The 56,856-nt window shown below is 41.7% G+C and overlaps 1 protein-coding gene and 1 pseudogene across 1 annotated transcript; one reads left to right on the top strand and one right to left on the bottom strand.

Moving 5' to 3' along the window:
• Window positions 1-30,078: 30,078 nt before the first annotated feature.
• On the bottom strand, window positions 30,079-52,557 carry LOC133054768 (zinc finger protein 665-like). Its single transcript, XM_061140076.1, has 4 exons — window positions 52,435-52,557; window positions 47,403-47,485; window positions 42,054-42,180; window positions 30,079-34,969 (listed from the first exon to the last, which is right to left on the bottom strand). Exons 2-4 carry the CDS (start codon window positions 47,415-47,417, stop codon window positions 32,637-32,639), a joined length of 2,475 nt encoding a protein of 824 aa, XP_060996059.1. The 5' UTR covers window positions 47,418-47,485; window positions 52,435-52,557; the 3' UTR covers window positions 30,079-32,636.
• LOC133052371 (ATP synthase F(0) complex subunit C2, mitochondrial-like) lies at window positions 43,009-43,409 on the top strand (annotated as a pseudogene).
• Window positions 52,558-56,856: the final 4,299 nt, after the last annotated feature.

Raw genomic sequence — 56,856 nt, 5'->3', positions numbered from 1 at the left:
ACATGCATAGCGCCCAGTTAAAAGACACCGAGCAGAACCTCCCTGGTGGTGCAGTGCTACATAATCTACCTGCCAATGCACAGGACCCGGGTTTGATCCCTGGTGTGGGAGGATGCCACGTGCCTCGCAGCAACTAAGCCCGTGCAACACAAGTACTGAGCCTGTGCCCCAAAGCCTGTGCTCTGCAACCGCAGCAGCCCCAGCACTGAGAAGCCTGCACACAAGTAACCAGAAAGGCGCTTCTGCTGCTGCAGCTAGAGAAAGCCCACGTGCAGCAAAGAGGCTCAGCTCAGCCCATAGAACAGACAGACACTGAGTCCTCTGGACCGACCAAAAGAACCTTCAAAACGCCAGTCTCCAACCATACCCCAGCCAAGGTTACGTGGAGAATTCACAGCCCGATTGCTACAAAAAGAGAAAGAAGCCAGCACAATGAAGACTTAATAGCCCAAAGTAGCCAAAAATAAATTTTTAAGATTATCAAAGAGAGAAAAAAACTTTTAATGAGAAATGCATTCTTCTTTATAAAAGTTTCTGTTCCATGCTTATGATGACAAAGCTTCAAATACTTACATGAGAAAAACTTGTTTACATCATAGTATATAACACTTAAGTCAATACGTCAATGTAATGGAATGTCAAATTACTATATGATCACTTGACGGTAATTAGGCAATTTACTTCCTGTTGAAAAATTGTAATATATTTTCTCTAATTTCGTTGTCTGTTTCTGAAATATCTGTCAGTTGTGGACAACAAAGCACATTGTCAAATATAAAGTCTTAAGCAGACATTAGAATATATTTTCACCAAAATTATCAACTTGGCACTATTTATAAATATTTCTGTGTGTATTATCTGACTGAACTCAAGTCCTAAAAGAACTGTTCTTCTTTACATTTACAGGTCACCTACTATGTTCCCTGTCATTGTCTACGTGCCTTTTAATGTTACAAAACTCTCAAAATAACCCACTGACTTATGTATTTGTTAGTGTAAGGCAGGAAAGAAATGTAAATTAAGCATTAAATCTGGGTCATAACGTGTGGAAAGAAAAAGTATCGCTAAGGAAAAACTAGTGAAAAAAACAAAAGAAATAGGATGGCAGGATTTAAGAGATTAGAACTGAAAAATATATATTACCATATGGAAAAGAGCCAGTGGGAGTTTGATGTATGAGCATGTGCTCCGGGACAATCTGGAGGAATACGGTGGCGAGAGAGGTGGGTTCAGGAGGGAGGGCACATATGCATGCCTATGGACTATTCATGTTGATGTACAGCAAAGACCATCACAATATTGTTAAAAATAAATAAATAAATAAATCAACCGATGGTGAGTTAGGCCTGAACACAGAATGAAAGGTTTCCTACACCTAACACATTTGTGTAGTTTTCCTCCAGTTTGAATTTTCTGATGGTCAAAAAGTTGATATATTTTCCTGCATTCTCTACATGTGTAAGTTTTCACTGCAGTATGGATTCTCAGATGATCTGCAGCGTCATTCCTTGTGACTGAAGGGTTTGCCACATAAATAACATTTATGTGGTTTCTCTCCTGTATGAACTGCTTAATGGGCAGTTCATGCTGAACATGCACTAGAAACTCTGCCACATTCATTTCACTTGCATGTTTTCTATACAGTATGAATTCTCTGAATTATAAGGTCTGAACACTGACTAAAGGCTTTGTACCACTCACAACATTTGCACTAACATGTTTCTCACAACTGTCACATTTCTAATGTTTCTCTCTAGTATGAATTCTCTGATGGTTTCTAAGTTCGTCATTTCAAGAAAAGCTCCGGCCATATACATCACATATATATGGTTTCTCTCCTGTCTGAACTTGCTGATGCTGAGTTATGGATTACTAAAAGGTTTGCCACAATTTTTATATTTGTAAGGTTCTCTCCACTATGAATTCTCTGATGAACTGCGACGTTTGCATTCACACTGAAAGCCCTGCCACATATAGCTCATTTATATGGTTTCTCTCCAGCATGAACTCTCTGATGAACAGCAAGGTTTGAACTTGCTCTGAAACCCTTGCCACATATATCACATTTATATGGTTTCACTCCAACAGGAAATCTCCGATGAACAGTAAGGCTTGCAGTATGACTAAATACCTGGTCACACACATTGCATTTGTATGGCTTCTCTCCAGTATGAATCCCCTGATGAAGTGCAAGTCTTGTAGTTTGATTAAAGGCCTTGCCATATACATTCCCACATGCCTGAGAACAACTAAGCCTGTAGACCTCAAATGATGATTCTGTGCTCTAAGGCTGAGGAGTCACAACTACTGAGCAAACACACAGAGATCATGCATTGCAACAAGAGAATCCACTACAATTAGAAGTTCATGCACTGTAACTAGAGGGTAGACCTTGCTTGTTGCAAGTAAAGAAAAGCCCCTGAAGCAACAAAGACCCAGTGCAGCCATAAACAAATTTTAAATAAAATTTTAACTTACAGTTATGAAGATAAAGGAATATGATTTGAAAACTTACTTATCTTTTAAGCAAAAGTAACCTTTGAGGCAAACTCCCTGGTGATCCAGTAGTTAGCACTATGTGCTTCCACTGTAGGGGGCACAGAATCCTTCCATGAATGGGGAACTAAGAACCAGACTGCCATGTGGCACAACAAAAAGAAAAAAAGATAACTTCTGATTTTTTCTATAAAACACGCAACAGTCTATGCCATCTAACAGCACTAATTATCACTTGAGGGGGACAGGGGGAAGTAAATCCCTTTGAAACACCTCATCACATGCTACCCAAAGTCAAGCAACAAAATTGACAGGAGTCAAATGAAAGATTGTTGCAGAACATATAAAGACCTTGCCTTTTGGGACCTCTTTTCTTGGAGTCCACTTTCCATGAAACCTCTCTCTCTCTCTCTCTCTCTCTTTTTTTTTTAATCACTTTGATCATTTAGAAACAGCCATCTGTAAGTCAGAAGTACTTTCCATTCTCCTTAATAAAATGTAATTTTCAGGTAGGAGTTGGAAGGGCTGAGGTTGGACATCTACAATCAGTTACTCTCCTCCTTGCATGCCCTGAGATAAGAGATAGGTGGGCTCAGGTTGAGGAATTTACAGCCAACAACAACAGGGTAAACAGCCAGTTTGTCTCTTAATTCAAGGGACTGATCATGGCAAGGACAAAGAAAGGAAAAAACCCTGTCTGATCAAGGAGACAGTACACAAGTGCAGAAAGGCTCCTCGGAGTTAAAAGTCAGAGGATCATTCCAGGAAAAATGAGTCTTGCTTCCTCTGCTGCTGCTGCTGCTAAGCTGCTTCAGTCGTGTCAATTCTGTGCGACCCCACAGACGGCAGCCCACCAGGCTCCCCTGTTCCTGGGATGATCCAGGCAAGAACACTGGAGTGGGTTGCCATTTCCTTCTCCAATGAATGAAAGTAAGAGTGAAAGTGAAGTCACTCAGTAGTGTCCAACTCTTAGCGACCCCACAGACTGCAGCCTACCAGGCTCCTCCGTCCATGGGATTTTCAAGGCAAGAGTACTGGAGTGGGTTGCCATTGTCTTCTCCATGCTCCTCTGAGAAGCCTTTACTTCAAGATCCAGGGTGTGCCTGTGTAGCCAAGGAGAGGGTCCTGAGACAAACTAACCAGGGGGGACAAAGCAAGGTGACTGGCCCACATTTCTCATCCCTTTCTTCTTACTAAAAACACACGTCTTACTTTCCTTAAGCAACCATGAGCTGTCCATTATATTAGCATTTTGTAGACTGGTGAACATAAATACCAGTGATAATGTCTAAGAATATTTGCTTTCTTATAGAGAACATCTCAGGGTGGCACCAAACGTTTTCATTAATAGTCCAAAATCTCTTTAGTTTGTCTGCAAGAGGAAATGAATTTTCAGTAATCTGTGATTCAGAATCTTATTTTATTTGGAAATGACCTATATATTCAATGAACTTTCATCTCTTAGTTTAGCACAACCCTAAAAACTCAGGTTATTCAAATCTGGTGAGACTATTTTAGACAGACATAGTCATTCCTAACAGAGTTTATCTAAAACCTCCAACTGCATTTGCATTCTTTCCTTAAAAGCTTCTTCACTCGAGTTACTTTACCTGTTCACAAACTTACTTACCATTGAACCTAAGTACAATAAAAGTATTAGACAATGTTGAAGACTCAAGACATGTCTTAATTAGATTAGCAAACAAACATTAATACTAGATATTTAATATTGAATATTTCCCAGTTCACGTGAACCTGAAATTCATGTAGGTTAATTTCTCTTGCAATTGTTTGATTTGTAAGTGCTTACTTTTTTTTTTTTTTAAACAATTGAATTAGAGGTCATTTACAAATTAACCTCAGCAATATTATCCAAAAACAAAGACACACACTGAGACAAACATACGTGCAGATCGAGAGACATGAGAGCTCTCGTACTTTCCTGCTTGAGATTTAAAATGCCTCTTTCACCCTTTTCTTCCCACCCCCCGCCACGTGGTTTAAAATACTAGTTCGCACAAGACTGAAATCTCTGGAAAAATGGGTTATGTATTTCAAGGACATGGCAAAGGTTGCATGCTATGCAAGGTCGCTTCAGTCCTGTCCAGCTCCCTGCAACCCCATGGAGTCTAGCCCACCAGGCTCCTCTGTCCATGATGGGACTCTCCAGGCAAGAATACTGGAGTGGGTTGCCATTCACTCCTCCAGGGGATCTTCCCTATCCAGGGATCACATCCACATCTCCTGTGTCTCCCCCAGGGGCTGGGAGGTTCTTTACCACTAGAGTCATCTGGGAAGCCCTGGCAAAGGTTAACTTTAAGCTTTTGGGGGGGCAGGCCTTTTTAACAAGCTTGCTGTTTTTAATTCCACATGTAAAATGAACTGGTTTGCACTTTCAAAGAAAAAACAAAATTCATCTTAACCAGTTTTCTCCAGAGTCTAAACAATATCATGGCCATCCTGTATCAAACAAGTTATCTTTCCTTTCTATAGTCATAGCTTTATGGCTAAAATACCCATCGAATACTGCTCAAATTGACTGTGATAACAAGGCCAGATGGACTGATAAAAATCTTGGAATGTCCCTCCAGGGAGATGGGGGTCTTTGCTCAGAAGAATCTAAAAGGGTAAACAAACTTGCTAGAGTGGGGGAACCTGGGCTCCCCCTCCCCCCGAGAGATAGGGGCAGTTAGAAGGGGACTAGCTGATGGAGCGGAGAAGGCAATGGCAACCCACTCCAGTACTCTTGCCTGGAAAATCCCATGGATGGAGGAGCCTGGTAGGCTGCAGTTCATGAGGTCATGAAGAGTCGGACATGACTGACCAACTTCACTTTCACTTTTCACTTTCATGCATTGGAGAAGGCAATGGCAACCCACGCCAGTGTTCTTGCCTGGAGAATCCCAGGGGCTGCGGAGCCTGGTAGGCTGTCTTCTATGGGGTCGCCCAGCGTCGGACACCACTGAAGCGACTTAGCAGCAGCAGCAGCTGATGGAGAGGGAGACAGAGGGGTTGGCAGGGGTGAAAGGCCACAACAGGACAGAGAATGGAGAGAGAAAGGGCAATGGGGGACACTATTGGAGCTGTGGGCTGGCTAAAGAGAGTCAACTTAAAAAGGAAGATTTGATCAGCCAAAATATAATGTGACATTGTAATATGGATAATCATCCTCACAAATCGCGTAATTCTTCCAGTTGGAACTTCTCTTTAGACAGCTTTAAGTTACCCTTTATTTACCTCACGGTAGGCAGAGAGGAGGATCCAGGAGCCAACTTGGATGGTGCTAAGCCTGGGGCTTGGTTGGCAAGGGCCCCTGCAAAGGCTGAACAATCTCAAGATTTGCCCCCTATCTTATCTATGCTGCTGCAAGCCTTGCACTCACAGGAGACAGTCAGGACATTCACACTCAGGGCAGTTTCAGGCAGCTTAGAAGCAAGGTCAGAGGAATGCACTGCTTTGTCTTGAAGCCTAAGCAAGACTATTTATTTATTTCCAATAACACCTGGGTGTCTCCATGGTAAGAATCTGCTTAGTAATGCGGGAGGCATGGGTTCGATTCTTGTTCTGGGAAGATCTCACATGTCACGGAGAATAAGTTGATGAACTACGGATAGTGAGCTTGTATGGCAAAACTACTCACGCTCGTGTGCCCACGGCCCATGCTTCACAACTAAAGAAACCACCACAAAGAGAAACCGTGCTCCCCGCAACTACAGAGTAGCCCTCACTCGTCTCCAGCAGACAGAAGTCCGCACAGCACAAAAGACCCAGGACAGGCCAAAAACAAAGACCTCGCCTTCATCTCTGTGGGCGCTACAGCTCCACTGGAGGGTGCTGTACATTTCGCAGGTCGAAGAACAGAGCCGTCAGTTAGGGAGAAGAAAAACCTCCTGTGAGATTCACAAACATTAAACATCTGTTTTCTCACAGAACTCTCCCCCTTGGAGAGTTTCCCAAACCCCATGGATGGTGCGGCTTCCTCTCTGTCCTTGTGACAGTTGACCTGTGATCACACTGTTGATACTTTCCCACTCATCTGGATTTTCGCTATTAGCACTTCCTTCTCCACAATCCAGGGGTCTTCCTCCTTGTGCCACAAGAGTGGAGATAACGTTCAGATCAGAAACAGAACTTCCTACTCACAAGTAATGCCACATACTGTGGCTTCTTCCAGAGTCCAACCTCTCCTTTTTTAATAAACGTATCTGTTATTTTTAATACATTGGTGAATCCATTTCTTTTGTCTCGGGGGAGTGTTCGCTGCTCCTTGGTTTCTCTCCAAGTTCAGCAAGTAGGGGCTACGCTGCAGTTGCAGTGCTCGTGATCCTCACTTGCTGTGGCTTCTCCTGGGCGCACGGGCTTCAGTGGTCGTTCCATGTGGGCTCAGCAGTTGCAGCTTCCAGGCTCTAGAGTGCTGGCTCGTAGTTGAGGCATACAGGCGTAGACGCTCTGTGACATGTGGGATCTTCTCAGACCAATGATCGAACCCGGGTCTCCTGCACTGGCAGGTGTAGAATCCAGCCCTTTTGTCAGCCAAGGAGTGAGGACATTATAAACCGACAGAAAAATACGTCTCAAAAGAATTTACTATCTGCATCTTTCTGAATGCACAGGGAACATTATAACATACAGTACAATTTGCAACAGGTATCTAGTTCCTATCTAAGAACTACTGAACCAAGAACACAGGGCTAGAAAACAGGCAACTGGATGTTTCAAAGTCTGAAATCAGCTTTATAAATGCTCAAGCTGTGGAAAAACTCCTTGTGTATCACACATTGGAGGTCACCAGAAGGAAAGACAAGTTTAAACTCCTGATGCCAATCACAAAGCTTTACATGTGTGAGTCAACAAGGTTTTGAGCTTAGTCAAGAAAAACAGGCGCTCTCAAAAGGTACAGAGGGAACATGCCGAGGTACCCCAGGGCAGATCCCCACTTCAGGGGGAAGTGATCCTCACCCACAGACAGCAGGTTCTTGAGGGTCTCCACCATCACGTCTTTGTACAAGGTTCTCTGGGCAGGGTCCAGGCACTCCCACTCCTCAGGAGTGAAGTCTATGAACACATCCTTGAAGGTCAACTGTGCCTGAAATGAAAACACATTTCACCAATGGGTCCTGCAGACGATTCTTAGTTTCACACAAAATGAGAAGAGGTGAGAGGGGTAAAGCTCAATTCAGTTGAAGTAATATTCTGATAGATCCATTAAAAGCTGCTTGAAGCAAACTGTTGGTCTCTAATCTAATTTCTAATTTCCTCTTTTTTCTAAGACTATGATATCCTGCAATCAACATGAATTTGTCATGTATGTGGACAATACATGAAAAATACACAAATTAAAAGCAACGCTGGGTTGTCCATGCAGAAGTGTTACATTCAACACACTGAGTGATATAGTGTCACAATCTAGTTGAGTTACAGCAAGACTGGTTTCTTCAGAGACGACAAAGTCCACAGTTGCTTTAAAAGAACACACATAGTGATGATGATGACATCATCACATTGATGACAGGTGTTTCAGCACGTCCTACACACTAAGCATTACTCTAAAGACGTCACACGGATGAACTTGTCATCAACATAACAGCATGTTAGAGAAAGATCTGAGTCCACCTTACTGGGGAGAAAACTCTGTCACTCCAAGAAATCACTCAGATCAAACAGTTAAGAAATGAGGCAACAGCACCTGAGCTCAACCTAAAGAATCAACCAGTTAACTACCAAAGAAGGAAAGAGCATCCACAGAAAGTTCCCTGAGGATACCTGAAACAAGTTCAAGGAAGCTGAAATACAATAGAAGCGCATAAATGGTCATGATACAGGGTCATACCCTCTCCCATCACAACCCACACAATGTCAATAATCTTACTACAATTTACATCATTCATGTGATGATGCACAAAAAACTTAATGCCATGAAATACACTTAAGACAGAACTGAAACTGCTACAAAGCATACACCATTATTTATGAGATGATGTTTTTGTAATAAAACCATGGAGTTACATATCCATGCATTCATGCGTGCATGTGGAAACACACAATTGATTGAAACAAGAATTGTCTTTAATTTCTTTCATTCTATTAAAATTCATTCAGCATCAGCTGTGCGCCTCAAACTTGAAATATAGCAGTGAACATGATGGAGGTTACACTCTAGCCGCCAGCCAGCCAATTTCATCCACAATTTTAATGTTACTATCGAAATAAGTGTTCTGACACAGCCCCGGTGCTAAGACAAGATTAAACACAAAGTCTTAACCTACATTGAGAAATCAGACAAGGTCTCTGTGAGGAAGAAACACTTAGGATGGCAAGGTGGGAAATGGAAGAGTGTTGCAAGCAGAGAGACCAGCCTGAGTGCCAGCTCTGAGGCTGGAAGATATTTACTGAACAGAAAGGCAGCCAGTGTGACTGGGACACAGGGAATGTAGATGGGGTGATGCCAGGTAGAGGCTAATTTATGCAAGATCTATGGATTGAGGACTTTATTCCAAAAGCTCCTGGAAGTCTCTGAAGAATTTGCAAGAGGAAAGTTAGGTGCTTAGATTTGTTTTTCAGAGCTTAATCTGCTGTGTGTGGAAGTTGTGCTTACCTGCTTACTCATGCTAGACTCATTGCAACCCCGCTGACGGAAGCCCACCAGCTCCTCTATCCATGGAATTCTCCAGGCAAGAATGCTGGAGTGGGTTCCCATTCTCTTCTTTTATTTTACTTCTTCATTCAGTACCTTTGTCAATATTGTATTTCTTTTTCAAAGCTTATCTATTTTGCTCATGTTGGGACTTCGTTGCTGAGTGGGCTTTCTCAGCTGCAGTGCCGGGGCTTCTCGCTGCAGTGGCTTCTCTTGTTTTGGAGCACAGGCTCTAGAGAGTGTGGGCTTCCATAGTTATGGCTCCTGGGCTCTAGGGCACAGGCTCAGTAGTTGTGGCCCATGGGCTTAGCTGCTCTGAGGCATCTTCCTGGACCTGGGATGGAACCTGTGCACCCTACATTGGAAGGCACACTCTTAGCCACTGTACTACCAGGGAACTCCTCAACATTATCTTATTCTAGTTGAAAAAAAAATAAAAAGTAATATAAGCAGAAAATGACATACAGAAGATTTCTTCCAATCTCTATAAAATATCTGTATTTAAAAATATGTGGGCCTCCCTACAGGTAAGTGGTAAAGAATCCACTGGGCAATGCAAGAGATGTGGGTTGTTGCCTGGTCTGAGATCCCACATGCTGAGGGGCAATTAAGCCTGTGAGTCTCAATTCCTGAGCCCAGGAGGTGAAACTACTGAAGTCAGCGCGCTCGAGACCCCGTGCTGCAAGACAAGAGAAGCCACTGCAATGAGAGGCATGCGCACCACAAGCAGAGAGTGGCCACCACTCGCCAGAACCAGGGAAAAGACACTGAAGCAATGAAGATACACTCCAGGAAATAAATACATTTTAAAAACCATAATGTGATTTTTATCCTTAATTTTGGGTATGTGCTTCTTAACAAAATCCAAAATTTATTATTTTATTCCATAAAGCAAATACTGAACCCAGATCAGTAAAGTTGGAGAGTTCCCTCATGGTCCAGTGGTTAAGATCCCTCACTTCCACTGCAGGGATTCAGGCTTGATTCCCACTCAGCGAACTAAGACACTGGAAGCTGCATCATGTGGTCAAAAAAGAAAGAAAAAAAAAAAATTAGTAACCCTGATTTTACAGTTTAAATGAGACGGTGTAACGAAACACTCCCTAGCTCTGACATCTCTTTCTGAACGTTCTGTTCCATTCGAAAACACTTAAGTTTTCAAGGAGGTGCTCATTTAATTTTAAATGTACTATAAAAAGTCAGAACTGATTTCCACTCATCGGCCTCTTCTGCAGATTTTACCGTGTACTGTACATGTTAATACCTGAGGTCCACGTACCGCTTTTTTACCCTGGTTGACAGAGAGCAGACAGCGCATCCAGATGGGCCCTAAACAGTGCCTGCTGCCCAACAGCACCGAGACCCATGGGTGAGAAGCCCTGCCCAGGACGGTGCCCAGGGGAGCCTCCTCACAAGGGCCAAGTCACGGGTCATGGGGAGACGGGATCTAAGTGGAGACGACAGACCCTGAGGGAAGGCCCAGGTGAGTGTGCATGTACAGGTCAGACAGGACACTCCAGGGTCAGACTCGATTAGAAAGTCCAGGGAAGGGCATTTCAGGAAGGCAGTGTGAGAACCCACTGAGAATATGACCTTACCTGAGAGAGAGCCATGCCTGACTCCTGTTCTTTCCTCTTCTGGGCTTCTTCGTCCATGAGTCTTCACAGTTCTATCATGAAAGTGGAAAACATGCTGTTTAAAGCTTAGGGTCAACACACCCCGTCCTCAGCCCCAACCACACACACAGGGACGCCCTCACCAGGAGGAACAGACAGTCCCCTGTGCCCACTGTCTCAGGAGGGACTCAGGATGGTCAATTCCGGCACAGAGAGACCAACACGGGACTTTCCCACACTTTCCTTGGATCACACTCCCCTCCTGGTGAGGCCTCATGCACACAGCAGCAGGGGCACCTCCGCTGACCCCAAGATCCCCCTCAGGTCACACAGCAGGCCCTGGTCCTGCCCCGCTCAGAGCACAGTGCCCTCCCCGCCCCCAGGGCCTGATCTCAGTCTCAGAAGTGGAGGCTAAGAGCCCTGGTGCTCAATGCAGGATCCAGATCGGAATCACCTGGGGCTCTGTGCACATTCCTGGGGCGAGGCCCCACACGAGATCCTGAGGAGTGTTTCTGTTGGGGGAGGGGTACAAGAGATGGCCGGACTCCCAACACATATCTTTCAGTAACAGCATTGCAGGTGGATTCTTTACCAGCTGGGTTACGTAGCTCAAAACAGGTTCCAACTCTGGAAGAGCATCACGTAAGGCCTCAGTCTGTTTATCTGTAGCTAGACCCAGAACCTCAGTGTTGCGTACTTCAGCGTCTATTAAGTCTTTTATCTCAGTTATAGAGTTAATCTGTTTTTTTAGTTTTGTTCATATCTTTTGGTCATAAGCGTGACTTCCTTGTCCCTCAGGAAGCAGAGTGGAGCCTAAGTTAACTAGTAAGTGCCTTGAGTTAAAAGAGAGGTGACAGGCACAGATATTGATGTGGAAGTAACTGGGCATTGTTGGAGCAGGAAGGGGGTTCCTGGAAAGCAGGCCCTGTGTCGGTGCTAATGTTCCCATTATGCATTTTTACGGTTGTTAAGGTTTCCAGCCCTTTAGGTTAAGGCGCAAAGGACTGCACTGGTGTCTGAGGGATTCCATCTTGGCCCCCGCTTCAGTGACCCCCCGAGCTTCAGCACTAGTTACATGCACGGTGCTGTGAGCAGAGCCCCTTGTGACCTCGGGGCCCCTCAGGGTTGGGGAACCATCCAAGGCCGAGGGCCCAGGGATCTCAGGTGTCGGGGGCATTCCCTCCTCCAGCTCCCTGGCTGTTGGTAAACGGGCGAGTCCACCACCATCTCTCCTCCAGTGCCCTTCTGCCCACACGGGGTACCCTGGGTTGGTCTGGGTACCTGTGGACCTTGTAGTCCACCATGGCCAGCTTGGCTTGCAAAGTCTGACCTCCCCTCCAGTGGTCTCTGAGTGGACAAAGATACAACCATCATTTCAGCCCTTTGTGTATTTCTCTGGGAGCGTTCAGCCTTTTCAACCATGTCCCTATTATCAAGAACTGAATAAGCCACTTGGACCAAATCTCTCATAGGGGTCTGAGGACCAGCAGTTGCTTTTTGAATCTCACTCCTGATGTCCGTGGCAGGGTGGGCTATGAAATGCATAGCCAAAAGGGCCTGTCCCTCGAGGGGGAAGGGATCCACACTCCTAGATATATATACATATATGTATGTATATATGAAAGTGAAAGAGGACAGTGAAAAAGTTGGCTTAAAGCTCAACATTCAGAAAACTAAGATCATGGCATCTGGTCCCATCACTTCATGGGAAATAGATGGCGAAACAGTGGAAGCAGTGTCAGACTTTATTTTTTGGGGCTGCAAAATCACTGCACATGGAGATTGCAGTCATGAAATAAAAAGCTGCTTACTGCTTGGAAGGAAAGTTATGACCAACCTAGATAGCATATTAAAAAGCAGAGACATTACTTTGCCAATGGGCTATGTCTAGACACATGTGGCCGAATGGACCTGTGTTTCATGGAACATTACACTCAAAGGATAAAGAACAAAGTTCGATCCAGCCTTAACCCCGGACCCCAGAGCGCTCCATCTACAGAGCCTAATGCAGGTACAGGCCCCGGGCCATCCCTACCCGGCTCTCTGCACCCTGCCCTGACTTCCCACTTGAGCCCTTGATGCTTGCCTTGCAGCTCCTCCAGGATGTGTGAGGAATGAATACTTCCATTTCACTTTCCCTTGCAGTCTTCTGTTGAGTTGCGACATAACGTCCAACACCGAGGACCTTGACTTAACAAATGTTAGTGTAACAAAGTCACAGTGGTATTAGACACATCTAACAAACATACAAACACATGAAGCAGAACTAAAGAGCTTCTTCATGAAGGTGAAAGAGTGACAAACTTGGCTTAAAACTCAACATTCAGAAAACTAAGATCATGGCATCTGGTCCCATCACTTCATGGCAAATAGATGGGGAAACAATGGAAATGGTGACAAGCTTTACTTTTTTGGGCTCCAAAATCACTGCAGATGGTGACTGCAGCCATGAAATTAAGAGACGCTTGCTCCTTGGAAGAAAAGTTATGACCAACCTAGACAGTATATAAAAAGCAGAGACATTACTTTGCCAACAAAGGGCCATCTAGTCAAAGCTTTGGTATTTCCAGTAGTCATGTATGGATGTGAGAGCTGGATATAAAGAAAGCTGAGAGCCAAAGAATGGATGCTTTGGAACTGTGGCGATGGAGGAGACTCTTGAGAGTCCCTTGGACTGCAAGACGATCCAACCAGTGCATCCTAAAGGAAGTCAGGCCTGAATATTCATTGGGAGGACTGACGCTGAAGCTGAAAGTCTAATACCTCGGCTACCTCATGCAAAGAATTGACTGATTGGAAAAGACCCTGACGCTGGGAATGACTGAAGGCGGGAGGAGAAGTGGACAACAGAGGATGAGATGGTTGAATGGCATCACCAACTCGATGGACATGAGTTTGAATAAGCTCCGGGAGTTTGTGATGGACAGGGAAGCCTGGAGTACTACAGTCCACGGGGTGGCAAAGAGTCAGACACGACTGAGCGGCTGAACTGACTAACTGAAGAAACGTACAAAGAAGATTTAGCAGCAACTTGACATGATTTCTATTAGACTAAAGGAAAGGAGGGAACACTTCCCAACTCAATTTATGAGGCCAGTATTACCGTGGGACAATATGAGACAAAGGTATCAGAAGAAAAGAAAAGATAAAGATAACTACCAACTAAATCCCACATGAAGAAGCAAACATTCTTAATAAACTATTAGCAAGAGAAATCAGCAAGAGACAAAAAGAATTGCATGCCATGATCCAATGGTGTATATGTGAGGGGTAGAAGGCTATCTCGAATTTCAATCAATGTCATCCAGACTGTTGACAGACAAAAGAAGAAAAATCAAACTCTTATCATTTGATTCAGAAACTGCATTCAACAAAAGCCAACAACCACTTATAATATAAACTTCAGAAAACAAAGAAGAGTGGAAACCTCCCTCAACTCAAGAAAGAGCACCTGTAAAAGCACCATACTCAATGGCGAAAGACCGGATGCTTTTCCCCAGAGATTAGGAAGCAGACCAGTATGTCCACTCTCCAGCACTGCAATTGACATTGTTTTAGACATTCTAGCCAGTCAGTTAAGGGAGTAAAGTAAATAAAACCTGTAAGGACTTCCCTGGCGGTCCATCCAGGGGATAAGACTCTGTGCTCCCAATGCAGAGGGTCTGGTTTCGATCACTGGGCGGGGAACTAGAGTCCACATGCCGCAACTAAGACTTCATGTGCTTCAAGGAAAAGATGCTACAAGGAAGACTGAAGATCCTAGATGCCACAACCAAAGCTCGACATAGCCAAATTAATAAATACAAATAAATGTTTTAACAAACAGTGGCAAAAGCTATATGGAGAGAAAAGCATGTTAAAATTGTACACCCATCAGGAGAAGGCACTCTGGTTGTGTAAGCTGAATAAGGCACTCCCCCTGCCCCAATACTGCCCACGTCCTCTTATCTAGAACATCTTGACTACTACTTTAAATGTCCAAGGGGAGTTTGCAAATGTGATCTAGTTAAAATCCGGAATGTAATATTGTCAGGAAGCATTTAAGAGTAAGATTCCTGTGTGCTCTTTCCTATCTCTCTTGAGCCCTCTGTTCTTTATCAGTCCCTGTCAGGGGCGAGTGGAACAGGTAAGCCTCTCCCAGGACAGAGATCAATGACATGGGATGCTTGCATAGGATTACCTTCATTAGATTTTCTATACAGGGATAAGTACCATCTTCCTTTTTATGAACCACATGGTAAAAGTGATTGTTTACGACTCTCTCTCTTTGATAAGGATCGCCTTATGTTTTGCAAGTCTGGAATTTTAATCTTTATCTTTGCTGAGAATAACCACACCATGTTGATTAAAACACTTTTGCTCCATCACAGCTTGGGTGTCCATGTCCTTCTTTCTCTCTATATCTGGCTGATTCCCTGCAACGTGAAAGCTGGCTGCATAACCCAGGGAATATTAGCCTCTTTCCTTCTTTCACTTTCTTATTGTCAACTCTGGACCGCCAGGTTCCAGTCCAATGAAAGACCAACATGTGGAGCCCAGAACAGGGCCTGGTACACGTGGCAGATTCGGGCAGAGTGACCCCAGAGGGCCAATTGAGGCTGGTAAGTACTAAGACATGGGTCAATTGGCTGAAAAGCTAGTTTTCTTTCCAATCCCAAAGAAAGGCAATGCCAAAGAATGCTCAAACCACCACACAATTGCACTCATCTCACACGCTAGTAAAGTAATGCTCAAAATTTTCCAAGCCAGTCTTTAGCAATACGTGAACCGTGAACTTCCAGATGTTCAAGCTGGTTTTAGAAAAGGCTGAGGAACCAGAGATCAAATTGCCAATACCTGCTGGATGATGAAAAAAGCAAGAGAGTTCCAGAAAAACATCTATTTCTCCTTTATTGACTATGCCAAAGCCGTTGACTGTGTGGATCACGAAAAACTGTGGAAAATTCTGAAAGAGATGGGAATACCAGACCATCTACCCTGCCTCTTGTGAAACCTGTATGCAAGTCAGGAAGCAAAGGTTAGAACTGGACATGGAACAACAGACTGGTTCCAAATAGGAAAAGGAGTATGTCAAGGCTGTATATTGTCACCCTGCTTATTTAACTTATACGCAGAGTACATCATGAGAAACACTGGGCTGGAAGAAGCTCGAGCAGGAACCAAGATTGCCGGGAGAAATATCAATAACCTCAGATATGCAGATGACACCACCCTTATGGCAGAAAGTGAAGAGGAACTAAAGAGCCTCTTGATGAAAGTGAAAGAGGAGAGTGAAAAAATTGGCTCATAACTCAACATTCAGAAAACTAAGATCATGGCGTCTGGTCCCAGCACTTCATGGGAAATAGATGGGGAAACAGTGGAAATAGTGTCAGATTTTATTTTGGGGGGCTCCAAAATCACTGCAGATCGTGATTGAAGCCATGAAATTAAAATACGCTTACTCCTTGGAAGGAAAGTTATGACCAACCTAGATAGCATATGAAAAAGCAGAGACATTACTTGGCCAACACAGGTCCGTCTAGTCAAGGCTATGGTTTTTCCAGTGGTCATGTATGGATGTGAGAGTTGGACTGTGAAGAAAGCTGAGTGCCGAAGAATTGATGCTTTTGAACTGTGGTGTTGGAGAAGACTCTTGAGAATCCCTTGGACTGCAAGGAGATCCAACCAGTCCATCCTAAAGGAGATCAGTCCTGGGTGTTCATTGGAAGGACTGATGCTGAAGCTGAAACTCCAGTACTTTGGCCACCTCATGCGAAGAGTTAACTCATTGGAAAATACCCTGATGCTGGGAGGGATTAGGGGCAGGAGGAGAAGGGGATGAGATGTCTGAATGCCATCACCGACTCCACAGACATGAGTTTGAGTAAACTCCAGGAGTTTACTCGACAGGGAGGCCTGGCATGGTGCGATTCACGGGGTCGCAAAGAGTCGGACACGACTGAGTGACTGAACTGAACTGAACTAAGGGAACTTATAGATACACAATTGAAATGAAAACATATTGAGGAATCTTGTTCCCCTTGGAATTCTCCCATTTTTGTAATAAAAAAGAAATCTGGCAAATGGCATCTTTTAACAGATCTTCAAAAAATTAATAGAAAATGATTGTAAATATTGTTTAAATTGCCTAGAAATATAGGTAGGGCCATTGTCTGTTTTTATAGAACTAGGTGTTCCCATTATTGCAAAGCAAGTTAATAGGTGGGTTATAACATGTTGTGTAGTTTCACCTTGGGGAGGTGTGGCCTACAGAAAAGAAGAATTTGTATCGATGGAGATATGTAAGAAGGGAGAGGAAGAAAGTTCAGGGCAATGAGTTACATCCATTTGCCGTAGTTCATTAGGTTGTAATCCTTGAGGATTGATACTTTGTGCAATGGGTCAAAGATGTAAGGGTCTACAAGGAGAGCAATTATTAATGACTTGTTTAGCATGTCGGTATGGAATTTTCCAAATTTGATGGAATGAGCCAGCATTATTGTGTAATAGAGCATGATGCTCTTCAGGAGTAGCAAAAGAGAGAAGTTTATCAGCTTTTTCATTGCCATGAGCCATAGGGCCAGGAAGACAAGAATGTGTTTGAAGATGGGTAATATAAATGGGGGAAGTGCAGTTCTTCACAATAGATTGTAGTTCAAGAAAAAGTTGTTGGGTAATAGATTGATTAGAATTTATGGTTGAAGCTTCTATATTTCTTAATACAATTCAGGGGCAATGATTAATCCGGAGTCTTTCAAGCATTGTTGAGCTATGTCAAGCATCTCTTGAGTTTCTAAAACAGATGGAGCTGAAAACAATATATCATCCATATAATGAATAACAAGAAAATTAGGGACTTGTTTTCTCACAGGTTCAAGGACTTTGGCTACATAATATTGACACATGGTGGGAGAATTCATCATTCCTTGAGGCAAAACACTGATACCGTTTATGAGGCCTGATATGATTAGGATAAGGAAGAGAGAAAGCAAATCTCTCTCGGTCTAGAGGGTGTAAAGGTATAGTAAAAAAGCAATCTTGTAAGTCTATAATAATAATATGCTAGTTTTGAGGGAAAGTGGTAGGTGATGGAATTCCTGGTTGCAATGCACCCATAGGTATCATAGATGTATTAACTTTTCTAAGGTCTGTTAAAAGACGCCATTTGCCAATTTCTTATCACAAAAATGGGAGAAGTCCAAGGGGAATAAGAGTCCTCAGTATGTGTTCATTTCAATTGTGTATTGATAAGTTCCTTAGCAGCCTCTAATTTCTCTTTTGTAAGGGGCCATTGCTCTGTCCAAATAGGCTCGTCAATATTCCAAGTAATTTTAATAATTGCATTGTTTGTTAAGTGAATAGTGGCCCCAAAGAAAAATGTGGAAAATATATTTGAGTATGCCATTGCATAAGTAAATCTCTTCCTATTAAATTAAGGGGTGTATCTATCACATAAGGTTGTAATGTTGCAGGCTGGCCTTTTGGTCCCTCACATGGATATATTGGACACTTTGATAAACCTCTTGTACTTTGGTTTGAGAAACTCCTGCAATTTGGCAAGAAATTCTCTGTATAGGACAAGATTTGGGCCATAAATGTTTGGAAATAATAGTAATATAGGATCCAGTATCAAGAAGACCAGAAAGTCTTTTGCCATTAACTTTGATGTTTATATTTGGTCATTCAGATACTATTGATGTCCATAAGGATTGTTTTTGATCTGTATTGGCAAATCCACCTGTCCGGATGTCATCAGAGGAGTTAATAGACATGTAAGGTAAAAGAAATAGTTGGGCAATTTTGTCCCCCTTTTTGAATTGCCATAGTATCTGAGATGACATCATAATTTGAATTTCTCCCTTATAATCTGAATGAATTATTCCAGGGTGAACAGTAATTCCTCTAGAAGTCAAACTAGATTGGCCAAGTAAAAGGCCAAAGGTTTGTGGGGGTAGAAAGAATATCCACCTCATTAGCTTAAGTGGGACCTTATATACTTCTCAACTAGCTGCTGAGAATAGATAAAAAGAATACCTCAATGTTGTAAGAGGTCTATTAGGCCCTTTCCCAAGACATACATCCTGAGATAACTTTGGTACAAGTTTAGCCAGGGAGAACAGGTTCCAGACAATGTCTCTATGCAAGATATACTGTTGCTCTGTAATCAGGGGTACAAGTCTTGAGATACAGATTCCCAGGCAAGATTTGTTACAATTATAGTTATTAACATAGAGCCTCAGAAAAGCATTTCCATGAGTAAGACATTCTGCTGTGTAATCATGAGTTCTGGACCTAAAGAAAGGTCAGTTCTCAGGCAAGATACACTGTTGCACAAGGCTTCAGGAAAGCTTGAGTGAGAATGCTTGCCTCCTCCTTCCAGGGCCTTGGACTGCCTGCCTAAGCTTTAACTCTTTCATTTCCTCCTGCTTTTAGGAGAATATGGTTGCTGGGGAAAGGGGGGGAGAAATCGTTCTGTAACTTCTTCCTGCTGGGAAGGGGCATAGACCCTAAATTGTCGAGGCAACATATTCTCCTTACCCTCATATAGAGGGTCTCTGATCCAGGGGCCCTGAGTAATAGCTAGAGGAGGCAGTGGAAAGTGCAGGAGCCCTGAACAATCACTTGTAACTTAAATGCATAAGCCACTTAGATACAAGGTTCATGATATAGTTGCAGATATAAAAAGCAAACAGCAAGAACAAGATGACTACAATTATTACAGTCAAGATAGTTTTCCACCAAGGAGGGCTTTGTATTTGAGTTTCTACAGCATCCCATTGCCCTGTACCAGTTAACATTTCAAAAGTAATTTGGTTTTGGGGAGTGCCAGCTCAAGCATTAGAATTGCCATGACCTCGGGCCACATCCTGAAACCACGTTGTCCACTTAAGATATTCTCCAAGTTTAAGAAGAGCCCTTATCAAAAGTCAGCAATCATAAGGAACAAAACTTCCAAAAGAAAATGCCATAGCATTTAAAAGTTCCTTAGCAAAAGGCAAATGAGGGCTGGACACAGTTACAAATTTTTTCATTTGTTGCATGTGCGAAAAATCAATGCCTTCATATTGAGGTATTATTTGCCCTTGGGCTTTGATATTTCTCAAAACAGGAAAAGCAGAGAAACCATTGGCCTTAGAGATTCAAGACTGCAAAGCCAGTAACTCAGAAGGCCTACGTCGTGAAGGAGAATGAATGGATAGTATGTTTTCATAAATACGAGTGCGTGCCAAAGGCTTACCACTGTCATCAAGAAAAGTATTGTCATCCGTAGTGTCAAAAAGAGCCTCAGAAGAATCATTGTCAGGGTCTTCTTGTTCTTGAATTGAGGGGATTTTCAATTTTGTGTCCTTTGCAAGAAGGAGAAGACGAATGGGGCAGGGCTGGTAGGAAAATTTGAAATATTTTCACTTCAGTTCAGTTGCTCAGTCATGTCTGACTCTTTTTTACCCCATGAATCACACCACGCTAGGCCTCCCTGTCCATTACCAACTCCCGGAGTTTACTCAAGCTCATGTCCATCGAGTCACTGATGTCATCCAGCCATCTCATCCTCCGTCGTCCACACCTCCTCCTGCCCCCAATCCCTTCCGGCATCAGGGTCTTTTCCAACTCTTCGCATGAGGTGGCCAAAGTACTGGAGTTTCAGCTTCAGCATCAGTCCTTCCAATGAACACCCAGGACTGATCTCCTTTAGGATGGACTGATTGGATCTCCTTGCAGTCCAAGGGACTCTCAAGAGTCTTCTCCAACACCACAGTTCAGAAACATCAATTCTTCGGCGCTCAGCTTTCTTCACAGTCCAACTCTCACATCCATACATGACCACTGGAAAAACCATAGCCTTGACTAGACGGACCCGTGTTGGCCAAGTAATGTCTCTGCTTTTTCATATGCTATCTAGGTTGGTCATAACTTTCCTTCAAAGGAGTAAGCGTATTTTAATTTCATGGCTTCAATCACGATCTGCAGTGATTTTGGAGCCCCCCAAAATAAAATCTGATACTATTTCCCCATCTATTTCCCATGAAGTGCTGGGACCAGACGCTATGATCTTAGTTTTCTGAATGTTGAGCTTTAAGCCAATTTTTTCACTCTCCTCTTTCACTTTCATCAAGAGGCTTTTTAGTTCCTCTTCTCTTTGTTGTTCTAAGTGAGCCTTTTGTAAAGTTTCATCATCTAATTAATATTCATGTAACAAGTGTTCTGCCTGTTGTCAAATATCAGGGGGGTGGGGGGGACGCTAGAATAACCTTGAAATGTCAGAACCACAGATTGAATAAGAGCCCATAAGGGACAGAAATCTATTGGAATATTTTACTCCGTCTTGAGGCTCATTCAACATTCCATTTTTTTTTTTTTTTATAACATTCTCTTTAATCTCGTTCCAAATTTCTAAATTGAAACTGCCTTCATCAGGGAACCAGGGATAATGTTCAACCACCGTTTGGAGACAAGCCTCTATTAGCTGACACAAAACCGAAATTCCTTGCACTTTACATAGATGATGAAGTCAAGTACAGAAGTGGTGGGTCTTTCCAGCCATTTGTCCCATATCCCCGCACTTACCGACCTCCGGAGGTCAACAGTCATTCCGTCCGCTTGCCAAGGGCCTCTCCAGGTCCCTGTTTGGGTGCAACTTGTTATGGTCTTTACAGACTGGGACATGGGGACTGGAGTCGATGAAAAGAAGGCAAAGAAAAGAAGGACGTGGGTGACCCAAGTCTCGAGTGAAACAAGGGTACTTTATTTACAGAAACTCATGCTTATATATCTTCAATAAAATGATTACTCAGCCACTGAGAATGAAATTCCATCAGTTGCAACAAAAAGGATAGTCCTGTAAGTAAATGGTCACTGAAGAGACTCAATGAAGGGAGTCACTGAAGGGAATCCAAGCAGGTGCCCTTTCCCATCATCTCAGTCCTGAGAACTGCATGCAGCTCTGCTCGTTCCTGTATTCCAGTTACTGATAAGGAACAGAGAGTCCTTGAGAAACGATACACAAAGGAAGAAAATGCAATATCTTGGATCCCTTAAAGTTGAACATCCCCTGACACTTATCCAGAGCTGACTTTAGTAGATTCCTGTCAGGGAATGTTTAACAGGAGGATTCCTATGTGCTGTTTCTCATAAATCCTCTGTTCCGTATCAGTTTCTGTTCTCAGAAACCAGTGGAATGGTGCACCGCACCATTCTCATAGGATGAGACGGGCTTGAATCTCCTTCAGTAAACATTCTCCTTATGACTAAACCGCTTAGTCTCGATCCTCTTTCTTGAGATATGGATTGTCTCCTGAACTTGTGACCATTATTAATCCCTTGTTCCCTTGGTAACAGTTGCTATACGCTTGGATTTCTGATCTTTATCATCATTGAAAGAAATTTCTTCTACAACAACCTGTATATACTCACAGAAAGATCATTAAAGCACCTTTGCTCCATCAGACGTTGGTTCCCCGTGTCTTTCTTTCTTTCTTTCACTTTCTTATCGTTGACTCTGGACCGCCAGGTTCCGGTCCATTAAAGGACCCCAGCAAGTGGAGCCCGAACAGGGATTCTGGTATACAAGGCATTTCGGACGGAGTGACTCAGGGCCTATTGAAGTTGGGACCTACTGAGGCTGGTAAGCATTAAGACACGGGTCAAACGGCTGGAAAGCCCCATCATTTCTCTACTTCACTTCACCATTTGTTTAAAGCGCAGGGACTTTTAGTTTCATGCCAGTGAATAGAGGCTTGCTTTCAAACAGTGGTTAAATGTAATCCTTGGTTCCCTGATAAAGGCAGTTCTGATTTAGAAATTTGGGACCAGGTTGAAGAAAATGTTGAAAGAGCCCCTAGGCAGGGAAAAAATATTCCAGTTGATTTCTGGCCCCTATGGGCTCTCATTAAAGCTGTAACTCTGCCATTTCAAGGTAAATTCTAGCCCTCCCAATATTCGACAACAGACAGGACACTTACTGTGTGAATATCAACTAGATGACAAAACTTTACAGAAGGCCCAATTAAAACAACATACAATATTTCACAATTTTCCTACTAGCCCTGTCTCGGCTGCTCCAAATGCTCCTCCTCTGCCAGCAGGCACAGATCCAAGTCTCTCCTTTGTTAGAACCTAATGATTCTGACAACGACTCTCCTAATGCGTTTCTTGACACCAAAAACTGGCAATGCTTTTCTGGACAAAAATAATAAGTCCTTGGCACAGACTCATATTTCCAAAAAATCAGCAGTTACTCGCTCTCCTCCGCGACATAGGCTCTCTGAATTACTGGCTTTGCAATCACAAGTTTCTGACGCCGATGGTTTCTCCGTCTTTCCAGTTTGAAGAAATCCTGATGCTCAAGGGCACATAGTACCTCAATATGATGGTATTCATCTTTTTTAGATGCAACAAATGAAAAAGGCTGTAACTATGTATGGCCCACATTCGCCTTTCACTGAAGAGCTTCTAAATGTTGTGGCATCTTCTATTGGAAATGTTATTCCCTATGATTGAAGAACTTTAATAAAAGCTCTCCTTAAACCGGAATATCTTCAATGGACAATGCGGTTTCATGATATGGCCAGAGATCATGCTAACAAGAATGCTCGAGCTGGCACTCCCCAAAACCAAATTACTTTTGAAATGTTAACTGGCGCCAATTTGATACCATAGAAGCTCAAATACAATGCCCTCCCTTATGGCATGAACAATTAAAAACAGTGGCCCTTGAAGCTTGGGATCGAATTACTCCTCAAAGAGAGCCTACAGGTAGCTACACTAAAATATTTCAAGGACCTAATGAAAGTTATGCTGATTTTTCAGCTAGATTACAAACTGCTATTTCCCGTACTGTAATTGGAGAAGAAGCCAAAAAACAGCTAGAGAAATTACTTGCTTATGAGAATGCAAATTAGGAATGTCAAAGAGCTATCACTCCAATTTGTGAGACTGGGACAATTATTGATTATTTGAAGGCTTGTGGCACGCAATCTAGGATCAGAAACTCAAAAGATGCAAATGCTAGCTGAGACAATGGCTGCTGCCTTTAGAAAGGGAAATGAAGGATACTTTACATGTGGAGATAAAAAAGTTTTAAAGAGGGACTGCCCTAAGAGCTAATAAAAAAACTTCCAAGAATCTGCCCTCGCTGCCCTAGCGGAATGCATTCAGCCAAAGATTGTAAATCTAAATTTGATATTGAGGGAAAAGCTATTTCAGGAAACGCCAAACAGGGGACCCCCCCCCCCCTTCCAGGTCCCCTACAACAAAAACCAGGGGCAAATTCTATCTTTTCCCTCAAACCCTCAACATCTGGCAGTGCTGCCGTCGATATACCAGCCCTATATGATTTTTTTCCTTTACCCTCAAGCAGTCCCTTCTAGAGTACCTACCGGACTTTTTGGACCCCTGCCACCACAAACCTTTGGTCTTTCACTTGGCCAATCTAGTTTGACTTCTAAAGGAATTACTGTTCACCCTGGAATAATTGATTCAGATTATAAAGGAGAGATTCAAATTATGATGTCATCTCGGATTCTATGGCAATTCAAAAATGGGGACAAAATTGCTCAATTACTTCTTTTGCCTTAAATTTCCAAACATTCATGGCACAAATCCTGGCCTATACAAAAAATCTCTTGCCAAATTGCAGGAATTTCTCAAACCAAGTATAAGATATTTATCAAAATGTTCAAATCTAGGCATATGAAGGACCAAAAGGCCTGCCTGCAACATTAAGACCTTATGTGATAGATGCACTGCTTAATCAAATAGGAAGGGACTTACTTATGCAATGGCAAACTCAGATACACATTCCACATTTTTCCTAGGGGTCACTGTTCATTTAAAAAACAAAGCAATTATTAAAATAACTTGGAAGAATGACGAGCCTATTTGGACAGAACAATGGCCCCTTACAAAAGAAAAATTACAGGCTACTAAAGAACTTATAGACACACAATTAGAATTAAAACATATTGAGGAATCTTACTCTCCTTGGAACTCTCCTATTTTTGTAATAAAAAAGAAATCTAACAAATGACGTCTCTTTACAGACCTTAGAAAGGTTAATGCATCTATGAAACCTATGGGTGCACTACCACCAGGGATCCCATCACCTACTACTATTCCTCAGAAGTGGCACATTATTAGTACTTATTTACAAGATCGCTTTTTGAATATACCGTTACACCCTTTAGACCGAGAGAGATTCACTTGCTCTCTCCATTTTCCTAAACACATCGGTCCTCATAAGAGATTTCAATAGAATGTGTTACCTCAAGGTATGCTTAACAGTCCGACTATGTGTCAAAATTCTGTAGCCAAGGCTTTACATCCAATGGGACAGCAATTCCCTCAAGCATATATCATTAATAATATACTGTAACTACAAAAAGGAGAAATTACAGTTTTGACACTGAATGCCCATGATATACTTTAGACTCCAGAAAAAACTGATTAAAATAAAATCTTTTTTGAAATTTCAAAACCAACTCTTCTTATACGTGCAGTTAGGAAAAGGTTAACTTGTTAAAATACATGTTTGGAGCTCCAATTCTGCCTGGGAAGCAAAAACAGGCCTAAGAAAAAACCTGAAGTTAACTGTTATCATGTCCTTGGGATACACAGCCACTCTGTCTGGGACTCCAGCCATAAGCAAATTGGTGGAACTAAAAAAAAAAAAAAAAAAAAAATATATATATATATATATATATATATATATAAGATATTTTAAATTTCAAGGAGAAAGCTATATCTGTCTATCTAAAATTATCTATGTCTCAACGTATGTCTCTGTTTTTGGATAATATGAAATTAATGAGTTCTATTTAAATTCAAGTTCACATGAACTGAAAAATATTCAATATTAAATATAATGCTTCTTTAAATATAAATATAATTTAAATATAATTGCTTGCTAATCTAATTAAGACATGCCTTACATCATTAACATTATATAATACTTTTATTTTGCCTAGATTTAAGGTAAACTAAATTTCTCAACAAAAAAGTTAACTCTTTATATATATATAAATATATAAATGAAAAGTTTTAGACAAACCCTATTAAAAATAATTCTATTTTAAAAAGGTGTATCTAAAATAATCTCTTAGGATTGGGTAACTTAAATTCCTAAAATTGTACTAAACTAAATGATAAAAGTTTATTCAATAGCTAGGTCATTTCCAAATAAAGTAAGATTTTAAAACATTAATTACTGAACACTAACTTCCTCTTACAAAAAGTTTTTCTTGCAGAAAAACTAAAGAGATTTTAGACTATTAATAAATATATATAAATATTTAAATATAAACAAAAAGATATCCACCAATGTATAAAATGCTAATATACAAGACACTTCATAGTTGCTAAAGAAAAGTAATTTGTATGCTTTTGATAAAAAGATAGAAGAAATGGCAAAGAAAATGATGAATACAAAAACATACAAAAGGTTTATGACAAATGAAAGAGAATTTTATGGCAAATGGATGTAACTCATTGCCCTGAACTTTCTTCCTCTTCCTCCTTACATGTCTCGATTGATACAAATTCTTCTTTTATATGGGCCACACCTCTCCCAGGTGAAACTACACGACATGTTATAACCCACCTGTTAGCTTACATTGCAATAATGAGAACACCTAATTCTATAAAAACAGACAATGGCCCTGCCTATATTTCTAAGCAGTTCAAACAATTTTTACATCCATTCTCTATTAAACAGATTACAGACATCCCTTATAATCCACAAACACAAGACATAGTTAAACAAACACATCACACACTGAAACTACAAATAAAAAACTAAATAAGGGGGAAAACACAGGAACACTTTTATCTTCCTTATCCAGCAGACTTTACTAGATTCCAACGCAATATATTCTTTAAGCCTGTAACTATTGCTAATATAGCTTTATTTGTTTTAAATTTTATAAACTTACCGCAAGGTGCTATCTTGACAAGAGCAGAACATTTTGAGGAATTGAAGGACTCTTCTCCTCCTCTGCCCATATGGTACCAAGACAGGTTGAATAGACAATGGAAATCTGGGAAATGAATCTTACAGGGAAAGGGGTATGCTTGTATTTCCCCAGATGGATCCAATGAACTCACACGAATTCCTCTTCGGAACATCCGACCCAAGGGGGCCCCCTGGCCTTCAAGATAGAGCTCAGACAACAACCACCCCAGGAGGAAGAAATTCCAATATGGGCCATGGAGGCTCTAAAGATCTCCAGAAAGCGCCACCCTCGGTGGCATCAACCTTATGATCTCCCCTCTTGGGTACAAAGAAAAACCCTTACTAATCAAGCTGAAAATCTGACTTCTCAACAGAGAATGCCTCGGAGTCCTGAAAATATTTTTGTTGCCCGGCTTGCTTTCGCCTCCTCCCCCCAACTCGCCCCCCTGCTTGAGCTGAACTTATTAATCGCACTTACTGGGCTTACAGACTCAACCCCCCTTTACTTCAGGTCATAGAATGGACGGAGAGAGGGCCAATCGTATTAACCAATGACTCCATACATATGCCTTCTCCCTGGAACCTTAAAGGGCCCTCACACCCTGAAGAGGGGAAACTAATTAATATCTCTCTAGGTTATGAAGTCCTTCCATTGTGTATGGGCCCAGCAAAATTATGCATAAACGTTAGCCGAAAAACTTGGGCTTTTGCCCGGCCTCCAAAAGAGGACTTTAGGACGATGCTTAGATTATTTACTGCCCTTTCTTTGTCTGTGAACCATGTTTATACCACTGAAACTTTAGGGAAAGAGTTAGGGAACGAACAAAGAACAACACCAGGCAAAGGGTTTACTAATAAGAACTTTAAATATGCTCTGGTTCGTTGGGACTCCAGTGGCCCTGGGAAGAAGGTCCCATGGCTGGACTTGCTTCCTGGTTACTTACTAAACTGCTCCGGCGATCTAAACGATTCATCAGATGGCTGATTCTTGGCATTCTGGGATTAATAGCTATTTGCACCACTGCTGCCGTCACTGGTGTTGCTTTACAAACCTCAATTCAAACACATAACTTTATCCAAAATTGGACTAAAGATGCTCATACTATGTGGGCCACTCAGGCTCAGATAGATGAGGATATTCAAGATGAAATACAGGAACTAAAAACAGCCATCAAATGGGTTGGAGATCAATCAATAGATGTACGAAAACAGGTGATGCTAAAATGTGATTGGAATTCTACTCAATTTTGTGTTACTCCTGTTCAATTCAATAATAGTACCTACAACTGGGAACAAATCAAATTTCATTTAGAAAACATACATGATAATTCCTCTCTAAATGTACAAGTATTACAAAAAGACATCTTTGAATCCTTTTCTAAAAATCTGCCCTCTTCCACTAATTTGGAAACTTTAGCTGAACAGCTAGCTGATCAATTATCTGGGCTAGAGGCATGCGGATAGTTTTAAAGCATTACTCACAGCATCAGGTCTGGAACTGTAATCTGGGTGATTGTCTTGATGATTGTATTTGTTGTTTACCATTGCCTTCATGCAAAAATTGTTAAAAGAAACTCAAATGGTCAGAACCCTTTTTAACAAATATTGTAAATAAATAAGGGGGAATTGTCAGTGAATGTTGAACAGGAGGATTCCTACATGCTGTTTCTCCTAAATCCTATTCCTTATCAGTTTCTGTTCTCAGAAACCAGTGGAACGGCATGCCGCTCCCAGGTCTGAAGTCATAGAATGAGACAGGTTTGAATCTCCTTCAGTAAACATTCTCCTTACAACAAAACTGCTCAGTCTCGATCCTCTTTCTTGAGATATGGATTGTCTCCTGACCTTGTGACCATTATTAATCCCTTGTTCCCTTGTTAAGGGTTGCTGTACCTTTGGCTTTCTGATCTTTATCATCATCGAAAGAAATTTCTTGTACAACAGCCTATATATACTCACAGAAAGATCATTAAAGCACCTTTGCTCCAACAGAGCTTGGGTCCCCGTGTCTTTCTTTCTCTCTCTCACTTTCACTTTCTTATTGTTGACTCCGGTCCGCCAGATTCTGGTCCATTAAAGGACCCCAACAGATTGCAATGCATTATATTTTTTAATCCTACAACTATTGTTAATACAGCTTTATTTGTTTTAAATTTTTTAAACTTACTGCAAGGGGATATTTTGATAAAAGCAGAAAAAGATTTTGAGGCATTGATGGATACCTCCCTTCTTCTGCCCATCTGGTATCAAGGCGGGTTGACTCAACAATGGGAATCTGGAAAATTAATATTACAAGGAAAGGGGTATGCTTGTATTTCTCCAGATGGACCCAAAGAAATCAGCTGGCTCCCTCTTCGGAAGATCCGCTCCAGGGAAGCCACCGGCATTCAAGATAGAGAAGAAACAGCAAAATCACCAGGAGAAGGGGTTTCCAGTAGAAGCCAAGGCAACTTTATAAATTTCCAACAAATGCTGCATTCGAGGTAATTGAACTTATGGCCTCCCCACCTGGGGACAGATAAAAACCCTTACTAATCAAGCTGAAAATCTGGTTTCTCAACAGGGAATGCCTCGGAATCCAGAAAATATTTTTGTCACTATGCTTGCTTTTGCTTCCCCCGCTCAGGCTGACTTGATTAATCACACTTATTGGGCTTATATACCTAATCCCCCTTTATTGCAGGTTGTAGAAAAGACAGATACAGGACCGGTTGTATCCACTAAAGACTCAGTACATACGCCTCCTCCTTGGAGTTTGGAGGGGCGCTCTCAGACTGAGGAAGAAGGAAGATTAATTAACATTTCTCTAGACTATCAAGTCCTTCCTTCATGAATGGGCCCAGCAGAATTATGTATTAATGTTAGTCGACAAACGAGGGCTTTCATCCTGCCTCGAAAAAAGAACTTCCATACATTGTTTAGACTGTTTACTGCCCTATCCTCTTATGAGAACCATGTCAATACTACCAAAACTCTAGGAAAAGGACAAAAGTTGGAAGGGATTTACTTACAAGGATTTTAAATATCCTCCTGTTTATTGAGATACATGTCAAGCTAAAGCATGGAAATTAACGTTTGTGGCCAGTTACAGCATTTTTGATTGGGGACCCTATGGTATGTGGTTATCTAACTGCTCAGATGATATTAACAGTACTATGTGTGATTATGTTACTCAACTAACATGGAAGATTACCAACAGTTCAATGGAACACTTCCACGACAAAGGACTCCTTGGCTGGCTTTACAGTGGTATGGCATCTCCTCGCCCACAAAACAGCCTCACTAAACGAATTGGGCCTGAACAATGGGACATCTGGAAACTTGCTACAAACACTGAAAAACTTGGAACTTGGACTGGATATGTCACAGGGACCAGTCATAGTCATAGTAACTATTCCTTCCATTATAATCATTCATATTTTATACAAGCTTGTGTTCCCCTTCCTTTTGTTATAGCCATAGGAAACTTAAAATTTAATAAGACTTTATGTTCTGAGGCTTATATACACTGCAAATTGTATGCTTGTCTTAATTTCTCTATTTCTCTAAAAAATCCCTTTTGATTTTTGATCTCGATGTAGTCTGTGGTTGCCAGGAGATCGCCAATACCCTGGAAAGAGGGTCCAATGGCAAGACCTGCCTCCCAGTTACTCACTAAATTACTGCAACGAGATGGTTGATTCTTGGCATTTTGGGGTTGATAGCCATTGGCATCACTGTTGCTGTCACAGACATTGCTTTACAAACTTCAAATCAAACACAAAACTTTATTCAAAATTGGACTAAAGATGCTCATACTATATGGGTCACTCAGGTTCAGATAGACGAAAAACTTCAAGATAAAATTCAGGAATTAAAAACAGCCATCCAATGGGCTGGAGATCAATTAATAGATTCACACAAACAAGCATTATTAAATTGATTGGAATTCTACTCAATTTTGTATCACTCCTCTTCGGTTCAACCATAGTGCTTACAATTCGGAACAAATCAAATTTCATTTGTAAGATATACATGACAATGCTTCCTCACATGTACAATTGCTGCAAAAGGAAATCCTTGAAACCTTCTCTCAGAGTCTACCCTCTTCCAACAATTTGGAAACCTTAACTGAACAGCTCGCTGCTCAATTATCTGGGCTAGACCCTCGAAGATGGTTTCAAGGCATTACATATAGTATTGGATCTGGAACTATTAACACTGATAATTATCCTGGTGATTACACTTGTAATAAACCAATGCCTTTAACTAAAATTGTTCAAACTAAACAAACTCAATTGGTCAGGGCCTTTTCCACAAAAAGTATCAACAGTCACCCCCAATCCTGAAATAATAAAAAAGGGTGAACTGTCAGGGGACATTCAACTTTAAGGGATCCAATATGTTATTTTCTTCTTCTGTGGGCCATTTCTCAAGGACTCTCTATTCCTTTTCAGTTCCTGGAAAACAGGAAAGAGCAGAGCTGCACGCAGTTCTCAGGACTGAGATCATGAGAAAGGGCACCTGCTTGGATTCCTTTCAGTGACTCCCTTCAGTGAACTTTTACTTAAAGGTAATCTATTCAGTTATGCCCCTCTTACTCAGAATATGGAACGCTTTCTGGGCCTTTGAAGATTATTATTTGCTTGGCTTTGTTTCTGCTCAATTTTTTTACTGCCTTAAAGCTGCCTTGTATGAAGATACATAACCATGCGTTTCTGCAAATAAAGCACCCTTGTCTCACTCGAGACTTGGGTCCCCTGCGTCCCTCTTCTTGTTGACTCCAGTCCCCAGGTCCCAGTCTACAAAGACCGGGACAGCTCTGTCTTCAATTTTCATAAATAAGAGTAACTCTTCTTTAATCATACATACAACAGTTATTTCTATCCAATGGAGAACATGACCCTTTTCCTATGCATTGTTCCTAGCACACCATTGGTCCCTGGTCACTGTCCCTCTCCTCCTACGAAAAGCCCAGTCCTTTTAACATCTTGACTACTCTTCTCAAGTACAGTTCGTAGAATATTATGTTTTATAACAGGCTGGACTATGTATGGAAAGGCTTCCAGATCCTACTGACCATGATGAGTCATGTCTTAGGTTTACATTATTTTCTGCCCTCCCTGTTCCTAATTCACACACACTACTGAATTTCATAATTCACGCTGTGTGTTTTTCCAGAAAACACGGATCTGAATGAATCGTACCTAATGAAGTTGGCCCCTTCATCTCACTGATTCCTTCCCAGAGACCATCATGAAACACATGTAGCAAATGCGTTTGATCAATGTATTACCAAAGCCAAGCTCTTAGAGCTCACCATGCAACAGGCCAAAAAACTGAGAGATTACTTGTTGGGCAGGGAATATTGACTTTATTCAGAAAGCCAGGAGACCAAAAAGATGCTGGATTACTGTCCCAAAGAATCATCTTTGTGGAGTTAAAATTCGGGTTTCTTTTATACAAAAAGATCTCTATAGCTTCTCTTCAAATATGGACTTATTACAGTTGCTGACTACCTGAACTAAAGTCATCAGAGAATACATAAAGTGAAAAAGGTAAAGATTTGCCACAACCACTGAGTCTGGGAAGTATGGCTCCATTATGTTCCTATCTTGTGACTTTTGGGTAAGATCCTTGTCACACACATTACATTGCTGTGTGTTTTCTACAGGATAAATACTCTGATATTACTGGCAAGATGTGAGCTGTGAGGACAGGGTTTTTTTTTTTTCCCACATTTGTGAAACTGGTGAGGAATCTTTCTAGAATGAATTCATGTTCTAAAGACCTGACTAACAAATAAATACATATCTGGTTTCTATCCAGCATGAATTTTCTCATGAAGCCTAAGAGGTTGCCACACTCATCATATTTGTATGGTTTCTCAGTAGTATGAATTCTCTGGCCAACAGTAGGGTGTGAAGTTTGAACTTTGAATTTTGAACACTTCTACCATATACCACATTCATATAAGTTTCTCTCATGTATGGATTTTCTGATGTTTAGAGAGTGCTGAGACCTGAGTAAAGGATTTTCCACACTCAAAACATTTGAAAGGTTTCTCTATATGTATTCTCCGATGACTTGTAAGGTGTGAATTTCGACTGAAGAACTTGCCACACTCATTACATCTGTAAGGTCTCTCTCCAGTATGAATTCTCCAATGAAGGCGAAGATGTGGTTTTTGACCGAAGACTTTTCCACACTCATCACATTTGTAAGGTTTCTCACCAGTATGAACTGTCTGATGACTTAAAAGGGTTGACTTTACACGAAAGGCTTTGCCACACTCATCACATTTGTAAGGTTTCTCTCCAGTATGAAATCTCTTATGACTTATAATCTGTGAAGGCTGACTAAAGTGCTTGCCACACTCATCACATTTGTAAGGTTTCTCTCCTGTATGAACCCTCTGATGACCAGCAAGGTATTCATTTCGGCTGAAGACTTTGTCACATATATCACATTTAAATGATTTCTTTCCTGTATGAATTTTCTCATGTCTCCTGAGGTGTGAGCTGGAAGTAAAGGTCTTGCCACACTCATCACATCTGTAAGGTTTCTCACCAGTATGAACTGTTTGATGACTTAAAAGGACTGACTTTACACGAAAAGCCTTGCCACACTCATCACATTTGTAAGGTTTCTCACCAGTATGAACTGTCTGATGACTTAAAAGAATTGACTTTACACGAAAAGCCTTGCCACACTCATCACATTTGTAAGGTTTCTCACCAGTATGAACTGTCTGATGAGTTAAAAGGACTGACTTTACACGAAAGGCCTTGCCACACTCATCACATTTGTAAGGTTTCTCGGCAGTATGAAATCTCTTATGACTTATCAACTGTGAAGGTAGACTAAAGTGCTTGCCACACTCATCACATTTGTAAGGTTTCTCTCCAGTATGAACCCTCTGATGACCAGCAAGGTGTGCATTTTCACTAAAGACTTTGTCAGACGTACCACCTTTAAATAATTTCTTTCTTGTATGAATTTTGTGATGTTTCTTGAGGTTTGAGCTGTCAGTAAAGGCCTTGCCACACTCATCACATTTGTAAGGTTTCTCACCAGTATGAACTGTCTGATGCCTTAAAAGGATTGACTTTACACGAAAGGCCTTACCACACTCATCACAATTGTAAGGTTTCTCTCCAGTATGAACGGTCTGATGCCTTAAAAGGACTGACTTTACACGAAAGGTCTTTCCACACTCATCACATTTGTAAGGTCTCTCTCCAGTATGAAATCTCTTATGCCTTCTGAACTGTGAAGAGTGACTATAGTGCTTGCCACACACATTACATTTGTAAGGTTTCTCTCCAGTATGAACCCTCTGATGAACAGCAAGGTATGCATTTTGGCTGAAGACTTTGTCACATATATCACATTTAAATAATTTCTCTCCTGTATGAATTTTCTGATGTCTCCTGAGGTTTGAGCTGTCAGCAAACGTTTTGCCGCACTCATTACACTGGCAACTTCTCTTTCTTGCAGGGATAGTCCGATGACTTACAAGGAATGAATTCTGACCAAAGATTTTATCACATACATCACACTTATGTAAGTTTGCTCCTGAGTGGATTATCTGATGTCTAGCAAGGGTGGAGCTATCATTAAAAGTTTTGCCACACTCATTACATTTGTAACATTTCACTTCAGAATGAATTTTCAAATGACGTGCAAGCTGTGAACTTTGATCAAACAACTTGTCACATACTTCACATTTATGTGATTTCTCTCTTATATGGATGGCCTGATGTTTAATGAGGCATGAGCCCTTAAGACAGGCTTTCCCACACTCATCACATTTGTAAGGTTTTACCCTGTGTGCTTTGAGGTCTTGTGTTATTACTGAAGGATTCATAAAATCATCCCCATATATATTAGAAACACTGGTTTGGACACAAGGAGGACTTCTTTGAAGTGGTGAAAGTGACAAACTGTTGTTGACAGACCTCTCAACTTCGTTATATTCAGAAGTTATCCCACCAGTTTGAAGTATCTGCAGTTTATCCTGAAAGTTAAACCCAAGCCTGTTTCCAAAGAGCATGATTCTTGCATCCTTTCTATCATGTGAATCTCTTCCATCAGGCACATTTCCATCAAGGCTTACAGGTGTTCCTTTGTAATTTCTTTTGTCATCTCTCCCCTGACACTCAAAGTCACACATATTTTCCTGAGTTTCCCAAAGATGAAAACGTTTGATTTCATAGCTTTCAGGTCTTCCCAGCATCAATGTTTGGAGTGGCTCTCGTTTATCACTGTTCACTTTGGGTTGTAAATGCTTGATCACATGTGTAGGAGAGATATCTACAAGATAAAAAGAACCATAGTTATCCTGCTGACAATGATTCAAAACTAAATGTTTCATGTTCAACATCTATTACACCAAAAGTAATACTTACACCAAGTTATGAAACACAACAATGATGACCTTAAGTCTTTAGAAACACTAAAGGAATAGAATCCTTAACTTAAGAAAGCATGATAACATAAATTCACCATTAAGGTAACCTAGTTTTAAAAACCATATGCCAAACGCAATCACACTGGACAACCTTATGCCCACTCTCAAAAACAGAGTATTTTTCTATGAGGACCTCTAGGAACGTATCAATTGACAGTTGTCTCAAATTGAAAAGAAAAATATTACACTACCATTGTATTCTGCATACTTACTGTACATAAATAAATTCTATACAATATATTATATATTGTAACAGTAAATAATCCAAAACTAAGCTTTCCCAATTAATAATTAACTATTCATAATTGGTTGTTTATAATTGAAAACAAATGAGAAAATGAAGAATATGACTAAAACAATATTTTGGAAACAACATAGTTTTCTAAATCTGCTGTAGAACTACGTACCCAAAAAGAAAGGCATTTTACAATGTTAACAAGTAGTATGTGTCAGCTGTAGTGCAGAATACACACTAAAGGACCATCATCTGTAAATGACACATAAACTGAGACGTAAAACATTCACCAGTTTTCTAACAGCCAAGAAGCAAAGCAATCCCTGCCTATGTTGTTGTTGTTCAGTTGCTCAGTTGTGTTTGAGTCTTTGCAACCCCGGGGACTGTACCCACTGGACTCCTCTGTTCATGGGATTTCCCAGGCAAAAATAATGGTGTGGGTTGCCATTTCCTTCTCCATGGGATCTTCCTGACTCAGGGATCAAACCTGCATCTTCTGCATTAGCAGGTGAATTCTTGACCACTGAGCCACCAAGGAAGGCTAATCTCTAGCCGTGCACTCTTCTTAATTACCTGGTTTTTGGCACCAAAATGTGATAAATAAAAAGCGAGTGCTTTGTGTACTTATTGACTAGGGCCAAACACAATATTGTTGAAAAATGTTGCAAGTGAAAAGCATACAAGATATAATGTAGTTGAGGTTTGACAGAAAACAAAATTCTGTAAAGTAATTATTCTTCCAATTAAAAAATAAAATTTTAAAAAGATATAATGTAGATAAAGTCATATCATAAAGAACATGACAGAATACAGATATTACCTTTTGTAAACAAAAGTAAATTTTGAGTATTTACTATAAAACATGCACTACTGTAAGCCAACGGACAGCACTCATTTGCTTTAAAAGGCTTCAGGTAAATTAACATGTTTTTCTCTAATCAGAGCAGGAAACACACCTAATTGGCCCACAAAGTGGTAAGAGAACCAGGATATGAATCTGAACATACAGACTGGGAATACTTATTTGTAAACATGACTACCCACCGAAGGAGTAGATTAGAAAATATTAAAAAAAAAACAACAACAAGGAACTTAGAAAGAAAATACCAAGGAAGATACAAGACAGAAGTAGTCTGTTTAACTATTATTCACCATCCCATCTCGAAATGGTTTGTGAGTCATCATGGATGCACAGAGTGATTGAGGTCATGTCCTGAGAAACTTGTTCAATAAATGACCAAAGATTATCTTTACAGTGAAAGCATGTAGAAGGTGGAGGGATGCGGTAGGTAAGAATAATGTTTCCATCCGTATCAAGGTACTATGTAAGGAATGGTCAGGACTAACAGAGGGCCTGCGTGGAGCATAGGCTACACAGGCTGATGTCAGATATCAGCTTGGGACTGCATGTCTTTGTGAAAATAACTGAGAGCGCAAACTAACAGAGTGACCTTAAAAGAAAAGAACTGGTTCAGCAAGTTTATGGGCGTTATACTATGGGTATGGGACAGAAACAACAGAGATTTTAAGAGTGACTGTGATATATGGAGAAAGCAGGATAATACTATTTACAATGTAAGGTATCCAACTGTGAAATTTGTGAGTTACAATGGAATGCTTATATTCAAGAAAAACATACACAATATTCCAGGACATTGTGTAAGAATCTTATTAGCAGAAATCAGAAGGAACATCCAGGAAAAGGCTATCTAAACCTGGGTTCCTCTGCCAAGTATGACTAACCTCTCTATTGGACATTTACTTCGTTTCTTCTTCCACACATGTTCATCTCAAGATTGAGGAGTATCAAAGAAAAGGAGGGATTGAAACTGACTCTGGAGGACCTTCCCAGTTACAAAAGCCTTTCTGAGCCTTTTGTGTTTCTGGAAAAAGACTTTATTCTCCTAGACTTTCCCTGAGTTCAAAAGAGTAGATTCAAACAGTTTCTAATACATAAAAGGATCATAAACCATGATCAAGTTGGATTTATAGCAGGGATGCAAGATTTCTCGATATCCACAAGTTATTCCAAATGATACACCACATTAACAGTTGAAGACTAAAAACCATATGATCATCAATAGATGCAGAAAAGATTGTGACAAAATTCAAGTGCCATTTATGATAAGAACCCTTCAGAAAGTCAGCACAGATGGACCCTACCTCAACATAATTAAGACTGTATATGTCAAACACACAGCTAACATCATACTCAACAGGGAAAAACTGAAAGCACTCCCATTAACAACATGAATAAGACAAGAATGTTCACTATTTCCACTTGTATTAAACATATTTCTGGAAGTCCTAGCCACAACAATCAGAAAAGAAAAAGAAATAAAAGGAATTGAAGTTTAGAAAAATAAAAAAGAAGTAAAACTGTCACTCTGATGCTACACACAGAAAATCCCGAAGATGCCACCAGATGACTACTAGACCTCATCAATGAACACAGTAAACTTCTTGGACACTAAATATAGAGAAAACTGCTGCATTTCTATACACTGATAATGATAAATCAGAAAGTGAAATTAGTCAAACAATCCCATTCACCATCTCATAGAAAACAATAAAATTCTAAGCAATAAACCTATCTAAAAAGTCAAAAGAACTGTACTCATAAAACTGTAAGAAGCTGATGAATGATACCAAAGATGACACAGACAGATGGAAATGTATACCATGTTCTTGGACTGAAAGAAGTAACACTGTCAAAATGACCATACTATCCAAGGTAATCTACATAGTCAATGCAACCCTTATCAAATTAACAATGACATATTACATAAAACAAAGAAAAATTTAATTTGCACCAAAATACAAAACACTCTGGTATCTAAAACGATCTTGAGAAGGAAGAACAGAGCTGGAGGAATGATGTTCCCTGACTCAGACTAAACCACAAACTTACAATCATCACAGTAATATGATAACGGCACAAAACAGGACACAGATCAGTGGAACAGGATAGAAAACCCAGAAATAAACCAATTTACTTATAGTCAATTATTCTATAACAAAGGAGGAAAGAATATTGAATGAAGAAGTCTCTTTAATAAGTGATGCTGGGATAAATGGATAGTTACATGAAAAAGAATGAAATTACAACATTCTCTAACACCACATACAAAAATAAACTCAAAATGTATTAAACATCTAAATGCAAGACCAGATACTATTAAATTCATAGTGGAAAACAAATGCAAAACATTGACATAAATGTCAGCAGTTTTTTTGGATCTATCTCTTAGAGTCATGGTAATAAAAGCAAAATCAAACAAATGAGATCTAATGAAATTTAAAACCTTTTTGCAAAGCAAAGGAAACCAAAAAGAGAACAAAAATACAACTTTTGGACTAGGAGACTATATATGTAAATGATGCTACCTATACGGGATTTATTTCCAAATATACAAACAGTTCATACAGCTTAATATCAAAACAAACAAACAAACAAACAAACAAATAATCCAATCAAAAACTGGGCAGAAGATCAAAACAGATATTTCTTCAAAGGAGACAAACAGATGTCCAACAGTCACCTGAAATGATGTTCGACGCCTCTACTTATCAGAGAAATGCAAATCAAAATCACCTCACAGTGGTCACAATGACCACGATCAAAAAGTCTACAAACAACAAATGCTTGAGAGGGTGTGGAGAAAAGAGAACCCTCCTACACTGTTGGAAGGAACATAAATTGGTACTGCCAATTTGGAGAATAGCATAGAGGTTCCATAAAGAACTAAAAATAGAGCTATCACATGAACCAGCAATTCTAATCCTGGGCATATATCCAGAAAGGATGAAAACTAACTCAAAATGATACATGCACCCCAATGTTTTTAGCAGCACTGTTTATACCAGACAAAACATGGCACCAACCTAAATATTCACTGACAGACAAAGGGATAAAGAATATGTGTTACATATATACAAGGGAATACTGTGAAGTGAAAGTAGCTCAGCCGTGTCCAACTCTTTAAGACCCCATGGCCTGCAGCCCACCAGACTCCCCTGTCCATGAAATTCTCCAGGCAAGAACACTGGAGTGGGTTGCCACCTCCACAGCATAAAACACAATGAACTAACGCCTTTTGCAGCAATATAGACTGAGGGAGTATTCTAAGTGAAATCAGACACAGAAAGACAAATATCATAGGATAGTATATCTTGAACTGAAATAAATGATATGAATGAACTTATTCACAAAATAAACTCACCAGCATAAAAAACAAACTTATGCTTACCAAAGGGGATAGTGCAGGACGGTGGCGGGGGCAGGAAAGAGAGAGATAAATTAGGAATCTGAATATATACAAACTAATATATATACAAAATAGATAAACAACAAGAACCTACGATATAGCTCAGAGAACTATATTAAGTATCTTGTAAATTGCCGTGTAACTGAAAAACAACACTGTAAATTAACTATACCTAAACAGTGGAGAAGGAAAAGGCAACCCGCTCCAGTGTTCTTGCCTGGAGAATCCCAGGGACAGAGGAGCCTGCTGGGCTGCCATCTGTGACGTCGCACAGAGTCAGACACAACTGAAGCGACTTAGCATGCATGCATGCATGCATTGGAGAAGGAAATGGAAACCTACTCCAGTGTTCTTGCCTGGAGAATCCCAGGGACAGAGGAGCCTGGTGGGCTGCCATCTGTGGGGTCACAGAGTCAGACACGACTGACTTGACTTAGCAGCAGCAGCAGCAGCAGCATACTTAAAAAGAATGGTTAAAACAAAAACAAAAACAGAAACACCTCTTGCGGAGATGTTCAAACGATGTTTCACAAGGGTGTAAAAGCTACAAACGGGGGAAGCAGTCTATGAAACAAGACATGTTGACAAAACTGAATACCCACCAGCAAAACAATTTACTTGGAACATTATCTCACACTAAAGACAAAAGTGAACTCAACATGGTTCAAAGACCTAAACCTAAGTCCCAAATGTATAAAACCCCTAGAAGTAAATGTGCAGGAAATGTTATTGGAAACTGGACCCACAAATGATTTACCAGATATAACACCAAAAGCACAGGCCACAAAATAAAACCAGATATTAATAAAGTGAACTATATCAAAATTATAAACTACTGTCCATTAAAGTGCAGTGAGTTTGAAAACACAATCAACAGTAAAAGAGAAAATATGCGGAAATCATATATCTCATAGTAAATGAGTACAAAGAATGTACAAAGAATTTTAAGACGGCCTGATCACCAGTTCCACTGTGGGACCATTCCCCAATCAACCATCCAACACATTGCAAATACAAAACAGAAACACTAAGAGTAGCAAAAAAATTTGAACTCAATGATAAAATAAAAAAATAATTACAATGCACAGAACAACAGTGCAGCCAATAGCTTCATAGATATGAGAATGTGAACTGGGACAAAGTTGTCCTGGGATAAATTCCCATACCATTTACAGAGGATAAAATATATGCTCCTTAATATACATGAACAAGAGTCATGGTGCCCTTGTCAGAGTCTCCAAAGCCAGAAAATAACCTGGAAAGATGCATCAGGCTCTCGTGATACTTTCTCTCTCATAATCCTGTAAGATACTGACTACTCTACTGGATAGCTTCAAGTGGTGATTTTGAACAGAGCAAGAAAATAATATTAATAGTGTCTCCATCACAGTTTTCTGTTACCTAGGAAATCCACTCCACAGAGACTCACCAGAGGCGGCCAATTAAACATAGGTGGATTATCACAGCAAGGAAACCAGATAAAATTTCAGACCCTCACGAATATATTTCAAAGAAATTTAAGAAGTAAAATGATACAAAGTAAGCAGAATGTAACATTGGGAACAATCCCAGACTGGCTAGAGCAGTACAAGAGTAAAACTAATACAACAGGAAGGTCAGACATTACAGGATCTTGAGATGGGACCATGCGCTCGACCTACAGATGGCAAGCTAAGAGCCCGCGAGATTCACATATGCTCCCCTTGTAGGATCTAGCATCAAAAAGACGATCTCTCTACCCACTCTTCTTACATCTTCCTAAGTAACAAACACAGAGGAGCCAATCAACCAGCATGTCCCACTCCTAAAAAGAAAGAAACCGCCCTCTTGAGATACTTTTTCTTTATACATTGTATCTTTGGCTATTTTTACATCACTCTCCACTGTCCAGAGCTTTTCTCCTGCTCCAATGTGGAGATAATATTCAGCTCAGAAACAGAAATTCTGAGACTCCCTTGGTGATCCTGTGCTTAAGACTCTGCACTTCCAATGCAGGGGGTGCAGGTTTGATCCTTAGTCAGGGAACTAAGATCCCACATGCAGAATGGTGCAGCCAAAAAAAGTAAACAAATAAGCAAAACAACAAGAAATGGATATTCAGGGTAATCAGAAAAAAGAAATCTAAAGTGCTGTGCATTTTTCTAAACACTGAGCCAAAGGTCAAAGGTAGAAAATAGGAAATCGGGTTTTTTAGTGTTTTCTTTTAACATTTGCCAGTGAGCTTTGTACATAATTAAGCTCTGGGACAACCTCACATGTGACATGAGACAGATACAGCATCTGAAGAGGGTCAGTTTAACCTTGTGAAGCTGTGTCATACCCGAGTCACCAGAACTCTCAGATGAAAGACATCAGGGCCTCCCAAGGGGCACACAGGCAAAATGCAGATACCCAAGGGCAGCTCTGGAAGCAAGTCATCCTCACCCACAGACAGCAGGTTCCTGTAGGTCTCCAGCATCACATCCCTGTACAAGGCTCTCTGAGCAGGGTCCAGGAATTCCCACTCCTCCTGAGTGAATTCAATGGCCACATCCTCAGAGGTTAGTTGTTCCTGTAATGAAACCAAGTGTCACCAAAAGGGCCATGAAAAGTTCTCATTTTCATGCAAAAAAGAAAGGGTAATAAGGGGTAAGAATGGACTTGGTTGAAGTATGTGTTCTAACAGATCCATGCAGGGGTATCTGGAGAAAATATGGATCTCTGATTTTAATTTCTTATGCTTTTTCATAAGACCTCATGCGATCCTCCAATTAATATGGATTTTTCATCATTGTTCAAAATCCATGAACTATATATAAATAAAACTCAACACTGTATTGGCTATACAGAAGTGTCAGCTATTACGTTCTACCCAGTGAGCGCAATTCATTATCTAGATGAGGTACACCATGAGTGGTGTCTTCAGAGATGATGAAGTCCACAGCACTTTTAATGAAAAGGTCAATATTGTCAGTTATGACGTTGAAAACAGCAGCAAGGAACAAAAGTGTCTGAAGGCTTCCTGTTGCTCTAAATTACTTTAGTATTACTCTAAACATTAAATAAGTACTTTACAGGAAAGAACCTGTCATCAGTATAATAGCTCATTGAAGAACGATCTGTTCCCACCTTACAGAAGAAAAACCGTGTCACAGACACGCTGAGAAACTCGACTCAGATCAAGAAGGTTAGAAATGTTACACGAAGCACCTGAACTCATAGACTTGGGCTCAGCAACTGAAGCTTAAGCATCTAACAGTTAAGTAATATGGAGAACATTAAAACTCCTTTGACAGAGGGCTCCTAAAGAAAACTTGAAAGAAGTCCAAGGTGAGCCTCCTCCCTGTCCCTCTGTCTTCTCTGCAGGGGCAGCAGCTCTCAGGCCTCGGGCCTTCATCCCCTGAAAATGGACGCCTGCGCCGAATTCGTCTCCACCCCCTCCCTGATCGGGAGAACCTCCCGCCTGCTGAGTGATCACTGTCCGCGGTGGTGAAGGACCGGAGACACTGACCGATGAGGGCCACGGCAGCGTGGCAGCCCCGGGTCCCCGGACCATCTCACTCATTCCTAGCTGCAGCTTCCAAACCAGCGCCATTTCAAGGGACTTTGACACAGAAGCCAAGTGCCCTGGAGCTGGAGCGGCCAGAGCAGGGGAGGCTGGGTCCAGGGCTGGAGGTGGGACCGTGGGCAGGAGCGTCATCACTGCTACCCAGGAACCCTTCTCTGAAACAGCAGCTCGTCTGCGCCCTGGGCTTGGCCCTCTCAAAGGCCATGGGGCTCTTTGGCCTGATGGTGGTCTAGCTCATCTTCCTCACGACGTGAAGGAGCAGCTTCCACCTCCCACAGTTCTTTCTCCTGTGTCTGCCCTGTGTGTTCCCTTTCCTGTAACTCCCCAGGCAGCCTGGGGACAGTGGTGCGCTCAGGGTTTGACAGAAGGAAAGCAAATAAATACTGTATTAATGTGAAAAAGAAAAGTCCAAGGTGCACAATGTGGAATGGCATGAAAGGTCATTATAGACGTGGATACAGAAACACAACTGTTAGCAACTTACTACTTAAAACACTAACAGGATTGTTTAGTAAATTTCAAGGTCACAGATTATACTGATAACATAATTTCAACTGAACAAAAAAGTAATATGCAGTTTTTAAATCATGATGTCTTCTATCTAAACCACAGACTTGCACATGCATGCATATATATCTATAAAAAATTAACTGAAAGGAGAGGATTCGTCTCTTGATGAATTTTGGACAATTTTATATCATCCTTTTATTCACATGTATTTCAGCATCTTTCAGACGATAAAAATGTATACTTTGTACTCAATTTAGTTTGTCAACAGGATTCTAGAAAACTGGTAAAAATATTTTAAGAAAAGAGAATACTTGAACTCAATTCATAATAAAATTACCATATACAAAAATACAAATACAATTTTATTCATTTAAATTTACGTAGCAAGGTATTAATAGAAGCCAAAGACTTTCTTTCCTTTTTTTTCCATTAATAAAACAGTGATTTGAAATTAGAAGAGTCATTAGATTATGATAAAAAAAAATTATCACAAGAGTAAAGTAAAAAAACTTCTTGGAGAATAAAAATCATGACACAAAGAATATGGAAAAAAAATATAGTTATTAAGCAAGACTATCTCAAGAAACATCAGGATGGGAAGGAAACATTCAATACATTCCTTCTGAAATTACAGTGGCATGAAAGGAGCTGTCCAGGGTGCCTGTCTTTCACCAGGATAGGATGCCCATGAGCAGGGGCCACTAGAAGAAGTAACAGGAGGAAAAACACAGGGCAAGAGACACAGAGTTTGTCAGAGAGTTGAAACAGGTAGTACTCACTAACCTAAGGACATGGAAAGCTGAAAAGGGAAAGGATGGGAAAACACAGTCCATCCTAAGGAGAGCAGGGGAGACTTATATCAGACAAAATAAACTGAAGAAAAAACAAGTGCAATGAGATAAATATTGTATCATGATAAAATGGTCAATTTACCAAAAAGCTGGAACAAGTAAATATATATATACATCTAACATTAGATATCTCAGAAAAATGAAGCAAACATTAAGGGAAAGGAAGACAGAAATAGTGGCACAGGAATAGTACAAGATTTCAACGCTCCAGTTGAACAGGCATGTACAGATCACAGGGCCCAGCAAAAGTATGAAAACACATGCATCTCAAGGACACATAAAACATTCTCTATGAGAGACCACATGTTAGCTCAAAATTAACAAGTTTAAGAGACTGATACTATAAAAGTGTCTTCCCTAACAACAATGAAATAAACACAAGTAAAAAAGAAAATTCCCTAAATGTGGACATTAAACAACTTACTCTTACACTACCAATGGGTCTAAGAAAATATCACATGGAAAATCTTAAATAGATGGATAAAAACGAAAAGACAACAGTACAAAATTTATAACACACAAAGAAGACTACTAAAAGGAAAGTCTGACTGTTAAATGCTTACAGTAGAAAAGAGAAAAGATCTTAAATCTGAAATCTATTTTTAGACCTCCAGGAAGCAGAAAATGGGAAACAAACTAAAAAGAGGTTTAGCAGAAGGAAATAGGTAAATAACGAAGATTAAACCAGAGATAAACTAGAAAATAGAAAAACGTAAACATCAACAAACTAAGAGTTGATGTTTTGAAAAAACTGGATAGGAAAACCCCCACCCAGACTAAGGAAAAGAGAAAAAAAGATTCGAACAACTAAAAACAGATATGAAACAGGAGTAATTAGAACTGAGGTCAAAGAAAGTTTCTAAAGATAAGGAAGTACTATGACCAATATTGTCTATAAATGACAGAATATAGGAGATACTGGCAAATTCTGAGAAACATACAAACTATTTCACTTATTAAGAAATTAAAAAATGGAGACTACTGAAACTGAAAGTGTTAGCCACTCAGTCGGTTCTGACACTTTGTGACCTCATGGACTGTAGCCCACAAGGCTCCTCTGTCCATGGAATTTCTCCAGACAACAATACTGGACCATTCCTTTCTCCAGGGAATCTTCCAACCCAGGGATAGAACCTGGGTCTCCTGCACTGCAGGCAGATTCTTTATGATTTGAGTCACTAGGGAAGCCCATTATAACTAGAGAGATTTAAAAAGTAGTCACAAACATCTAAGACAAATACAGGACCAAATTCTACCAAACATTTACAAAAGAATTACCACTAATCCTGCTAATTCTATGGAGCAAGCATGATTCTAATAGTTTGCTGATCTCCCAAAGACACAAGAAAGGAAAACTAGAAACCAATACCCCTGACGAATACTCATGCAAAATTAAAATACTTGCAAACCAACTTGAACACATATTAAAAAGATCTGGAGAAACAGACAGAGAGAACAGACGGAGGGGGGAGGGGAGGAAGGAGAGGGTGAGATGTATGGAGAGAGTAACTTGGAAACTTACATTACCATATGTAGAGAGCCAATGGGAATTTGCTGAATGACGCAGGGAGCTCCAAGAGGGGCTCTCTAACAACCTACAGGGGCGGGATAGGGCGGAAGATGGGAGGGAGGGGACATATGTATACCTGTGGCTGATTCATGTTGGTATTTGGCAGAAAACAACAACCTCTGTAAAGCAATTATCCTTCACTTAAAATAATTTAAATAAATAAATAAAAAGATCTGACACCATGACCAAGTGGATTTTATTCACATAAGGCGAGAAGTCAACATACAAAAATCAATTAATATGACACAATACATTAACAGAATAAAGGGGAAAAAAACAGGATCATCTCCATGCAGAAAACACAATTTGACAAAAATCTGACAACCTTTCAAGATGGAACACTCAACAAGCTACAAACAATAAATTATAGCAACATCAACATAAGAAATGCCATTATGAAAAGAGCACAGCAATGGGGAAAGAATGAAAGCTTTTCCTCTGAGGTCCAGACGGCAAGGATGTACACTCTGCACTACAGTTCAACATAAGCAAATTGAAAAAGAAGTAAATTTATCTTCTTTCCCAAAAGACAAAGTTTCATAGGTAACGAACATAAAGATTACAAAAGAAACATGCTATATCAAAAAAGATTCTTTAATAACCACACAAAGAATCAATCAACCAATTAACTCATTATCAAAACTGCCATGGCAATCTATGTAGAAGCAGAATAAAATATGGTGAAAGTCACAGAACTATTCAAAGAGCAAACAGCAAAACTCTTGAAGAAGGAAGATGGAGGTCTTTCCATTTCAAAACCTATTACAAGCTAATCAAGGTGATGTGGTGCTGGTATACAAACAGACAAATAAACCAACTGAACAGAACACAGTACTCAGATATAATTCTTTGTGTATATGTAAGGTATATTCACAAGGATGTCAAGATACACAAAAGGGAAAGGACAGTCTCAACTGATCTGATTTCCAGATTTTACCAGCTATTGTGCATATTAATACCTGATTTTCATGGGCAGTTTCCTTACCCTGGTTGACAGAGCAGACAGCACATCCAGAGGGGCCCTAAGCAATCCCTGCTGCCCAACAGCACTGAGACCCCGTCTCCAACCCATGGGTGAGAAGCCCGGCCCAGGACGGTGCCCAGGGGAGCCTCCTCACAAGGGCCAGGTCACCCGGTCATGGGGACATGGGATCTAAGTGGAGACGACAGGCCCTGTGGGAAGGCCCCGGTTGAGTGTGCGTGTACAGGAGTCAGATAGGACACTCCAGAGTCAGACACGATTAGCGAGTCCAGAGAAGGGCATTTCAGGAAGGACAGACTGAATACAACCTCACCTGAGAAAGAGCCATGCCTGACTCCTTTTCTTTCCTCTTCCTCAACTTCAGGGCTTCCTCAGGCAACACAAGTCTTCAGACGTCTATCATGAAAGTGAAAACATGCTGTTTAATGCTTAGAGTCAACACATCCCCTTCCTGAGCCCCAACCACACACACAGGGAAGCCCTCACCATGAGGGACACACAGTTCCCTGTGGCCACTGTCTCAGGAGGGACGCAGGACAGGCAACTCCCACAGAGAGACCAACACAGGACTTTCCCACACTTTCCCTGGGATCACACTCCCCTCCTGGTGAGGACTCAGCACACAGCAGCTGGGGGCACCTCCGCTGACCAGGCATTCTCCTTCAGGTCACACCGAAGGCCCTGATCCATCCCCACTCAGAACACAGCACCCCCTCCTCAGCCCAGATCTCAGCCCTCAGGAATGAGAGGACTCACAGTCCTGATGCTCAGTGAGGGATCCAGACTGGAATGAACTGGGGCATCTTAAACATTCTCGAGCTGTGGACCAACACAAACTACCTGAATGGGAATCTCGGGTCAGAGGGTACAAGTCATGGGTATGCAAAATGCCTCATCAATGAAACGTGAAGCCTGGACTGAGCCCCATTCAGAGGAGAAAAGCACCCCAACTCTCTTTTTCTTTCCCAGCCTTACTCAGGCGTAACTAATAAAAATGCTAGAAATGTACTGTGTACAAAGTGATCATGTGAGAGATTCATACAGTGAATAATTATTATAGTCAAGTAAGTTACAGTTCCACCAATGAGTACACTGTATTATTTCTCTCTGGGAGAATTTCAAGTATATAGAAACACTACAGGCAGCATGCATTACCTCAGATCCCCAGAACTTACTTAGTTTACAACTGAAAATCTCTGTTCTTTGACTAACACTGCCCCATTTCCCCCTCCACCCAGCTCCTGGTAATAGCCTTATTACTCGATGGCTCTATGAGTTTGACAATTCTAGTTTCCACATACAGTATCTGTCCTCCTTTGTCAGGCTTATTTAACTTGGCATAATGTTCTCTAGGTTCATTCATTTTGGCATAAATACAGGACCCTTGATGTTTATATTTATATATAGAGAAAAAATAGTTCATGAACATACAGTATTTAATAAATATGTCTACACCACACTTTTGTTACCTATTCTTTTGTTAAGAGACATCTGGCCTGTGTCTATGCCTTGGCTACTGCAAATTGTCACACTCATGAGACTGCAGACATATCCCTGAAAAACTGATCGCTTTTCCCTTGAATATCTGTCAGAAATGGGTTTGACAGACTGTAGGCCTCTTCTATGTTAATTTCTTAAGGAACTTCCATGTTCTGTTCCAACACAGCAGTACCATTTACATTACCACCAACAGTGCAGTTAAGATTCTGTGTTTTCTGTACTGTGCCTCCATGTTTACTTATTTTGGGAGGGACAGTAGTGGATAACAGAGAACCTAGCACTGGCCTAGCAGCAAGAAAGTTGCAACTGCATCTTCTAAAGGATGAGCCTCAGGGCTGCAGATCCGGGTGGCATCCCTGTCCTCTGATTCTCGGAGCCATCTTCCCCTGCGTCACAGGACTTTATGACTCTTCTCAGGTTTGGCCCAGACAGCCCTACCGAGCAGGACCACCTTATAACAAGCATTCTGCGATCTTAACCTTAGTACTCCTAATTCCCCAGCCAGACTCTAACAAACTTACAAACTTTCATGGTCTCCAACAGAGTGTCCACAGAGCCCATAATGAGCCTCGAACCCTCTTGTACAAACACAAAGCATTCCAAGCCCTGCTAACTCATGCATGAGACAAAATACAAAAGAGGGCACCCAAGGATCCACAAACACAAGACACCATATTTTCATTTACAGTGAGTGAGCCAGGTCAAACATTGAAATCTTCAAAGACTATGAAAAAGAGGGATGATTCCAATGATGCACAGGACCCAGTGAGACCTTGGCATCTTCCAAGGAAACACTCCAGATTCTCCTGGCATCTTTCCAAATGCACATGAAACTTTCTTCACCAGCAACCCCAAGTACACAATGACACTAAAGTTGATACAAAACAATGACCTGAGATGTTCCCTGTTACTCTACAGTGCCTGCCTGCTAAAGAGCCAACAAAAGCCAGGGAGTGGAGTGGATGATGGGGGCACCTGCTAGAAGCAGCCCAAGCCCAAGGCTCCCACCCTCCTGCATGCACAGGTGTCTGTCGGATCAGCCCAGGCCACAGTTCTAACAGTGGAAAAGACTTCTCTGGGCCCAATTCCACATCTTTCATTGCTGCTCACGTGTGGTCACGCATTGTCCAATCAAACCTGTGCAGGCAAATGTCAGCCTCAGCATTGCTGTCCCAGGGAATACGAGCCAAAGCATTTAACACCTCAAACCATTCCATGCAGGATCTCCAACAAACCCACTTCCAGGTTCTCCAGCCTGAACTGAGACATTCCTTTCCAACAGATCCACACACTCCTTGTTCCTGTAACTACACCTGGGATGGGTGCACACTCCATTCACTGGCCTCACCTTGATGCCCCCAAGTGCTGACACAAGCCTCCTGCAGACCCCAGCAGGCTCCCTCCGCTTTCCCCATTTGTCTACCTCTCCTCCCTGCATGACTGGACTAAGCAAGACTAAAGTGCATAGGGGTTTCTTGGCAAAGGGGATCACAAGAGGAGTGCACGCCAGCTACCACCCAAAGGACACTCACATTCAGGAGGAAAATCAAGAAACTGGCCCTCCTGGGAAAGTCGGCCACCACCTGGGAACATTATGGAGTCCAGCTGCAAAGGGATTTGAGATGAGGAAGTCTCAATTCAAGGGTCTCCAGGTCTCACCATCTCCTATTCTCTCAATCCACATCTACTTGGAAGATATTCTAGCTCTTGGTGGGGAGGGGGAGGGGGCAGCGTCTTCCTGCCCCATTAGGTTTTGGATTTCTGCTCATTCTCAGCGCTCTGAAATCACAATCGCTGACACTGAGCACATGAACTCCTAGATGGCAAAGCTGCTGTCCACGATGGTGACTGGTCCCTGGATGGACAGAGCTTAGATCTGGGGGCTACAGAGGACTAAACACAGCAGACTAAACATGGGGATATCTTAGCCCAATACTTGAGGACACCAGTTCTGTAGGGCTTTTCAAGACTTCCTATATTTCTTGGCTCTTCTTTTGAGTAATTAAGTAGTCACATGGGGTAAAGGTCAATTACAGCTGAAATGTCCAGAACATGGGAAACATCTTCATCACCTGCCCTGTTCTCTTGGTCTTCTCTGAGGATTATTCAGCCCAACCCATAGTCCTGTCATCTAAAGACATTTCCAGTATCAGGTACTGCAACCACGCTGGGAAGAAGAGGAACACTATGAGCCCTAAAAAGAGGGGAACCAGGAAGGACTCAAAATAACCCATGAAGAAGGGCCAGAATCTCTGCTGATGGCAACTGATACAGAGGCAATAAACCTGGGGAACATGAGAGAGACAGTTAGGAGCGGATGGGGAACCTCTCTGAGCCTAGACTTGAAGGGAGACAAAGGGCCTGAGCCAGGGTGACGTGAAGGTGAGAAACTCCGATGTCAGACAGAAACGGTTTTGGTATTTGGAAACAGAGAAAAGGTAAATGAGAGCACGACAGGCTTAACCATGAGCAAAGGGTCAGCTCCCAGGATGAGGCTGGAGACACTGACAGGGCCCTGAGTTTGACAGAGGGCTGTGGAGCCACAGCGAGGAGTCAAGCTTCTGACCCGAGAACAAATGAAAGCCAGTGGAAGTCTGAACGTCCGGACGTGAAAAAAATCTCCCTTCAGATTAAGCCTTATTCATAGAAGTCATCTCATTCGTAGCCTGTGATCCTGCCTCCATCCTACAGTTATCCTTTTCGTTTTTCATTCAGGGAGGACTGGGATCTATTTAAAATCCTAGTTACCACCAGACACTCCCTCCAAACCAGAACTGCCACACATAGACACACAGCCACTTTGGCTAATCATTTCAGGGGTCAGTGCTTCTCACGCTCAGAGTTTCCGGTCTAGTCTCTCATCTCCATGTTACAAGTGGGCTCCTGCAGGTCCAGAGAGAAGCTGTTTATGAGGTCTGAGCTGAGCGAAGAGAACCGGGTATAAATGAATAATGAAACGGGAGGGGGAAGGGCAAGTGGGTCAGGTTTGTCCTTATTGCCCATCCCATTTAACACCAGGAACATCTGTCATGTATCTCAGCAAAAGAAACTTTTCTTTCACGGTTGGGTTAAACTGATACCAAGCAGGTAATTCTTTATTATAAGATTGCAATAAAATATTTTATTTTTTTTTTAGTAAAATATTTTAAAAATACAGAATTGCACATATCTATCCACTGGTACAAGAAACATTCTAAGAGGTCAGCTTAGAAATAGGATCTAAGCAATCTTTTTCATCATGAATAGAGAGGCTCTGTTGGAAGGTTCCAGGTCAATCCAGCCCATCCTTCCTCATTTGCACAGCAGTCAAAAAGGGACCCAGGTCAGCTACCTACGCGGGGTGAGGGGATGGGCTGACAGGAAAGGGGGGCCGTGCGGGGCACAAGGAGCGGCCGAGGAGATACGAGGACAGAGGGGCTGCGAGGGAAGGGGTCTCAGGAGCGGGGCGGGCTCTCCAGAATCCCAGGGCCGGGGAGAGGGCGCGCGGCCTCGCTGGGAGCAGGGGCGAGGGGCTCTGCCTCCAGCGGTCGAGAAGGCGACGCGGCGGGGAGGGGCGCAACTCCAACTCCTGAGAGGGCTTTACCTGGCGAGGCCAGAGGTAAAAAAGGGTTTTAAGCAGGAATATGTCGCCAGAGTTGGTGTCCACGGGGACCGAGGGCCGAAACCGCCTCAGAAACACTTAAAACCCAAACGAAAAGATAACTGGGCCGCGACGGCAGCGGCAGCGTTTATTCGGGGCCGAACACAAGGTGCCAGGGTTTTCAGGTCGCTGAGAATTCCCACACGCTGAGGACGAGTGATCCGGCGTGGGGCGCGGGAGGCGGGGGGGTGCTGTACAAACTTACCCTGGAAGGAACGCCTTCCTTACGCCTAAGGAAGGAACATTAGGCGCCGCTCGGGGACCTCGGCTTGAGGAAGGAACATTAGGCGCCGCTGGGGGACCTCGGCTCCGCGCGCTCCAACTTCCGGGTCCGTGTGAAAGGGCTTTCAGTATTACGGCCGCGGCTTCCGACGAGGGGCGGGGGGAGCGGCCGGGTGCGCACTGGTCGTGGGAGGGGCGGGACGCCGAGGGGGCGGGGCCTGTTACCTTGACAAGATTAAGTTGCAGTCCATAACACTGCTCAGGTAAAAGCTTCAAGTTATGTCAGAAGCCAAGATCCTTCCTCTTAAGACTAAAAGGGTTTATTCTCAATAAAAAGCTGTTTGTCACAGCATGTGCTCAGATCCCGCTAGTGAGGCTGAAGCAATTCAGGGATCTGGGAACTTGGGCAGTTTTAAGAAACAAGAATGGGACTAGTCTCCATATTACAAATACAAAACTCTCCCTGGGTAGAAATGGGCTATTCCCTACTGACACCCTACAAAACAGCAAACTCAGCATAGTGCTGAGTTCAACAAAATCAGAGTCAGTACCTGGGTGTCTGAGATGGAGGACTTGAGGGATGTGATCATTTGGGTCACTAACCACAGCCTTAAAAAAAGCAAGACACTTTAAATGATTATAAACTGTGTTATTGTTTCTTTTATCCAACGTGTTTTAATTATTTCCCTTTCTAAACCCAACTCTTTAAACAGTGACATAAAGGGAGTTGTACAAGCAACTCTTACAATCGCAAATATCATTGTGTAAGTTTAAGCTACAGAGAAAAATTAACTGATATGTATACTGTGAAACGATTATCACAATGCTTACCTAGCATCCATAATTTTGTATAGATAACCTAAAAAGAGAAAGCAAAACAGGAGAAAAAAAAACATTTTTTTCTTTTGATGAGAACTGCATTATTCTTTACAATGCTCTATCCTATACTTGGGAGGAAGTGCTTTGTCGCCCAGGTGTGTCGGATTCCTTGTGACCCCATGGACCGCGGCCTGTCAGGCTCCTCTGTCCATGGGACTCTTCAGGCAAGAATACTTGAGTGGGTTGCCATGCCCTCCTCTAGGGGATCTTCACAACCCAGGGATTGAACGTAGGTCTTGTGCATTGCACGCGAATTCTTTGCTGTCTGAGCCACCAGGGAAGCCCGACTGTCAAGTATCTTTCCCAAAAACTTGTTTAGGAAATTACACTAAACTAAATAATATCCGTAATGTAATTTCAAATTGATCATGTGTTCAGTATGAACATAATTAGAAATTTTCACTTTCTATTTGCAAGTTGTAATATATTTTAGGTCTTTATTTTCCAAAGCTGTGACAAATCTAGAGAGCATATTAAAAAGGAGAGACATTACTTTGCCCAAAGGTCTGTATAGTAAAGCGACGGTTTTTCCAGTAGTCATGTATGGATATGAGAGCTGGACCATAAAGAGGGCTGAGTGGTAAAGAACTGATGCTTTTGAACTGTGGTGTTGGAGAAGACTCTGGAGAGTCCCTTGGACTGCAAGGAGATCAAACCAGTCAATCCTAAAGGAGATCAATCCTGAATATTCACTGGAAGGGTTGATGTTGAAGCTGAAGCTCCAATACTTTGGTCACCTGATGTGAAGAGCCGACTCATTAAAAAAGACCCTGATGCTGGGAAAGATTGAAAGTGGGAGAAGGAGGGGACAACAGAGGATGAGATGGTTGAATAGCATCATCATCTCAATGGACATGAGGTTGATCAAGCTCTGGGAGATGATGAAGGACAGGGAAGCCTGGCATACTGCCATCCATGGGGTTGCAAAGAGTCGGACATGACTGTGCAACTGAACAACAACGTTCTCTCAAATGTGGGTAACAAAGTCTGAAAAATACAGTCTTCCGAAGATTTGGGATTTATGGATGAACTCCATACTCCCATCAAATCATGGGATCAAATCAACATTTTCAGAATATTTTAAAAATGGCAGATTACACTAATTTTCAAAAACACATGTCAAAATAGCAATATCTTCTTAGATACACTTCTAGTAGCCAACTCCCACACTTAGGTTTGTTTCAGAGCAGGCTGTTTGATATGAAATCTCGTAGGCATTCTTTTCCTCACAGCTGAGTCAAAATCCTCAGCATGATCTGAAGCTCCCATCACTAGGACTTGGCACTTGGGATCTGTATCCAGTCCATCCCAAAGACTCTCATAAACTGAGCTTTCATCATGGCTAGGCTCCACGGTCAGAAACTGAACATTCTCATGATCAGATTGCTCAAGTCCTAATACCTGAACTCAATGTAAAGGTTTTCCCACACTTATTGCATTTGGGATGTGTGGCTCCAGTATGTTCCCCAACTTGTGATCTTTGGGTAAAAGTCTTGCCACACACTTTACATCTGTGTGCTTTCTCTTCACGATAAATATTCTGCCATCTAGTGATAAATGAACAATAACATGAAGCTTTGCCATATCCACTGCAATTTAAATCATGAAGTATTTGGTAAATCTAAGGCACAACCTAAAAGCTATTCAAACTTCAGTACATTAGTACTGTTTGGTGCAGTACAACTTGACTACTGGTGCAAGGGGCACCAATGAGAAAAGGTTGCTCACATTCCTGGCACTGGTGATGAACTCTTTTAGAATGAGTAGATTTTCAACGGCCTGACCACATTCAGTATCATCTGCGCTCGATCCAGTGTGAATATTCTCATGAAGCATAAGACATGAACCACTGCCAAAAGCACTGCAACCTCAATTGTATTTTCAAGGGCTCTCACCTCTGTACATCATCTGATGGCAAGTTAGGCTTGAAAGTACACTGAAGAATTTATCACACTCATTACATCTCTAATGTTTCTTTCCATTGGAAAAGACCCTGATGCTGGGAAAGATGGAAGGCAGGCGGAAAAGAGGATGAGATGGTTGCATGTCATCACGGACTCAATGGACAGGAGTTTGAGCAAGTCCTTGAGATGGTGAAGGGCAGGGATCCCTGACTGCTGCAGTCCATAGGGTTGCCAAGAGTCCGAGAGGACTGAGCGACTTGACGGCGACCCACTCCAGTATTCTTGCCTGGGAAATCCCAGGGACACAGGAGCCTGGCAGGCTACAGTCCGTGGGGAGCTCAAAGACATCTGACTGAGCACTGCGAACATTTTATATTTCTCTTTGATTCTAATGCTCATACAACTAACCAGCATCACTGAAAATAACCTCCTGAAATGAATAGTAGTCAATTTACTACCATGGTCATATAAAACAGAAAAGGACAGTAATACGCCTCTCTAACACTCAAGAACGAACTCCAGCTCCAGCACCAGTCCCAAAGCTGAAATTCTGAACTAGTTCCTGAACACGTGATTTGATACTTATAAAATTATCAAGTGCCATGTCAAAATTAAAATGACCTTTTCCTTATAAATTACTACGTATTTCGTGCACTGTATGTGTTACCTCAGGATCTTACCTCGAGAGGAAATGAGACGCTGGGTTTCTCACACCAACGACTTAATTTATTTCGGCTAGAGGAAGGGGCCGGAGAATAGGGAGGTGCGAAGTGACTGGAGACCACGGATAGGGAGGAGAGGGGACCCCACGGGCGCAGCTTAACAACAAAAACAAAAACAAACAACTACCTCAGGTTCCCAATGGTCGGCCGCACCTACCAAGTCTGGGCATCAGGAATCTGCTGCAGAATGGCTTGCATCTAAGCGGAGACTGAAACTCCTCAGCCACTGGTACCAGAACAGGGAGGGGCGGGGCTTAGGACACACGCCTGCGCCTGGGCGTGTGAGGGGCGGGGCCGAGCGGACACCTGCTGTGTTCTTCCTATGGGTCCCAGGTATCTTGTCAGGGTTTAGAAGTACCTGAGGGTATTTCCCGTCTTGTGTTGCATCATTGATTCTAATAACTGTAACAGTTTTAAAGTAAAAACTTAAAATTCTGTGGGATAATTGCGTTGGAATTATCCTCTTAACATGATTCCTGCTGATGAGGCTGAAGCACTTCAGTCTGGGAACTGAAACCTGGTGGGGTCACTGGGCTGGAGGTGGGGAGGGGTGGGTGGGGGTTGATGTGCGGTGGTGGCTGGACCCAGAAATATTCCTGTAATTAGAATTAATTTAAGCAGATTAAGTAAACAAGAACTGGCTTTGTGTAGGGGTGACAAGCTGGAATGTGAAACACACAGCTCTTAGTAACACCTCATAGTAACCTGTAAGGACAAAACTATCTTGACATTCCACTTCTTCAAAGATCAAGCTTATTAGTCACTGCAGCGGCCCAAGGACAATGCACCCTGAGGGGAATGCAGGCTGGAGAAAAACAGGTACCGTTCTGAGCTTCAGACATAGTAGCCTTGGTAAATCAGCAACAGCCTCTTGGGCCCATCCTCCTCCTCAGGAAGTCC

This window comes from Dama dama, chromosome 4, assembly GCF_033118175.1.
Source record: "Dama dama isolate Ldn47 chromosome 4, ASM3311817v1, whole genome shotgun sequence".
Lineage (NCBI taxonomy): Eukaryota > Metazoa > Chordata > Mammalia > Artiodactyla > Cervidae > Dama > Dama dama.
The sequence above is the reverse complement of the archived record's forward strand: the minus strand, read 5'-3'. Positions and strand labels throughout refer to the sequence as shown.

What these genes read in the sequence shown, in the direction of transcription:
- LOC133054768 (XM_061140076.1), bottom strand. An exon ending in CAGGAACCTGCTGTCTGTGG is followed by an intron (nt 34,970 to 42,053) that starts GTGAGGATGACT and finishes TTTATCTTGTAG; the next exon opens with ATATCTCTCCTACACATGTG.